The 72,089-nt window shown below is 43.9% G+C and overlaps 2 protein-coding genes across 2 annotated transcripts in view; one reads left to right on the top strand and one right to left on the bottom strand.

Annotated features, from left to right (window-relative positions):
* Positions 1 to 8,562, bottom strand: part of RAC2 (Rac family small GTPase 2) — a 21,268-nt gene extending 12,706 nt beyond the window's left edge. The window contains exons 1-3 of the mRNA XM_079993139.1: positions 8,396 to 8,562; positions 4,747 to 4,818; positions 671 to 788 (exon numbers count right to left, since the gene is read on the bottom strand). Of these exons, the coding sequence (XP_079849265.1) occupies positions 671 to 788; positions 4,747 to 4,818; positions 8,396 to 8,430 (225 nt within the window). The 5' untranslated portion in view covers positions 8,431 to 8,562. The remainder of the gene's footprint in view (positions 1 to 670; positions 789 to 4,746; positions 4,819 to 8,395) is intronic.
* A 6,025-nt stretch (positions 8,563 to 14,587) lies between these two features.
* On the top strand, positions 14,588 to 56,741 carry CYTH4 (cytohesin 4). The gene is made up of 13 exons (XM_079992923.1): positions 14,588 to 14,738; positions 26,803 to 26,885; positions 31,399 to 31,463; positions 33,817 to 33,883; positions 37,305 to 37,423; positions 37,862 to 37,942; positions 39,988 to 40,100; positions 41,362 to 41,510; positions 46,366 to 46,477; positions 47,875 to 47,951; positions 48,548 to 48,619; positions 55,113 to 55,267; positions 56,627 to 56,741. Exons 1-13 carry the CDS (start codon positions 14,720 to 14,722, stop codon positions 56,697 to 56,699), a joined length of 1,185 nt encoding a protein of 394 aa, XP_079849049.1. The 5' UTR covers positions 14,588 to 14,719; the 3' UTR covers positions 56,700 to 56,741.
* Positions 56,742 to 72,089: the final 15,348 nt, after the last annotated feature.

Raw genomic sequence — 72,089 nt, forward strand, 5'->3', positions numbered from 1 at the left:
AGGAAGAAGAAGTGATTTTGGCCTATTGCAATTTTTTCATGCAGAGGTACCACTGTATTTGCTTTTGTTTTTCTATATAAGTTAGAAAAGCCCTGATCTCCATTGTATCTGTGTGAGCAGGGAAAAGGCAGTACCAAAAAGGAAAACATAAGCCAAAGCCTACACCAGTGCTGAAAAATATGACTTGATTTTGCAGAATAAACATAATAAAAAGTTCTATTATCTTTTGGTTCTGAAGGATAATATAGTCAAATGTGATTTGTTCTTTAGAGGCAGAAGCAGTGTTGAGTGGTCCACTTCAGGCCACTGGGAAGACCCTCACACAGGTCAATCATCAATAAGGTGGTATACCAAGCATGGAGTCTGAGGTGGTTGACACTAGGAAAGTTGCTCTTTCAGGTGCTTGTGCCCTGAGCCACTTATGGCTCTGGTAGCTCATTGGCAGCCAGTGCAGTGCTTTCAGGACCAGGGATCCATTGTCCCATTGAGCTGCCACACTTAGCAGCCTATCAGCTGCCTTCAACACTAGGTGCAGCCTCCAGATTGTCTCAAAGGGCAGCCCCACACATGGTACATTGCTGTAGTCCAGCTATAGGGAGGTCACCAGAGCATGGATAACTGAGTCCAAAACTGCAGAGAAAATGCATATGATAAAACAAGAGGAACTCACTGTCTGAGGATAGGAGAGAGGTCTCAAGCGGTCATAGTCCTCCTGGCCAGCCGTATCCCACAACCCCAGGTTTACAGGTTTGCTATCAACCATTACATTGGCAGAGTAGTTATCAAATCTGTAACAAAAGTAGGTGTCAGTTCCTTAAAGCTTACAGTTAATAGGGTGGCCATATTTCAAAAAGTGGAAATCTGGACACAAAAGTTGCTCAGTTGTTGTTTTTGGCAAAGTTGAGTTTTTGCCAGTTTCTACCCGGACATGGATGGCGCTGTGGGTTAAACCACAGAGCCTAGGACTTGCCAATCAGAAGGTCAGCGGTTCGAATCCCCGTGATGGGGTGAGCTCCCGTTGCTCAGTCCCTGCTCCTGCCAACCTAGCAGTTCGAAAGCACGTCAAAGTGCAAGTAGATAAATAGGTACCGCTCTGGCGGAAAGGTAAACGGCGTTTCCGTGCGCTGCTCTGGTTCACCAGAAGTGGCTTAGTCATGCTGGCCACATGACCTGGAAGCTGTACGCCGGCTCCCTCAGCCAATAAAGCGAGATGAGTGCCACAACCCCAGAATCGGCCACGACTAGACCTAATGGTCAGGGGTCCCTTTACCTTTACCTTTTACCCGGACACTGCTTCCAACTACAATAACATTAGCTGTTTCGAAGGGGAGGATCTTTGCCCATTTTAAGTCAAATTTAGGAAGTTCACAGGAGGAAAACATCTCAGTCTACCTCTTTTTCACCCAGCAGCCACATGTGTCCCACAGAAAGCCTCTCCAGAGGGAATGGGTTTATGGGATGGCTGTGGCAAGGGGAGAGGGGGATTGCTTAATATTGGGCATGGGAGAATGTGTGCAAACTGTCATGATATAGTGTAGACATTAGGTGGCACAGAAATTTATTGTATCTGGGTGGAGTAGGGCGTTTCCTGTTACTGTTCTTTTTCATTTAAGGGAGAGAGGACATATAGTTCATGTTCTGGCTTCCTGACAAATGCAACCTCATAGGTTTTACCTGACAGATCCTAAATAAGTTAATTTAAGGAAGTTAATGGCAGGAAAGTTTTGCACCTCCTCCTCTCTTTTAACGCACATTGGGAGAAAATATAACTACAGCCCTCTATAAACCTCTTAACTTTCTGTGGTTGCTACTTAGGGAACACGTGACATGTCATTCCAACACGTAACCTTTGCAGTGATATCACAGCATGCTCATGCATTACAACAGTGGCCTGGTTTTTGTTTTTCAAAATTAATAATTGGTTTTTTACATGATCATGATCTGGATCAAGTTGAATTCTTGTGCTTTTATAAGGGATAAAGCATTACAGCTTCTGCCTTGGAAATCAGTTGAATGGATTCCATTTCATCCTGCAAAGAGAGCCTTTTACCTCCCAGCAGTCAACAATAGCACCTAGGGTGACTCAAAAGTATCTCTCAACTACTCTGCCTGTTCTGACTCAAGTGGTAAAATTCCAGGCTGCACCACTTCAGATTGAAGGGGTGTTTATGTGTCAAAGCTTTAATCATCTCCCATATAAGTAACTCCCTGCATGTATACTAAGCCTAAACGAAACCTTTTTCAGTCAGAGGGCAACATGCCAGTGATGGGTGGGGCCAGAGACAAAAGTGGGTGGAGCAATACATGACAATGTTACCTTTGCACAGCTAGCTAATTTCTACACACACGTTTCTGGATTATCAGGGTTCAAGGACACATACCAGTCAGGTGAAAACACACAAGGAGAAGGGGTGTAACCCAGGGAGTCTCCCAAAGGCCAAGATAGAGAAGTCTTGAAAGCCTGAGCTTCCAAACCCCTTCTCTACACTAAACCAATACACAAATGAAGCAATTGACTCCCAGCTATAGTCTGAACAGCTTGAGAATGTTACCATGTCCCTCCAGCCCCAGGCTACCTCAAGATGGTGCCCTCCAGATATTGTGGACCCCAACACCCATCAGCCCCGGGCAGCATGACCAATGGTCAGAGAGTTGTAGTCAGCAAAACACATTATGCGGCCTCTGAGCTTTCCCAACTGCCATGAAGTGTGTTTTATCCTAATTAATAGTGATTGAAATTTACAACAACAAAAATCCCATATTCTCCTCATTAAGCCCACTTGTGAGGAGGATACAAGAACAATATCACCATTGCATTCATTTTATTTGTATACTGCTTTCCCAGAAAGAAATCATGCTCAAAGCGGCTCACAACAAAGAAACAGGGATGCATATCAAACACACTACAAAAACATTTTCATAATAGCATAGCAAAACAACAGCATGGCAACCATTTCATGGCATAGCAAAAATAAGAACCATTTCATAATAACATAGCAGAAAAAGCACATTTTGAAAACACACATTCCAATACTGAGAAGATAACATACAGCAGAAGAGAAACTAGCCTCTCTACACTGGACTATAAGTAACACTGGATAGAGCAGTAATACTATTATTTACATATAAATTAAACAACGCTGCTGCACATCCCTGGAGGTTCGGATATTATTGGAAAGTTCTCCAGAGTGTCCTACCCTTTACTGAGGTATGGATAGTGAAGCCCTTTGATTAAATAAAGTGGTCTGTCATCAATACTGTAGTCCTGTCTATTAAAAAGAAATGCCCCGCCCACCTGGTGGTGTCCTAAGTCCTCCGCTTGAGAAAAAGCTGGTTCACAATCTTCAGTTGAAATAGACCGAGTCGTATAACAAATATATGTAGCAATATACTTCCTTTTGGTCATGTGCTGTGCAGAAGGCTGGATGGGATCTTTTGTTTCTATCTTGTTTTCAGTGTGTGTTCTCAAAGCTACTAGCATAAGTTTGACCAAACTGAGGGAGGCAGTGGAAGATAGGAGTGCCTGGCATGCTCTTGTCCATGGGGTCACAAAGAGTCGGACAAAACTAAACAACAATAATGTGTAGGGGGAGCAGGGTTTGTACAATGGGTGGCCTCTGGCTAACTAATAAAGACCTTGACTATTAGGCAGATCCAAATACACACACACACTGCTCCACCGTTAGTTTTCACCTAAAGTGGTGGTTCTCAACCTGTGGGTCCCCAGATGTTGTTGGAATACAACTCCCACCATCCCTGACCACTGGCCATGCTGGCTAGGAGTGATGGGAGCTGTAGTCCAACAGCATCTGGGGACCCACAGGTTGAGAACCACTGATCTAAAGGAATGCAATTACTGTGATACTGTGGGGTGTAACATCACAAAAGGCAGTCAAATACAACATTGCCTGTTTGCCCAGAGTGGGCACACAGGGGGATGTTACTCTGGCCAGGAGGACTTCCTCTCACACCTGGTCTGGAGCTTCCTCCCCCTGCATGTGACCAGGTAGACTGGTGTGACCCTGGGAGACCCCATAAAGGGGCTAGTCATGCAGCCATCTTCCCTTCTTCTCTTGATGCTCTTGATGTTTTTTGCTGTCTGCTGGCTCTCAGCCAGCAGCACATGGGCTCATTCCTCACAAGTGGAATCCACCCCTTTCTCTGTATCTGTAACCACAAGCTAAAGCCTGCCTTCAGGATTATATTGTGAACTGAATGTAAGTAAACTTCTTATTACTTTTAAAAGAAGTATTGTGATGTGTTGTTAAGTTTTTGTTTAACTTGGAATTATCTCTTTTTCCTTTTGTAACATTTAAAACTTTAATAAATATTATTTAAAAATAAAAATAAAATAAGACTGTTGTATCTTTATTGTTTTTAAGATGGAATAAAGAGGAATTTACCTGGAACAAATCCGATCTGGACAAGCTAGACCAGATTGCTTAACTCAAGAGATTCTAATGAATCTACCAATTAGCTTCCTGCTAATGTACAAGGGAAGGTGCGCTGCTATTAGCTCACTAGCATGAGGAAAGATAATATTTAATCAGTATATCCTCTCCTACTATCCACAACATTCCCACAGATACTGCATTTACATGAGCTGTGGGGTCTTGCTACCTTCTTATTTTCTCTCTACAGGCCAAAGACTTAGTGGAGAAACAAAAATAAGCGTTATCTCAATTCTTCGAAAGCTCAAGGTCCACAGCCTATAGATCCTTTGCTTCTGAGCTGCACCATACTCACACGGTAGGGATGTATTCTCCTGGGAAGGCATTTGTGGTGTAGCTGATCAGGAGGCAGGTTTTACCCACAGCTCTGTAGAAAAGGGGAAAGAAGCACATGACACATATTATTCCAGTTTCTGCAGTAATGTGCCTGCTAATGAAGCAGAGCAGGAAGTCCAGACAGTAGGGAAAGGGGGAGCCTCTCTCCGAGGCCCCCTTCTAATCCCAAGGTAATGAAAAGCTGGAAGGAACGCAAGAAAAGGTGTCACTTTCATTCATATATTCATTCATTAAATTCACCTTCCCATTTAACAGCAGCAACAACAACAAAAACTCAGAGCAGCTGGTATGTTTGCAAACCAGTTGAAACACACAGCAATAGTAAAATAAAAATAATTTAAATGATTTTTAAAACTCTCAATAATTTAAAAGCTGGGATAGTTGGATACGTTTTTGGGGGACGTTATAAATGGGAAAAGGGTTGGTGGAGTGGGGTTTCAATCTGCTACAAATCTCGAGCAGTGAAAAAGATTAGTGGGTGTGCCTGGGGATATTCTGTGACATTGTGGGTGCCACCACTGAAAATACCCCGCTCTACATATTTACAGATTGTGCCTCTCTAAAAGAAGGTATATAGAGCAGGACATCACATGGGATGGTGACATGGTTCATACAAGATTTTAACAAGGCGATCCTATATGTGTCTACTCTGAAACAAGTGTCACTGAGTTCAACGGGTCTTTCTCACAGGTAAGTGGGTATAGGATTGTAACCTAAACTAGGACCTGAACCCAATGAAGCTCAGGTGAGCGCTCAACAATGGCCAAAATGGGAAGCCGTTTTTGCAGAGTAGGATAGAATAGGGCTCTGTGCCTGACCTCCTGCTGCCCGCACGACATTGGGTGGGGAGGAAGAGGCAGAGTAGGGACACAGGATTTGGGAGGGGGCAGCCCCCTCCTTGAAATTTTTTTTGGGGACCTGAAGACCCCTCAGCCCCCACTACCTGGTACATCTGCCAGATCCTTTTAGTTAGAGATTGAATATGTAATCTAGTTCATACACGTATTTGCCCTACTGAATTGCTCAAGAGAACGGTGCTTTCTGTTTTCTAAAATTTGCATGCATATGTGAGAAAGAGAGCTTACAGACTTCCTCTCTGGGGTATTTTTAAGAGGAAGGGACTAGTAAAGTGCAGGGAGTGGGAAAGTCTCTTTGTCTGCTGCTGGCCCAGGTGACAACCTTATCCAAAATTCCTGGCATTGCAATATGTGCCACCCTCTTGATGCTGCATTCAAAACTTCTCTTCAAGCTTCTCTCCTCCTCCCTAACTGTCCATAGTGCTGCTTAGCAGATACATGCACAGATCCTATCCAAGATGCAAGAAACTAAAGTTGCAGTCCAAGGAAGTGGAAGGGTGGGGGAGAAATGGGATTGAGTTTGCTTTTAAAGGGAAGCCTATCAAACTGGGACTTTCCAAAACAATGTGTGAATGAAAACCTAGGCATCTTTCAAAATTCACACTTCTCTGAATTTTGCATTGTAGTTCTCCATCCAATTAATGTGCACCAAAATGCATATTCTGGGGCAAAGTGTGTATAAAAATGTGTTCATTAGAAAATAACATGCAAAAATGTGTTGCATTAGGGGAAACTGACACCCTCCCAAAAATGTGCGCATTAGCAGAAATTGCCTTTAAAAATGTGTGCGTTAGGAGAAATTCTCATTAAAATGTTGATTATAAGTTCCTTGTGCAATTTTTTTAATGATGTGGAAATGTCCAGAAGTTAATTTAAGATTGCAAAAATGGGAAACCAGAACCTGACAGATTTGTACATTCCTAAAATGAGTCGGGCTTTCATCTAAGAAAACATGCGGAGGATCGGGCTGCAAATCTCAGACATAGAGAAGTTGAAAGCTTGTATGGAGCTTGTTTCTGTTTGTGGAAAATAATATGTTTTTGAGTCACCCAGAGCACATCAGCAGAAAGGAGGTGAAGATGTTGCCCAATAAAGAAGTCTTTGCACTGCAAGCACTTTCCTGAGCTGAACCTTATACAAGCTGGTGCAGTAAAAGATGCTCCCGTTTTGTACTTCTCATTTCTCATCCCACCATCCATCATGGTGGCTTCTGACTCTGGCTCTCCCCAATCAGCAACTAGTTTTACTGGGGGAGTTCTTAGAAAAAGGAAGAGGTGTGTGTCAGGCCAAAGGCCTAACTCCACCTGCACATGTCTACTGTTGCATGGTGGGAAGCCCACAATCCATCTGGCTCCCATGTTTTCACCTCTCACTTGGAAACTGTTGGACCAGGTGGTATTCTCCCAGAGGTCCACATTTAGCCCTTGCCCCTCCAGCTGCTGGCCCAATTGCCGATCTATAGTGACACCAGGAAGTGATTATTCTGGTTACACCTTTAAGGGTCACATAGGTGCCGTATACACAATAGAAACTCTTAGTGCCTTAGGCTGCCACGGTGCAAAGGCCTCCGCTTTCCCATGTAAGCTTTTGCCCGTGGATGGTCACATGCATATTCTCTCTTGAGAACCTTTAGAGGTGTCCACATGCTGCATTCAACCTGCATGTACAACCTGTGTACATAAATAATTGAGCTGTAGACTCATACAGTGATCCACATGTAACATTCAATAAGTGCCCATTCTATGTACCCGATAACCTAAGCTGCACAAATCAAGAGCTGTACACTTTCACACAAGCACTCGTTGTACGTGTGTTGAGGCAGATCGGTGTAATGTGTGAACAAGCTAATGGAATGTAGATGGTTGGTCCATCTAGCTCAACCTTGTCTACACTGACTGGCTGTGATGCTCCAGGGTTTCAGGAAGGGGACATTCCCAACCATACCTGGAGTTGCAAAGCAGATATTCTACCACTGAGCTGTGGCTCTTCTTCTAAAGGTGTTTCAGATTAATCAGCACAGCAGGGAAAGATCCCAGGGAAGGATTCAGAAAGCAATGTGTGTGTGGTACATGTAGGTATAATGCAGAGAAAGCATGGCCTAAATGCAGGGTTGCCAATACAAGGGCCACATCTTCACTTGCAATTCATTTCAGAGATGACTCTGCTGTCCCACCCTTCAAACCCACCAACCAACAGAATGCAACTGTTTCTGGATATGCTGTCAGAAAGACCAGGGAAGTTCTCCAATCATTCCCACAGAAAGTAGACACTTGCCATTTGGAAGTGCACAATACCCTTCTGCAATCTGTCCTCGACCCCACAAGCAAAGCCATAAAATACAACACAGAAATAACACACTCTGTGTCAGAATTTATCGAAAAGCACCTTCTTCTTATGCAACATATTGAAAGGGGGGGGCTGTGGCCCTCTAAGATGTTGCTGGACTCCCATCATCCCTGACCATTGGCCATTCTAGCTGGGACTGATGGACCATTGCTCACACTAGCTGGAGCCCCACAATATCTGACAGGGCCACAAGTCACCCACTCCTGGCCTGAGGCGTGCTCTTCCCCCACCCTTGATTGCCCTTGAAGCAAGTCACAGTTCCTTCCTGTGCTTGCATGGCCTCTCTGAAAGACACACAGAAAGAAGCTGTCAGCTCTGGGGCCTCGGAGCAAGGGAGGGTCTACTCCAAGGAAGAGGCACGCCTTCCCTCACTCTCCCCTGTCCCCTGAAGCAAATGGTACATACCCATCTCCAACCACCACACACTTGATGGCTTGCATGGCTGTGGCCTAGCGGACTTATGGAGTTCCGTTGAGTCCCCCGGTCAGATCTAATGGCTTGCAAGCGATGATGGCGGAAAGCCTCTGGCAGTTATGTCAAAACGGAAGCCGAATTGAACAGCAGATTGTGGGTTAGGAAGGAAAGGGAAGAGAGGCTGTTTCTCAACCCGCCTACTGGTCCCTTCCCCCCACCAGGCAGCCGGGGAGGGGCATGTGCAAGCATGCCATTTCAAGAGATATTTTCTATCTTTGCTTGTCCCATATGGCTAGCCATTTCCTCTCATCACACTCTGTGACTCCAGGCTTTGGACTTGTAGGGGAAGCTACTTGTGTAGCTTCCAAACATCCAAACAAGAGCAGATGGAGGGGTGGGGGAAGCACAGAAGGGGAGCCTCTTCTCTTTCGTAGCATTCCTAGTTTAGGAGAAGATATCTGGGTGAGGAATGGATTGGGCTCATGCTGTAGCTCTCTCCAACCCCCTGGTGAAGAAAGAGAGAAGCCACTTTCTTCCAGTGGGGAATGAAGGGTTTCCATGTTTAATTAGACACTGAGAAAGTTGCAGGTTTCCTCCGATATTTTGTCGGAGGAATTCAAGAGCATACCGGAAATTTAGGTTTGTGCAATTAAAGTGGATTAAAGCGCTCTGTCATCCGAGTGCAATCGACGAAATCAACTTTATGCCGTTAGACCTAAGGCTCAATAAAGACCAAACACTGTCTAAGCTTTGTGTAAGCAAGCAAGTCTGAATGGATGCTCATTAAAGAGATCACCTGGAGGATGAAATCAACACCTCCCAAAAGAAAAGGGGCCTCTTATAATTGAGCCATAAATCTTTCAACCACTCAGTTTATGTCTATTCTTTGACGCACAGGAAACCACAGGAGGGGGGCTCTTGTGCTTGTGTCCTGCTGGAGGGTTTCCCGCAAGCATCTCAGTGGCCACTGTGAGAACAGGATGCTGGACCAGATGGGCCACTGGCCTGATCCAGCAGCCTCTTATGTTCTTATAAGTAATGTGGCCCAAGAAGAGAGTGTGAGCCCACTCACTGTGTGCCCCTTTAAAAGCAGATTGGTGTGTTTTAATGAAGGGTGAATTGTCCATGTGATCATTGCAGCTATCACTTGACAAATTACAGCTTTCATTAGTCGCCACTCTGCTCCGCTAACAAGCACACAATTAATTACTGCCATTGCCTGTACCAAGTCATTACGAAACAATAGGGAGCAGTGCAGCACCTTAGTGATCTGTCATGTGTCAGCTACTGAACCATAGTGAGGTAATTTAGCTCCTGTGGAGGGGCAACTGGATCATGTCCTTAGATGCTATGAGGCTGGCATGGTTTCCCACAGTATTCTTAGGCTTTCAGATGAAGGGATTGTGACAACAGTGATTACACAACTCAAAAGATAATTGCTAAATTACCATCTATATGTCTTCCCATTCCATCTCCATCTCTTCTTTCTGCAGGACTTTCTTCCAGAGCACTTGCAAGATCTCTCCTCTGCAAATTTTCCCCCACTCTGCTGTCATGGGGCATCACCCAGAGTGGTGCAATTTGGTCATTTCAGATTTGGGACATAGTGGTCTCATTATAAACTACTGTGTATCAAGGATGGACAAAATTTGCAAATTAATACATTCTTGTGCAAATTTCAGTTTCTCTCAGTTTTTCATTTTTCTTTTTGTAAAAAAAAATATCATTTTTATTTGATTTTACAAATACAAAATTATAACAAACCAAATGCATATCCATATATAATGATTACTCTGAATCTCCTGACTTCCCTCCACCCCCTCCGTGGGTCTTGTTCTCAACTGCATATTATTCCATAATCTATACTGTATATCAGTTCATATCCATGGTATTTGTTACATTACAAATGCAATTAAAATCCTGCTAATATACTCAGAAGAGCAGACCTATACAAATGAGTTTCTATATTACATTGCCAATCAGACTTTACAGTCCACCATATTGTCTTTGATGATCATTCTCAGTTTTGGGGCTGCAACCGTGAATTTTGCAACTTTGTCTGTCATGAACCTATTGGTGCAGACAGCAAATACATGATCTTCACTTGATCATCCACATCGAATGGCAGATTTTTTTTTTTAAAAAAGCCATTGCCTGATGACCAGCACAAAGCCTTCCATTTTCTTCTTACCTCTTACCTTCTTCTCTGTCCAGCCAGGGGCGCTGTTGCCCAGGGTTCTCTGTCCTGTACATAAGAAGCAAGTGGAGAAAGGGTGGTGCTGTTTTCTATTTCTCAGCCTCTATTTGAGGAAGAAGATGCTAAAAGGAAGTGGAAGAGGAATTATTGACATGCTGACGCCGCTTGGCTGTGCCTTGTGACCCAGAGGAAACAAATGTGGTAGGAAAGACAGGACTTCAGTGCTCATGGCCTGTCTTCAGTCTCCACTCATGATCAGAGAGGCTTCCCAAATGATGAAAATAGGCCTCAACACATCATTTCATTCCCATAGACCAATGTCCAAACTTTTTTCAAAGAGGGCCAGATTTGATGAAGTGAAGGGCAGTGAGGGCAGACCAAAGTTGTTAACCTTTTTTTATTTTAGGATTGAAGTTGTTGAGCTTTTTTATGCTTTTGCCCCAAAGTTGTTGGAGTGAGATTAAGGGTAAAGGCATAAACTACACAAATCCTACAAAGAATCCGATTGCATTATGGCTCCAAACTGGGGCCACTATGGATAATATTGAGGCAACAGACCACAATTTGTATTGCAATTGCATGGTAGTTGCTTATACAGAAGTCAGAACAGTGTCAGGTTAGGATCTTTGTGCTTTGCACACACTCTCAATTCCCCAGAGTCCCCCTTTTGGCTTCCTGCTTTGTTGAAGAAGCAGAAGTGAGTTATGCACATTGTCTTTAATGGGCAGCACTGGGAAACAGAAACTGTGTGCACATTGGGGCATTAATGCATCCTTAGGCCTCTTTTTCCATATGCACTTTGTTGCACATTCCCCCATGCATGAGCACTTCTAATTTTATGCCTCCCAAATCTATCTCGAAGTTTTCTGTCTAAACCATGGAGAGCACTTTATGGGATGTATTTGTAAAGTGTGCTGTTGTCCTCTCCTCTCCATTACTACTTTCCCACCTTCAGTATTTCTGGAAACGGGAGGTGCACTGTGGTGTGCTTATTTATGTTTGCACATTATTATTATTATTATTATTATTATTATTATTATTAACCTGCCCTTCACCATAAGCCCCTAGAGAGCATGTGTGGCATGGTGATTAGAATGTTAGACTAGGACCTGGAAACCAGGGTTCAAATCCCTACTTGGCCATGAAGCTCATTGGGTGACCTTGGGCCAGTCACTGCCACTCAGCCTTACCTACTTCATAGGGTTGTTGTGAGGATAAAATCAGGAAGACAGGGCTGCAGTGGTACCTCAGGTTACAGACACTTCAGGTTACAGATTCCGCTAACCCAGAAATAGTATCTCGGGTTAAGAACTTTGCTTCAGGATGAGAGCAGAAATTGCGCCATGGCGGCGCGGCGGCAGGAGGCTCCATTAGCTAAAATGGTACCTCAGGTTAAGAACAGTTTCAGGTTAAGAACGGACCTCCAGAACAAATTAAGTTCTTAACCTGATGTACCACTGCATGTACTTCATCTTGAGCTCCTTGGAGGAAAGGTGGGGTACAAATGAAACAAACAAACACAGTAAAATAAAATTTTAAAAAGAGTTTAGAACAACTTACACAGGTGCACTTAAACATGTTTTGTCCATGGAATTGTGCAACAAGTAACTTCAGACAAAGCAAACATTTCAAGCCTGTTTCATGGTGGGCAGAATGGCCATTTAAAATAAATAAATATAGATGTTACAGATAGGTAGCCGTGTTGGTCTGCCATAGTCAAAACAAAAAATTCCTTCCAGTAGCACCTTAAAGACCAACTAAGTTAGTTCTAGGTATGAGCTTTCGTGTGCATGCACACAAAAGCTCATACCTAGAACTAACTTAGTTGGTCTTTAAGGTGCTACTGGAAGGAATTTTTTGTTTTAAATATAGATGTGTGTCAGAGCTGCCCCTAGGTCCCAGCTCACAGAGGACCAACGCGAGGCTGTCGTTATGTACAAAGTCTTTATTGAGGTTCAGTTTCCATTTCAAAGCCGCAGCGCGCAGCTCTACATCTTAACCCTAGACCGGCGTAGTACCGTCTGAGTCTCCTCCCCTATGACACCAGTTTAAGATCCTAGCCTTGCTCCACCTTTTACGCTGCTCTCTCCTCCTCTGGGTCCTCCTGCCCACTGGGGCATTGCCCCTTCTGGACTCTTCCGACGCTGAGTCGCTTAGCTCCTCCCCCTCCCTCCGGCGGGCTTTAGGACCCGGTTCCCAATCCTCATTCTCTGCTGTCCCGCGCTCCTGTACATTTGAACTTGCCTCTCGCCCCAACCCAGTGACCTTCCTCCTGACCGTTACACTACTTCTGTCACTGCTTCCCTCTTCCGGGATACTGGCCGGATCTGACCTCCCCTCCGTTGTCTGACTCTCCGATGGAGGTGTGGTCAGCCCTGCCTTATCTTCTCTCCCTGGTGGGGAATGCACTGGCCCCGATCCTTGGGACTCTTCCCCCCCACTCTGCTCTAGTGGTGAAGCTGGTCCTGATTTCCAACTACTGCTCTGGGAGTCCCCGCTGCCCCCTTGCTCCTGGGGCGTTCCCCTTGGGAACCCCCTACCCCTGGCCACTGGCGCCCCCTTCTGTGAATCTTCCGATTCGCTGGAGAGGCTCATGGAATCCCTCGGTCCACTGTCCTCTTCTCCTACGCTCCCCTTGGATTCTTCCCCTTCGCTCTCCATCTCCTCTCTTCCCTGTGCCTCTGCTCCTGAGCCCCTGACAATGTGTTTTTCCATGTTCTGGCTTTACATGATTTAGAAAAATAAACGTACAGCATTTTCAAAAATAAACAAACACAAGCGTGTTTCATCTAGCCAAGCACTGTGCCAGAATGCCAGGGCACAAAATGTCAATGGGTATCTGTAATACCCAGATCAGAAGTTGAGGTAGAGTAGAAAATATACAGTATGTTTCACACATATACACATATGGCCAAGGAAGGATGAGGAGATCAATTTTGGGGTGAGGGAATAAATTAGTTTGTTCCTTTCCCTTTCCCTTTTTATTTCACACCTCCTGCAGCTGCTGATTCTTCCTGAAAGGCCTTTTAATATCTATATCCATATTGCTGTTTTGTGCAAGAGCAGTTCTATACAAAACAGCTTTAAAATAAAAATAGAATAAAATTACCATGTATGTGCCTTCAGCAACTACTGGTGGAAACAGGGACACTTGTCAACTGCATCCTTTTCTTTCTGCTGATGAAAACAAGATAGTTCAGGGATGTTCAGGCAAGAAGCAAACGGAAGTAAGAAGTGTGGCAGTAGACAGCACCCAGCGAAACATCACCACACACATGAACCCCTGCCTCCCACCCACACAATGTGTTTTATTGCATCCACAACTGGGTACATTGCAATTTTATATTGGATTTTCTTCCCTTATCAGATTAACCATATATGGGGGAAATCCAACTTAACTGGGGAGAAAGTGTGGGCTGCCACTTGAACAAGGAAGATTCTGTTCAGCTTCAAACCCACATTAAACCCTTGTGTGAACAAGCCCAGAGATCCAGGATGCAAAGAACTGAAAAACTTCCCTCCTTTTTATTTACTCGGCTGATTTGCTGTGCAGAGCCTGAGGACTAAAAAACAGATGGGGATACATTTGCAGCACCAAATCATCCTCTTAATAAGCAAATCCTTTTTGCACTTCCAAGTTCCCTTTTCTTTCCCAGAGCATGCAGGGTAAAACAGCCAACACAGAACTGCTCACATGACAGCTCAGGCCACAAAATCCCATTTTCCTCAGCGGGGCTGTCATTTTGTCTGTAAACACCTTGAGAGCTGTTGCATTGCCGCACATCTGCAGCTCAAGACCCTTTTCAGCAAGAATGGAACGGCTGCTCATGGCAGCAATACTGTGGCTTTTCTTTCAGGAAACAACCAAAGAGCATTTGCACTCGTTTCTGAACCAGGACCACATGGCTTCCTCTGTCAATCTGAACCCACAAGGAGGAGGAACCAGAGAGAAAGAAAGGGGGCGGAGTCACAGATGAGTGCAGTCCTCCTGGGCTGCTCCCTACATTTTAGTTACTGTTCCTCTGAAGTCACTTTAATTCCGAAGAAGCACAAAGGGAAGAGGAACCCACACAGCTGTACCAGAGTTGGGAGAATTGTCTTCTCAGCCCGGCTTCAGAATGGATGCACATCCCACCAGTAAGTCAACTCTTTAGAAAATGGGGGCCATGTCTTTATTCTGCCTCCAAGTCATACATGCTGTGGGGATCCAGAAGGGTCTGCCTCATAGGATCATTGCCAGCCTAAACCAGTTATTGAAAATAAATGAGACAACAGGGATCTCTTGGGCAAGATGTTGAGGTTTGCCAGTCTGGTCTGAAGGATTTATTTCTTTTACTTCCACCCTCCCAAAGCCACCTGTGACTGAAAGAGGTCTGGTTTATGTGCCCTTTCTGCATTTGATGCTTTATGGCTATGTGTGAATGGAGGGATACCAGGGCTGGCTGCACCATTAGGGAGAAGGAGGTGGCTGCTTCAGGCAGTGGATGCTGGGAGGCTGGGAGTGGCAGCATGAGTGTTGGACGACAGAGCTACCTGTGCCACACAGCCTGTCTGGTGTGCCCCTAAACTAGCCTGTGGAGGTGCAGTGAAGGTTGCTGCCCTGTGGCCAGTGTTGATTCAAGATTCAAGTGCCACCAGTTTCCTTGGTTTCTGGATGTGGAAGAGGAAGGGTGTCCACCTTCTCTTATATCTCAGCATTCCAGTGTTGTTGGTCCACACAGATGTTGTTGGGAGACAGCCAGATTTCACCCTGTACTTTTTTTTTAATGCCATCCAGAGGAAAGCTTTCATATTCTTTGAAGTGTGCTTACAAGTACACCTATTCTGGCTCAGATTGTAGATGAGTTTCCCCAGTTTGCTGACCTTTCTGCATAACTTTCAGATTGGGTTAAGCAGACCCAGCATCTTGGGGATGAAGGGTAAGGATGCGTGCCAAATGACCTAGAGAAGTACGTTCGGTTAAGGGGAAAGATTGGAAGAAGGGGCGATCCAAACTGGGCAAGCAGAGGTGCCCGCAGTATTTTTCCTGGGGCGGTGGAAGAAAAATACTGAAAGGGGTGATCAGGTTAGTTTTTTCAGGGAAGGGTGTGTGGCTAATATTGCCTGTAAATTTTGCCTCAAATCTCAGATTCTGCAATCGGTAAAAACTTATTTTCATTTTAAAAAACTCCCCCACACAACTAAAGTTGGGAATCTGGGTTTCATGATTTATCTGGGGTGGGGTGGGGACTGTTCCACTGCTCCCCAATTGTGGATCCCTATATGTGAAAATGCTGTTCGTGTCAATGGTCTTTACATGGGAGTTTTGAGACCTCCATTGCATTCTCCATTGTATCCTCCATTACATCTGAGAAACAATAGGAAAATTTGGAACAGTCAAGTGTATAGGGCAGAAAGGGTTTGCTGAAGGCAGGAAATGAAGGGTGGTATTCAAGTAAGGGTTACTCAGAGTAGACCCGTTGAAATAATTTAACATGGTTATGTTAGGTCCATTCATTTTAGTGTGTCTAATCTGAGTAAAACTTAGTTGGATACCATCTGAAGGAGGGATTGTATTCAACTAGGAAGCCGCTGCCCATTTCAGTTTTCTCAGTTTCTCATTTTCCCAGACTTAAATTCAGTTCTCCATTTTTGCAGCAATTTGCAAAAAAAGGAATAAGAATCCTCACAAAAATTCACCAGCAAGATTTCTCTTAAACACATTTTATATGCAAGCATTTTCCTCTCATATAATGCATTTTGTATGTTGTTTTCACTAATTTATTCATTGTCACCCACATGTTCCCCCCAAATGTGCATTTTTGCAAACCTTGTTTGGTTGGAGAACTGCCTTGCAAGCTTTAGATAAGTGCACATTCTGAAGGATAGCTGCGTTATGGTTCACGTGTTGCTTCAGAAAGTGCAGATTTGATAGATTAGGTTTTAAATGACTATTGAATCAAATTTCCCCTCAATCCCTATTCACCATAGACCTGTTGGATTGTATCTATTTATTTATTAAAATTTATACTCCTTGACTGAAAGAAAAAAATCCTCAAAACAGTTTACTAAAAAAGTTAGTCCAACTCAGGAGTAGACCTAAGTCTCTCATGTTCATTAATTTCAATGGATCTGTTCTGAGTAGTACTGGATCCAACCGAATCTGCTTTGCTATTAATTATTTTACTTGAAAACTTTCTGCAATTGTGGCATGTAAGCTGAGGTGACACTCTGCTACTCTCCCAGCTGTGGCAGCCCCACCAGTTGCCAGAGCCCAGAGAGGCAGAATGGGGCAGTGGTGAGGGTGAAGGAAGCCACTGGGCTGGTGGCATCCCACCTCAGTCGCCATGTTTAACTCTCTCCAGGGGGCTCAGAGCCTCTCCCTGGTGAACCCAGCTCTTTCGGCATATGTCAGCTGTACCTTATCATTGATTCAAAAACATGTAGGTGTGCTTTTAGCTACCTTTTTATCCAGGTGATAAATTCTTAGAGCATGTCGTTATTTAGATTTTGTGATGTTAGTCTGTTTTTATTGACTGTTTTTATTTTAAGTGTTTTTTTCTTGAAGACTATTAAGTTTTACAGGAGCGGCTTAGGCAATGAGGAATTTATCACTTAAGGTGGGACACAAACAAAAACCTCTTGTGGGGCGTAGGCAAGGGAAACAAACCCATCTGGGTCTTCACACTGTGGCAGCTCTTAGGCACTGAGGTGGCTGGTGCCCATTGGGCCTAGTAGGGCAGAAAAAAGGAGCCCATAATCTCGATGGCCATTTTGGGTGCTGCTCTTGCTGCCACCCAAAAGAGTTTTTTCAGGGGCACATGAGATCTCACCCCCAAATAAACTCTTTTTTGGGGCAACAGTGAGGTGGGGGTCAAGTGATTTGCACAGGACGTCCCAGAATACATGTGTCTCAGTTTTCCATTGGGAAAAGTTGTGAGGTTTGGGAGCAAGAGTAGGTGGAGCCAAAGCCGATGACAGGCAGAGCCAACTAATTCTTGTTTTGTGCTCCATCCTTCCCCCTACTAAGGCAACACTGAGGCATAAGGAGGAGAATGCTGACAGGAAGTACCATCCCTTGGACTAGCAGTTGGCATGAGGGCAGATCAAGGTTGGTGGGGGAGTGCCCCATTTGCCCTAATGGACTAGCCTCCACCTGTCAGAGTTTGGGAAAAGTGCTCTCTCAATATATAAAATTTATTTCTACAATTCATTACCCATCATTCTGTCAGGGATACATAAACATTTAGCTTGGCTTCTGTTTTAGATTCCCACCTCTTGGACGTGGACCAGGCAGGCAGTTGACATCTGCCTTTGTTATCACATATCACAAATAAATTGTATCCTAACAGGCTGGAATGTTGGAAGTGGAGAAAGTTCACGAGACAAGGGTCCATGACAAGCTCCTCAGGGCCTTCTGAAAAATGAGCAAGGAACATGTGCCTACTTTCCCCTCTTCCCAACCCCCCCAAAGCATCTATAGCTAACCACAGCTAGATGGATGGGGGGGGGGATTTGTCTCCTTGTGGAAGTAGGCCAGCTGTGATCTTTCCCCTCCCAAGACCCCATGTTCTCTTTGGCTGTACACAGGGTAGTCATGGTGGCTTCCAAATGGGATGCTGTCTTAGGTCTGGGTAACAGGAAAGCTGCCACGCACTTCCCTCCAAATCTAACAAGACCCTTGGAAGCTCCATGTTAGAAGAGGAAATCAGGAACTGGGCGATTACTGGTTCCCAACTAAAAGAGTGGGAAGCCAAGTCTTGTTTTTCAAGGAAGATTACCGGTAATCTTTGGGAGACTCTGACTCCTTCTCTCTCCCCCACCCTCTGGATTTATTATAAGAAATTTGATTTTAAAAAATTGTCACTTTATCCACTATCTGACCAAGATCTAGGTCCATAAGTTGCCTTCCAAAGTATCATCAATAAATGAAAAGGGATACATTAAACTTAGCTAGACTAATGTACCTGTTCCTTTCCACATGGTTCAACTATCAATCTCTCTTTCAAATGGAACTCTGGGAATTGCAGCTCTGTGAGGGGGAAAGATGTCTCCTGGCAGCTCTCAGCATCCTTAGCAATCCCCAGGATTCTTTACGGAAGAATCTTAAATTGGTATGATGCCACTTTACAAGTATAGAGCTGGTGAGCCCCTAGTCCATCTACACAGCTATTAAAGGTGCAAGAAACCTGCCTACTTTCACATCCCCCCCACCTTATTGGGACACCCTGATTGGGGTAAGGTTAAAGCATATTGCATTGTTCCAGTGGTTGTGGTGATAGTTCATTATTTATGTGCCACTTACTATCAAAACAGGCTTCTAATGTGTTTTTTAAAACAGGAAAAAACCCCGATCATGCAACATGGTTAGAACACATTATAATTAATAATGCACCATAATTAAAAAGCACAATAAAAGAATCCCATTAAGATGTAAACAACCGTAATTAAAATATTCAATAAAACAATCCCATTAAAATACGGTAATTAAATCAGGTGACTCAGAGCAGGAAATCAAGAGGATGTTTGTGTAAACAGTTGGTGTCCAGAGCCATTTAGAAAACTGCCAGATACAGAAGTGCAGAGAGAGTGGAAAAGGAGGGGTTAGCAGTGCAGTCCTAGGCATGTCTACCCAGAGGTAAATTCCAGTGAATACAATGGGATTTACTGCAAGGTAAGTGTATTTAGAATTACAGCTTTATTCATCATCATTCATAACCCTGAACTCTGAGTCTCTCAGTGAGATTGATTGCTAGTTGATTCAAGATAGATAAAAAAACAAAGGTAGTTCTTCATGCAACACCTAACTAATTTATACAATTCATTGCCAGGAATTGTGGTGACTACTAGCTTCCAATGCTTTAAAAGGGAGTTAGGTGACTTCATGAAGAATATGTATCTGAACATCTGCTAACCATGGTGGTTAAATGGAAAATATGTGTTTATTTTCAACTGGGCAGGAAGACTGAGGTCTCAGGAGGGTGGGGAATTTTTATTAACTCATTTTAAATGGTCAAGTCACTCTTTCTCCACAAGGGTGGTGGACCAGTTGAGATAGTCTACCCCCAGGGCAGAGGTTGTGCCAAAAGTGGATGCAGATTTGCATAGAATGTGCATGTGCTAATATGTATATTTAGAATTTAGAACAAGTGCCGTGATTTAAATAGAAATACAATACATCCCACCATAGTGAGGAGGACTGTGATTGAATGACCTGTGTGTCAGCCTGCTCAGTCTGTTGTCTGGGTGCTAACTGTTGATGTGCAACTTCATGGCCCCTGTTCTTCATTCATAGGGTTCTTTGTCTCTAAACTGGACTTGGAAACCAGGTAGACCTTCAGATAGAAGTCTGTCCTCTACATGACAGGACACATGGCTAAACTATTCTCCCCTTCAGGTTGATGCACCTTGATGGTTTCATGAGTACCATTCTCGAGTTAAAAGTTAGCATGACTGTTGATACCCTGGTTGCTCTGTGGAATATATGGAGATGACCAGGTATTCCACATAATTGTTCCTAAGCTTCATCTCCTATTAAATAAAAAACAGGTTGACTCCTTGGTGTATCATAGAATCATAGAGTTGGAAGGGACCACAAGGATTGTCTAGTCCAGCCCCCTGCAATGCAGGAATCTTTTGCCCAAGATGGGGCTTGAAACCATCACTCTGAGATGAAGGATCTCAGGCTCTACCAACTGAGCCACTGCAGAGCAATGGTACAAATATTGTGGGACTCCACCTCTGCTAAGTCCAAGCAAGCATGGTTTTTGGTCACTGTTGGAAGCAGGATGTTAAATCAGATGGACTTTGGTGTTGATCCACAAGGATTCTCCTTTTGTTCTTGTATATGCCACACACCAGTGAGCCCCCACCATGATGCTACTGAGAGGTCCTTGGCTAGTGCCAACCTGGACCCCTACCCAGCACTGTTGCTGCTGCTTGAAGTGTCTCGCTCCACCTCCCCAGGGTTGATGGAAAACACAGTTTGACCACAACTGGAGATCTATGGGGACCCTGCTGTATAGGATTGCAGCCTCTGCATAGCAACCTTGAGCTACTGTATTTGGAATCAATTTCCTTCGGAAGTTCACCAGATCAAAGAATCCTGGAACGCCTTCATCCGCTGGAAAAAGCCTCAGGCCTCCCAGGTGCAGCTTGGTTATCTTGATCTTTTAATTGCTATCTCTTGGGCTCTCATTTGAGAACTCTATTTAATTTCAGCCCCGTGACTTTGAATGTTTCCAGAGCTTCCTACAGCCTCTGGTTCTGGTCTCCTCAGATCAAAATGCCATCTGTGAAAAGCTTGGTGCTCTGGATATCTTCAGAAACATACCACTTACCCTCCCTGAGCAGACAGCTCTGCAGAACGTCTCTCAAAAAGGAATTTGCAGAAAGAATATCTCTGAAGTAGGAAGTTGAAAGTACCCATCTGAGCACATTCTGTGTCCAAGGGCACTTTTGACAAAACACAAGGGAGATTTCAAAAGGTGGAAAAATACCACAGCCAGCTTCTTAAATGTTTCTTCTCACATTGGCTGTGGAAAATCCCACCAACTGGGGCATGTCAAGGTACTGATGCAATGTTCCATCTTCTATTTATCCAGTTTTGACCATCTACACTGCTGCCTCTTTTTCCTGCTATCAGGTGCTTTAGTAGTCTGCCAGATCATTCTTGTCTGAAACCCTGGAGGGATGCCAGTTGGTGCAGACAACATTGAGCTAGGTGGACTTGATATAAGGCAGCTTCCTATGTTCTATACATTTCTATTTCCCAGCTAGAATCCAGAGGCTGGTACAATTTGGCTTTGCCAGTTCCATGGATAGTTTCCCTTGTGCCCTAGAACAGGAGTGAGGAATCTGTGGTCAGGGACGATGGAAGTTCCAAGTTAAGTGCTTATAGCAGTATTAGGGAACCTGTGGTCCTCCATATGTGTTTTTTTTTTTTAAAAAATATTTTTTATTAACCGGCCAATCAAATCAAATCAAATCAAATCAAATCACATAAATTCTGAATTACAAAGCCGAATTTTAAATTTTGTTGAGGGGACCCATCTTTCAAGATCCGAAGGGGGATTCTGATCATCTTCTTGCTACTGCGTTAATGTCCAAATCAGTCCAAACAAAGTTCATAATTCTATACAGTCTTATCTTGCTGTTTCCACATCTCCTCTTGGTCATATATTTTCTCTTTTTTCTTTATGATCTATTCTGATAGTCTCCTTAAGCCGATAAACACCAATAATAATCCTGTGTGAATTTTTCCGTTCTTCCAATCCTCAAATCGAGATGGTTTCCATATATCATCGCCTTCATAGATAACAGCGCTCTTTCCATCATTAATTACAGAACTGTCGTTGTTAAGTCCCACTGAGGAGTTTCACCCACAATATAAAAAAAGCTCTATTTCTCTATTTCTCCTCTCAGACTTAAGTCCTCCGACAGAACTTCCCAATATGGCGACGGCACTTTTAACTGCGTCATTCCAAAGCCCTTATACATTCCATGCTCTTCTCAAAACATGCTTTGGTTCGAAAGTTTATCTCCACACAGCCTTAAATCCACAGCTTAAGTCCTTAAAACGACATTTCTGACTTGTGTGTGTGTGGGGGGGTTCTTGTTTAATCACATATAAGAAAGAAAGTAAGTTTTTTCCCCCTCCCCCATCAGTCCCTTTGCCATACCGAGTCTTGGCGTATCTTCTCGTGATTTATGCTCCTTCGACTCTTCTTGTTTTATCAGAGATCTCTTCTGTTAGCAGTTTTTACTCCCCCTTCTTCCTTGAAATATGTGCATTTGCTTCATCCAAATTGTTTCTTTTGAAGTTCTTGCAGCTAGTGGCGCGGATCAGAGACGGCGTCCAGGAGCACCGAAATCCCACAGGAGGGCATTGTGCCTAGTGCCCCCATCCCCACAGATTCGGGGGTGGTATAGGGCACAGCAGGCAAGGGCAGTCCCACCCCACAATCCTGGGGGGGGGGGTAGGGAGGCTATTTACTCCCATCACAGCCTCCAAATTACCTCGTGTGGGTCAGAGAGATGTTATTGTCAGCCATCTTCTGATGCGCCCCCTAGTGGCCCCCCCGGTCCTCCATATGTTTTTGGACTCCAACTCCCATCAGCCCCAGCCAACACTGCCAGTTGTAAAGGATGATGGGAGTTGTAGTTTGACAACAACTGGAAGGCCGTAGTTCCCCACCTCTATCCTAGAATAAAGTTTGGGACAGCAATCTTATACCCACTCACCACTGGACCTGAACCCCACTGAACTCAGTAGGACTTAGTTCTGAAGTCTTTTTGCAATTAACAAGACCTCAGCATCCATTTAATCACTGAAGTCCTCTTGCTTTAATTTGGACTTATGCACATTTAACCCGGATTGTACGCTAGGAATGAATCCTCTGTTCTGTCTAGCAAGTGTGGGGGCTCTGTGCCATTGAAATCAGTGGGACTTTGCATCCTATACTCTCTTTTTAAGAAGTAAGCTCCACTGAATATGTGGGACTAAAAGCTGAGCAAACAAATATAGGATTAGGCTGTACAAAATACTTAGTGCAGGTAAGTTCCGGCACTTCTTTTCCTAGAAAAATAACGCTGCATAAGCCCCTCATTTTATCCTTACAACAGTCCCGTGAGGTCCTTTCATCTGAAAGATAGTGACTAGCCCAAGGTCATGCAGTGAATTTCACACATAACTGGAGATTTAAACTCTCCCAAGTTCTAGTTTAATACTCTAACCCCTAACCTGGTACCCTTCACAATGCATGGCCCATGGTCAGGGATGATGGAAGCTGGATTCCTTCTGGAAGGCACCAGGTTGGAGAAAGTTTGTTGGCTCTCATTATTCACCTTGCTCATCTGAGGATGAGCATCTAAATTTGCAGAAGTGCTGCTTGCATGCAGGTGATGGGTTAACCACACAGAGCTGCTGTATCCTTCAAGGTCTCTATGAAGAACTTCTGATGGCTACATGCCTCCTTCCTGTCCATCCCAGCAGTGCAAAGGTGATGTGATGGCCTCACCCCCGGAGCACAACTGAAACTCAGCTTATGTTTATCACACTACAATGTGACCAATGGTGTTAGTTAAAGTAGAAACTGTGCACATAGTTGTGTGACTGGTCCCCAAATGCAGTCGAATGGTAATAACCAGGAATGTATGAGGGTGGGACCTTACTTGAGTGGCTCAAACCCACATACTAAGGAATATGCCTGACTAGGCTCCTTGTCCCTACCTCTGCACCTCAAAATCTAGGTCATTGCTTCCCCTTTTCTGACCATATATTTAGCAATGGTATTGCACGTGCACTGTAGCATAGATAAAGAGTTTCCAGGACAAAATGGGTGGGACTTCCCTTTTTTGTCCAGACATGAGAAAATAAGATAAAAATAAAAGAATGGTTTACCACAGACTAGTGGCTATGTTTGGAAAGAAAACACAGGACTCGGCTATACAGTTGCAAATGAAACATTTTAAGTGTGTTTTAAGTGCAATATACAATGTGACACTAAATGGCGGTGGCCATTGAATTTATGGAAGATTCAATGTATTATTATTATTTTTTAAAAAAGCATTTTCAGAACGGTTTTTATATGTGCGTAGATTCCACCACAATGTGTGAAAAGCATAAGGAGCCAAAGTCGGTCCATAAGGGGGGGGGGGGACTCCAAAATGCAAGGCTGGGCATAAACCTTTGTTAGGACCAACCAAAATGTCACGAAATTGAGGTGAGCTTTCAGACTCTCCAGAATTCTTCAGCAGGCGGGGTTTGCAAGCTGAATATGTCCCTGCCAGTTATTACAGGTATCAGATTACACCTCTAGGATTGTGGAATAAAGAATCAATGACTGTTCCCCATTTCCGATAACAGCCCTGCATCCTAAACAAAATACCAGTTCCTGTGAAGTATGTTTTCAATGTCACTGAAGCTGGTATAGCTTGAAAAATAAAACGAACAGATGACTCCAATGTGGTTTAAAATGTATCATGATATTGGATGCCTCCAGAGTTGCATTACTTTGCACATTTCTTCAGATACACTGAAACAGAAGTCACCAGACCCTTATATTAGTGGGAGGGTGGGGTGAGGTTTTTCTCAGAAGGGTGGTGGAAGATGAGTGGTTGACTCAATGGGCATGGTAAACCTGTTAATGACTGTTAACGACTGCAATTAGTCTTACAGGAAAAAGCAAGGGATAGTATGCAGATGACCAAAAATAGCTTTAGTATATGTAATGAGACAAGAATCCAATATCTCTTCTGTTTCAGTGTATCTGAAGAAGTGTGCATGCACATGAAAGCTTATACCCAGAACAAACTTAGTTGGTCTCTAAGCTGCTACTGGACAATTTATTTATTTATTTCAGCTCAATAAGTTGCCTGGAGGAGTCCTTTAATAATACTTCCCCCCTATCATCTATTATTATTATTATTATTATTATTATTATTATTATTATTATTATTATTAAAGAAGTTAGCATTTGCTGCAGTTTAACAGTTACCCCAAATCTGTCATCTGAAAAGAGGGGTACCTCAGTCTGTCTAATGGTGCAGGTATTCCTGATTCCCACAAGGAAAATAAATATTGTGATTTCTCAAAACTGTTGAATTCAAAGTCCAGTCTGAATACCCAGTTCCATTATTACAAACGCTGCAGCCTTCAGAGAAAGAGAATCTTGATGCTGCTGACATTTATTTTCAGCTACGGCAACAGCTTCCCATTTATTGTCAGAATCTTGCTGAGTGCTCTGAGTAATCTTTATTTAACTATGGAGCTGCTGGCCCCCAGACCGCTACTTCTTCTTCTTTTTGGTCTGTAGTGAATCATTCTGTGGTTTTCTCATCTCTGACATCACCCACCCAGTTTCCTAAGAATAAAAGAGGAACTACATACAACCTAGAGTAACATCTACGTGTAGCCACTGGTTGATAAATAGCAAGGCCTCCTCTGCCCCTTTAAAAACCACCAGACACCTTTGCTGCCACCACCGCTCCTTAAAAATGGGAGTCAGGGTATGCAAGCCCACTCAAGGGGCATTTCCACCAAAGATCTACAGTGGTACCTCGGGTTAAGTACTTAATTCATTCCGGAGGTCCATTCTTAATCTGAAACTGTTCTTAACCTGAAGCACCACTTTAGCTAATGGGGCCTCCTGCTGCCACTACGTCGCCGGAATACGATTTCTGTTCTCATCATTAAGCAAAGTTCTTAACCCGAGGTACTATTTCTGGGTTAGCAGAGTCTGTAACCTGAAGCGTATGTAACCTGAAGCATATGTAACCCGAGGTACCACTGTAATGTAAATGTTAGGATCTGGAATGCTTTTGCACTGGGTGTGAATTTGTAATTGATTGTTAATTATATTTCAACAAAATATTTATCTGATTTGGATTCTTCCCACTCCAGGATGCTTTGGAAGGAAATTATGGACTTGGTAATATTTTGGGAGCGATACTTCTGGGAGTTTGGAAAGAGGGACATGGGGAGAATTCTAGGGCAATAATCCCTATGTGTGTTTTCAGTCTTTTTGGCTTGTATTTGCCTCATAAAAGCGTAACATGGGCCCTGCTAGACCCAACTAGTCCAGCGTGCCATTTTCTCAATTACCAACCAAGATACCTGTGGGATGTCTACAAGCCAGACATGAGCACCATACATTCTTCCCATTTGTGTTCCCCAGCAACCACCTCTGATACTGGTAGGGATATTTCCATCATGGTTTGTAGCTACTGATTGCCTGATACTCCGTGGATTGGTCTAATTCCCCTTTAAAGCTATCCAAGTTCATGACCATCGCATTTTGTGTAGCAAACTCCATAGTCTAAGAACGCAGGGCACTTTCAAGTCCCCAAACCACTTTTAAGCTCAGCTGACTTTAAGGAACAGTTTGTGAGAACAGCACCTGAAGGACCAGCTCTGAGAAAATGTAGGTGGTCTAGATGTCCGTATCAGATGAGGAGTGGTGAGACCTGGGTTGAAATCCCCACTAAGCCGTGAAGCTCACTCAATGGTCTTGGGTCGACTGCTGATTCTACCCCAAAGAGAAGTTATTAGGATAAAATGGGTTTGTGTATTTCCAAGGAGAACCTTGTATGCTGAGTTGTTCAGAAGACGAGCAGCTCAAAAATGTGCAGGTCAAAAAATGGCCATGTTCTCTTCTGGATCATATCCTTGACATTCAGAGAAATCTCGGGTGGGAGTAAAATTTTTTTTTTTCCCTTTCAGGCACATCAGATTTAAATGAAACTGAGGAAGCTGAGCTACAGACCATCAAAAAGCACAAGGAAGAGCTGCTGGCAGACATCCAGGTGGGCACCACCCCAAGGGCAGTTTTTTTAAATAATATTTATTACTTTTAAACACTACAAAAAAGAAGGACAATACAATACAATACAAAAACACAACGTAACATAACATAACATAACACTAACACATTAAACTAACAAAACAAAACAAAACAAAAACAGTTTAAAACACATCAAATAATTTCAATATCTTATCTTTCATTCACTTATTTCCGTGACATCCTCACACCTCCCTTTTTGTATTCCACTTCTATTAATTGTTTCAGCAATTCCTTTCCACCTTCCTCTGTTTTCTATCCTATAATTATCTTAGCACATTCTAACCTTATTTTTTCCTTTAATACTCTATTAATCTATTTATACCTAATTCCTTATAACATTTCTACTAAAGCCACATAACTTCATTCCAACATTTTTCTAGCATTCATTAATTTTACAATATTTCCGTAAATAATCTTTAAACTTTTTCTAGTCTTCTTCCACCAACTCTTCTCCCTGGTCTCGAATTCTGCCAGTCATTTCCGCCAGTTCCATATAGTCCATCAACTTCCTCTGCCATTCTTCCCGGGTGGGTAAATCTTGTGTCTTCCAATACTTCGCGATGAGTATTCTTGTTGCTGTTGTTGCATACATAAAAAATGTTCTATCCTTCTTTGGCACCAATTGGCCGACCATGCCCAGGAGAAAGGCCTCTGGTTTCTTCAGGAAGGTATATTTGAATACCTTTTTCATTTCATTATAAACTATCTCCCAGAATGTCTTAATCCTTGGGCATGTCCACCAAAGGTGAAAAAATGTACCTTCAATCTCATTACATTTCCAACATTTATTATCGGGCAAATGGTAAATTTTTGCAAGCTTGACTGGAGTCATGTACCACCTATGAATCATTTTCATTAAGTTTTCTCTTAGGGCATTACATGCCATAAATTTCATACCTGTGGTCCATAACTGTTCCCAGTCAGCTATCATTATGTTATGTCCAACATCTTGTGCCCATTTAATCATATCAGATTTCACCATTTCATCCTGAGTGTTCCATTTCAACAGCAAGTTATACATTCTTGACAAATTTTTAATTTTTGAATCTAACAATTCTGTTTCCAATTTTGATTTTTCCACCTGGAAGCCAACTTTTTTGTCCAAATTGTATGGCTCCATTATTTGATAATAATGGAGCCAATCTCGCACTTTATTTTTCAATTTTTCAAAACTCTGCAATTTTATTCTGTCGCCATCTTGTTCCAAAATTTCCCAATATTTCAGCCATTTGGCCTCCATATTGAGTTTTTTCTGTACCTTCGCTTCCATTGGTGACAACCATCTTGGGGTTTTCTTTTCTAACAAATCCTTATATCTTATCCAAACATTAAACAATGCTTTTCTAACAATATGATTTTTAAAAGCTTTGTGTGCATTTACCTTATCATACCACAAATAAGCATGCCAGCCAAAAGCATTATTGAAACCTTCTAGATCCAACACGTCAGTGTTTTCAAGAAGCAGCCATTCTCTCAGCCAGCAAAAAGCAGCTGATTCATAATACAGTTTAAGATCTGGCAGGGCAAATCCACCTCTTTCTTTAGCATCAGTTAATATCTTAAATTTTATTTGAGGCTTCTTGCCCTGCCAAACAAATCTGGAAATATCTTTCTGCCACTTCTTGAAGCAATCCAGCTTATCCAAAATTTGCAATGTTTGAAACAAAAACAACATCCTTGGCAGCACATTCATTTTTATCACAGCAATTCGACCTAACAATGATAACTTCAAATTTGTCCATATTTCTAAATCCTTTTTCACTTCAGTCCAACATTTTTCATAATTATCCTTAAATAAATTCACATTTTTGGCAGTCATATTAACCCCTAAATATTTCACTTTCTTAACCAATGTTAGTCCTGTCTCCTCCTGAAACTTCTCTCTCTCATTCACCGTTAATTTTTTCTCTAAAACCTTAGTTTTCATCTTGTTCAATTTAAAACCTGCTACCTGACCAAATTCTTGAATCAGTTCCAATACCCTTTTAGTACTAGATTCTGGCTCCTGTAAAGTCAATACTAAGTCATCAGCAAATGCTTTCAGTTTGTACTGTTTAGCTCCCACTTGTATACCTTTAACCTCTTGGTCCTTTCTAATCATATTTAACAAAACCTCAAGGTCCGATATAAAGAGCAATGGAGAAATTGGGCAACCTTGTCATGTCCCTTTCTCAATCTTAAACTCTTCTGTCACTACATTGTTCACAATTAATTTTGCCTTTTGTTCTGAGTAAATTGCACCTATACCATTTTCAAAACCTTGACCTACCCCCATCCCCTGTAGATTCTTCTTCATAAAACTCCAAGAGATGTTATCAAAGGCTTTCTCTGCGTCCACAAATATCAAAACTGCCTTGGTATTGATATTCACTTGTAGTTTTTCTAGAATATTAATTATATTCCTTGTGTTGTCAGACAAGTGTCTGCCCGGGAGAAAGCCCGCTTGGTCTTTATGAATTTCTTCTACTACCTTCTACCTTTTTTAATCTTTTAGCCAAAATATCTGCAAAAAAATTGTAATCCACATTAAGCAGCGATATGGGGCGGTAATTCTTAAGCTGTGTCTTTTCAGTCTCTGTTTTCGGTATAAGTGTAATGTAAGCTTCCTTCCACTAACTAACCACCCCAAGGGCAGTTAGGCCAAGTCTTCCTCAACCTGGTGTTAGACTACAACTCCCATCAGCCCCAGCATGCATGGTGAATGGAATGGGATGATATGAACTGTAGTCCAACATCGTCTTCAGGTTGGCAGTGGCTGCAGCATTGCCAGAAATATGACTATTGCTGGGAAGGGTCCAAACACAAGAAGCTTCCTTATTCTATGACAGACCACCATTGGTCTGTGTAGCTCATTATTGTTGATGCTGCGTGGTAGTGACCCTCTAGCATTTTAAACATGAGTCTTTTCCAACTGTACCTGAAGATGGTGGAAATTGAATCTAGGACCATTTGCATGTAAAGTATGGCCTCTGCCACTGAGCTATGGCCAGGGCAGGCCCACCCATGAGGCCAGGTGAAGCAACCACCTCAGGTGGCAGGATCCCCGAGGCAGCAGATCCCAATGTAGATCTTTCTGTTAGGTTTCTGTTTATGCCACTGTGCAGTTTTTGGAGTCACAAGGCTCTGTTGACATTCTAGACTGTTGGAAGTCTCACAGGAGACGGGAGACGGATGTTGATGTTACTGGTTTCCTGTTTTTTTTGTTCCAGTTGTTCACTGACTCTCACAGAGAGCAGATGCATATTCTTTTCTGTCCTGCGTAGTTATAAATAAACGTAGCGATGTAGCACATATTTTCAGCTCCTTCTGCTGTTTGTATACTCTGCGTAATGAGGGAACATGCCTGAAGCCTCATTAAAGGCTTAGGTCATTAATCAGCATCGGAAGAGAGCCTTGATGGATTCCGAAGACACGGAGGAGGAGAGCCATTACAGCTCGGCCGTACACAACGGAACCTCCAATACTTTCTTCCCCCTTTGTTCCTTCACTCACCCCTTCTTCTCTGGCCAGAGTGGGGGCAGCATTTGGTGGTTCGCTTCAGGTGCCAAAATGTCTTGGGCTGGCCCTGGCTAAGGCCCTTTCCCCAAGGCCAAGGCCACACCTTTCCTCCCAAAACACACATTCATCATAATCACAGATGCAGCTCCAGGGAAAGAGGCCCAGCCTTGTTGCTAGAAGACTTGTGACCAACCATCTCTATTCAGTCTCTGGCTTGCAATGTATCTTAAAAATTTTTTATTGATTTGCTACCAAATCAATTATATTTTTGATTTGCTTTATATTTTTTATTGATTTGCTACAAAAAAAAACAACAAAAAAACCTGCAAACATGACAAAAAGAAAGAAAATGAAGAATAAAAAAATAGAAGCCATAGTCTGGAAGGACAAAACCCCATAGATACAATGCTACTCCAAAGGGACAAAAAAATAGTTTAACCGTCAGTCATCTCCTTAAAGGGAGCTCTGGGAATTGTAGCTCTGTGAAGGGAATAGGGAGTCTCTGAACAACTCTCGGCACCCACAACAAACTCTAGCTCCCAGAATTCTTTGGCTGAAGCTACAAGTGCTTAAAAAGTATGGTGTGTATGTGGTCTCGATCTCCTTCTGCAGATGTTATTCATCTGTAAAATGGGAATAACCGGAGCAACCTCCCCCTAATGACTGCCTCAAGGATAAAGATTGTACAGCAGTTACCATGGCTGAATCCACAGCAAACAATTTCTGGGGAAACCACTAAATGTTTTGGCCACTTGATGGACAGCTGACTTTAAAAACAAACCAGCGGTATGGGTTCCCTTCAGATGGGAGCGAAATGACTGGAACAAGCCCCAAGTCTATTTTAGTAACCAAGTGTAACTGGTCTTTACTTCCTTTTCACACGTCAGACGTCTGCAGTGAATAACTATTCTGTCTGTTGTTCTTTCTTCTCTCACCCCTCCCCTCCCCTCATTCTCTCTCTCTTCTCTCATTTATAGAGGCTAAAAGATGAGATTGCAGAAGTGTTTGAAGAGATAGATCGTTTCCAGCAAACACAAACAAGGTGAGGAGCCAGGGATGATCCACAAGGAGGAGGGATGGGAAACTTCTGGCTTTCTAGATATGTAGGACTCCAGTTCCCATAAGCCTTAGATAGCATGATCAATGATCAGGGTTGATGGGAGTGGTGGTCATGACCACGTTAAGTATTTATAGCTTTATGGGAGACCCCATATTTCCTGGTTAGCTGATAACTAACCCATGTTGTCTGGATACCAGGTGTATGATGCTCTCTCTTTGTGTTCTTCTGAAAGAAAACCTAATCTGCTGTACAAATTTCTCTATATTTGAAAAATAATAATAATGATGGGCTCATATGTTGCAGATGATAAAGAAAGGAACCGAGTTAAACATTACTTACCGTAACCATGGCGTATTCATTTCACCAACATTCCCAGCGATGATCTGTGAATCATGTTTATTTTCCAGTATCTCCCAATAAACAGATTTTCTTTAATTTTCAAAACAAGATACCTAACATCTAAGACAGGGTTGAGCCCCCTACTCTTGATTCCCACTGCATTTTGGGCTATGAGCCTGAGCCTGAACTGCTTTGAACTGTGTATCACTCCGAAAAAGCATTTCATATAATCTTTACTCCGTTACATCATAAACAGAAAATATCAACGATAGTATCTTTAGCAGCTGATCAGTTAGGTTTCCTCTGAATCTGTTATCAGCACCATATGTCTCTGTGAGTCTAAGAATGTGCTATAAGTGTAGTTGTGGCACTGCCATAAAAATTGCTAACTAAAAACAAAGCAAAAACTGGGCTGCGTTTAAGAAAATAAACAAAAAGCATGAGACTAAAGAATAAATCTATCCCATGTGAATAAATCTATTGCATGTTTTAAACATATACTGTTATGAAAGTTGGCATAGAATAATGTGCACAGTATATACAAAAATATAGATGATTTACACTGAAAATGTCTAACCAGGTTCAGGAACACCCAAGATGCCACAATAAGAATTCTAAAAAAGGAGTGCAAAGGCATTAAAATGAATCTATATATCCCCAATATTCATAGCAAATTCTTGGAAAACCTGATGTGAGATAACTATGCCGTCTTGCATGGGGCAAACAATAAAAGTGATATACATGCCAGTCTTTAGAACAATGTTCTTCAACACTGGGTCCCCAGATGTGGTTGTACTACACCTTCCATCATCTCTGGTCCAAGTGGCTGAAGGTTATGGGAACTGTAGTCCAACAACATCTGGGAACCCAGGGTTGAAGAATACTTTAGAGCAGAACATGGTAAGCAGACCCTTGCAATGTTTGCTACTGCTCATTTACATCCAAGTCAATGAGGTTGAAATGCCATGACTCCAAGTCTCAGTAAAGTGCCAGGGCTTGAGTGGATGGACTCTTGAATGGCCCATTTTAAGGGAAATACATTTTAAAAGACATCTGAAGGCATCCCTGTTCAGGGATGTTTTTAGTGTGTGATGTTGTATTGTGCTTTCACTATTTTTTGCTGGGAGCTGTCAAGACTGGCTGGGGCAACCCAGGTGGAAACTACACACATATAAAAAAAGTTCTGAAAATGCTTTTTTAAAAAGCACTTTAAAAAATACATTGAATTTTCCATAAGGAAATTTCACCATCTAGTGTCACATTGTATATTGCACTTAAAACACACTTAAAACATTTGCAACTTACAGCGGAGTCCCCAGTAAGATGGGTGGCACATAAATAACAATAGTTGTTGTTGTGGTGGTGGTGGTGGTTGTTGCTGTTAGGTGAATGGGGAAGCTGTCCATTCAAAGGGATGGACCATTCAAACGTGCATTTTAAAATGTTGGCCCTGCTGGAAAGCTACACATTGTAACCTTGATGGGGGTAGCCAATGCTGTGATGTGTATTAATTATTGTTCAGAATGGGCCAAAGCACATGTCACATGTGAAAACATGTAGCAGTAACCTGATGGTCTCCCCCACCCCACACCTTTGGATGAAAAGCTGTTGTAGGAGGAAAGAACTGGGAGCAGGGAAACAGTGGAGGGTGCCTAACTCTTTCCCTATGGGTGGTTCCCCTAATTCAAGCTCCTGCTCCCCAAAGCATACACCCAAATGCCCACCAAGCTACCATAAGCCATGATCCTACATCATGTTTAATTTGACCCTGCGGTCTGGCTCAGGCTGGAGGAAGGTGAACCATAAATGGGTTCAGTGCCAAAACAAATTGGCAAAATGGTGGAGCATCTCCCGACCGAGCCAGAACTGAGGAGTTTTGTATTATTTTGCTGGGAAGCCAGCAAGCACCCAGGAGGAAAAGTCTAGAAGTCATAGGCTGCTCTTCTTCAATCTGTTCCATTCCATATCTAATCAAATGTCATCTTGGTTTTTGCAGCAAGCTGGTCCAGAGGGATAAAGAAATGTGCGTTGGAAGGAAGAAATTTAACATGGACCCTACTAAGGTCAGGTCAGGTCTATGTGTATTTGTACTGTATAAGTGGAGATGGACTATGACATGTAATATTCAAGATCTGGAGTTTTCGTTTGAAAAGAAGCAAGTTTCTAGTCCCTAAGGTTGTAAAGCTTTTGTTTTTAAAGAACAGAGTAGGCACAGGCCTGCAGAAGACTCATCAGTGCAACTCCTAAATCCTATTCAGATGTCCTCTCACGTGACTTTACAATTACTTGGAAGGAAGGTGGGGCTGTCGCATCCTCAACTCCTACTGCCTACAAGCATTTTGCGGTGAGGGAGTCACATTTGTTGAGAGGAGATTGCTGTATTCACCTATGATGCTGCTGTGATCTGGATAGACAGTATCCAGGTCCATCCAGGACACAACAGTGCCCTTAGTTCAGTGGAGGCAGCCCCACCCTTCACTGCCATGTGATTCTTAATCACATAAGCAAATGTCCAAGTGCTTGGAGAACTTTTTGGATATATATTCAGTTAAGCTAAAAGATATATGACATTTCAGAAATTGATAATGAAGGCAACGCAGACAGTTTTCAATAGGAGACAACACCAACAGAGAAGGCATCTCACAATCATGGCTCTTAGAGGTTGTGGCTACTTGGAGTCTGTCACAATCTTGACAGCAGAAAAGGTGGAGTCCAAGAACAAAGGAAGTCCCTTTCACTGAGTCAGGCCATTGCTCCAGCTAGCTCCACGTCATCTACACATTGTGGACTGCCTTTCCGTCTGGTGGTGCTGTTGCTTAATGCCAGCTCAGTTCACTCTCATCCACAATTTGATGCTGAGTGAGGTGGCTGATCCAGTGTAAATCTCAGACACCTGGATTGGTGACCTTACCCAGCTTTTCCCACCTGGGTATTCAGTGCAGCACCAGTCAAGGTTGGTTGGAGTGTGGCAATGATCCACTGAAACCCCATAATTCTCCCCAGAGGCAGGCTTGCTGTTGGTGTCGGGAGGCAGAGACAGAACAGACTGTCACTATATTCAAGCAGGATTTGATCACATACCAGGTTGGGTAGCTAAACTCGATTTGGAGCTCTTGTGTGATAAACCCACTTCCAAAATAATCAAAATGTCATTTGCGATAGGGAAAGTGACAGGAAAACGCACAGGGACAAATGGCATTTGTTTGATGCGATGTGGTCTCTGACCTCTCCGCAAAACAATCAGAATGAATGCTTGATAGAGATGCAGAATGAAGAGGAACAATTAGGAAGGACTGAAAAATCAGCAGCAAGAGGCAGAACAGAACTATTGTAAGAATTCTTCTTCACCAGGAATATATGACCCCCATCCTCAATTCTTCTCTCTGGAATTGAATGAAAATGTTCCAAGGACGCCCAGAGCACTACCCTTATAGCCCAACCCCAACCAATGTTGCAACAGCCAAAAATGGAGAGGCAGTGTAGCATAGTGGTTAGAGAGCAAGACCAGGAAGACCAGGGCTCAAATCCTCACTTGGCCATTAAGCTCCCTGGTGATCTTGGGCCTTTCACTACCTAACAGGGTTGTTGTGAGGATTAATGAGGAGACGTAGAGCCATGTATACCACCTTGAGCTCTTTTGAGAAAAAGGTGAGCTAGAAATGCAACCTAAATAAATAAATAAATGTCCCCTTAAAAAGAAGATGGGAACATTAAAAAGAGACCCGGAGTGTCTCCCTCCTCTGGGTGGTTCATGCAGCATCTACTTTAGAAAGAAAACCAAAAACAACAATAAAAGTGTTTGCAGCCCTCTTAACCAGAAGATCTTTCAGCTCTTGGTCTTGCGCCATCTTTCTACAACAAGCCCTCATTTAGCCCAGCAACAGAGAGACCTGCAAGGAAAGTCGATGAGGCCCAAGCCCAGAACTCACCCTGGCTGGACTGAAGAGAATTGAAGTTGTGTCTGCTCTTATCTCTCTTTCTTTGGCCTAATTACATCTGTGCAGTCTATCAGCCCGAACCCAGTCTTCACTGCACTTCCTGCCAAACTGTTCCTTTCAAAATACTCCCAACTTAATTACTCCCCTCTTACTGTCTGTGCTGCAGTCAGGAGCAGAAGCTCCACAATTAAGCAGTAGCTGAGCCTCAGCAGAGCAGCAGATACGCTGGTGGGGAAAGGCATCTCTGTGGTGTAGTGGATGGGAAATGTCAGGAAGTGCAGCCCTAGTCCTGCTAGAGCTCCACAGTAAACAATGGGACTTCCTTGCTCCTCAAAATGAATGAGGCAATAATGAGGCTTTCAAGTTTGACTGTTGTTTGTCACCTGTTAGCTTTGAGGAAGTTAGGGAACCATGCCAGCATACTAATATATGCCTGCCAGCTGATTGTAATAAATTGGGTTTTGTGCTCTGTGTGTCTGTAATGGATTAACACAAAACCTTCAGTTTTTGGACTCTATAGTGGTACCTCGGGTTAAGAACTTAATTCATTCTGGAGGTCTGTTCTTAACCTGAAACTGTTCTTAACCTGAGGTACCACTTTAGCTAATGGGGCCTCCCACTGCTGCTGTGCCACCGCGGCTCGATTTCTGTTCTCATCCTGAAGCAAAGTTCTTAACCCGAGGTGCTATTTCTGGGTTAGTGGAGTCTGTACCCTGAAGCATCTGTAACCCAAGGCATGGATAAGGGAGCTGTCCTGATGAGCTTCTGCACTTCGAAGTTAACCATTCCAATAGTGGGCATATTCTATGCTACCATGGTAGGGTTAACTGCTTCTGATAACTGTGGCACTAAAATACAGTTGAAATTATTCTGGAGGCACATAAGAAATGTTGATTAGGGTTGAGGCTCTTTTCTTTTGCCCTGTTGGCATCGCTGATCACATAGGTTTTCCAGGTTTTGAAGCACTGCAACTACAAACCAGCAGAACCTGTTTACAGTATTTGACTAGAGAATGATGTCCAGAACAAATTACCAGCCTCCCTTCATCATATAAGAGTCACTATAAAAATATAAATATAAAGTGCAGCACCTATACAGTGGTAACTCGGGTTAAGAACTTAATTTGTTCCGGAGGTCCGTTCTTAACCTGAAACTGTTCTTAATCTGAAGCACTTGCCGCACCGCCGCTGCGCGATTTCTTTTCTCATCCTGAAGCAAAATTCTTAACCCGAGTTACTATTTCTGGGTTAGCAGACTGTAACCTGAAGCATCTGTAACCTGAAGCATCTGTAACCTAAGGTACCACTGTATTTAATTCCAATAAAGTATCCAGTGTAAGGAGTATAAACACAGTGACAAATCAGAAACAGCTGAATGAATTTAACAAAATGAAAGTGCAAGAAGGGTGATGCATGGGCAAAGAGAATTTTAGAGAGCTGGTGCCAGGCAGGTAAGGTATACATTTTTGCATATAAGCAGTATATAAATGTGTATTATTACTATTATTGACTCCTTCATGATAATCAAGTCTGCTTTTCACAAACAGGGCATCCAGTATCTGATTGAACACAAAATACTGTCATCAAATGTGGAAGAAATTGCCAAATTCCTTTACAAAGGAGAAGGCCTCAACAAGACAGCCATTGGAGATTACTTGGGAGAAAGGTGAATATTCTTTCTCTTTCTCTCTTTTCCCCATGTAACCACCTGAAATCATTTCCCCCACTACAATAAATAAATATTAGCGGGGGGGGGGGGGAAACAATTTCAAGTAGAGAAATATTTCATTATTTGCATAATATTTCATTATTTAAAAATGTTCTTTTCTTATATTTATATCCACCTTTCTTCCATTCTGAAATACAAGCAAATTGTTAATGAGAAAATGTCTTAACACCCCACAAATCAAGATGAATGTCCACTGTGGTATAACCACTCTGCAAACAAATCAGAACAAATACTCAGTAAAGACTGGGCATAGTCTAACCTCCTCACAGGCTTTGTGAAAGCAAATCAGAATGCAAGCTGAATAAACAGGTTAGGGGGGAATAACCTTCCTCTTTGCTTTCTCCCCATCTCACACTGTTATTTTTCTTCCACCAGGGATCCACTGAACCTCCAGATTCTGCAGGCCTTTGTAGAATGCCACCAGTTTGCTAATCTCAACCTTGTACAAGCATTAAGGTATGCTCTAAGCAAAGCATTAAACACCTACAGATGGAGAAATTCAATTCCATTTGTATTTAAAGGTGAACTTACCTAATTTACCATTTCCAAAACAACGGGCGTACTGAAACACAACCTTCCTTCAATATTTGCACTTCTCTGACCTTTGCAGTGCTGTTTTCCAGCTTAGTATGATGTACAAAAGGGGACGCAGGTGGCGCTGTGGGTTAAAGCCTCAGCGCCTAGGGCTTGCCGATCGAAAGGTCGGCGGTTCGAATCCCTGAGGCGGGGTGCGCTCCCGCTGCTCGGTCCCAGCGCCTGCCAACCTAGCAGTTTGAAAGCACCTCCGGGTGCAAGTAGATAAATAGGGACCGCTTACCAGCGGGAAGGTAAACGGCGTTTCCGTGTGCGGCTCTGGCTCTGGCTCTGGCTCTGGCCAGAGCAGCGATGTCACGCTGGCCACGTGACCCGGAAGTGTCTCCGGACAGCGCTGGCCCCTGGCCTCTTAAGTGAGATGGGCGCACAACCCCAGAGTCTGTCAAGACTGGCCCGTACGGGCAGGGGTACCTTTACCTTTACCTTTATGATGTACAAAATTGCATATACTGAAGTAAAGTGCACATGCAGTTGCATATATGAGTGAAAACATGCATTTTATGAGGGGAAATTTCATACAAAAATGTGTCTATTCAGAACAATTTGCCCTAAGATGCTGATGAATTTCCATGAGGAAACTTTTAAACAAAGAAGCAACAGCCTACAAACTGATGTCTAGATGTGGAGAACTAAACTTAAGATTGGAAAAACAATTTACTGAGAGAAGCTGAAATGGGCATTTTCACTCATTCCTGCCTACAGTATCCTATGCTGATTTGAGGACCGGTGCTGTGTTTGCTTCTTGACACTTCATGATGGACACCCTTTTGGATAAAAGAAATCCAGGTGCTGCTGAGCCAGAATAGTTGAACCTGGAAAGTCCGGGTTTTCAATTCATGCAGCCACCCTTTAACTCATGGAGAGCTGAAACAAAGAAGAAGATGATGAACCAGAGGCTTGTGTTTTGGCAGGGAATTCCCTCTCCGCCCCATGTGATTGTTATTACGAATTCATGCAGAATGCCCCAATAGGGCGTTGTTGAAGCTACAGTTATACATTCTGTTTCCTGTTGCTCTTTGAACCAACTGGTAGTGACTTCATCTCACATCACATGAGCTAAAACTGGTACTGGAAAATCTACTGTTTCCCCAGATCCCTAATACCTGATTATCTAGCTGACTGAGAATCTGCTCTTGGTGACAATTTGTTGGAGGAGATAGCTTCCCTTTTGCACTTTGACGTTTTCTCCAAATGCTTATTTGTCAACTTAGGTGGGTCTTGCTTGTGGAGAAGACATTTTGGAGCAGAGTTGCTTTGAGATAATTCCTGAGAAGGGAGCAGTGAGGATGAGGAACTGATACAATATTGACTTAGAGCTGCTGAACACATGATGAATTTCCTGCTCCAAAATCAGCCAATCAGCTTATTGTATACCCTTTGCTGTCACCTAAAAACCAAAGCAAGAACTTTTCAAGAAAATAGTCATTAAGGGTGAATTACATTTTGAGTCATTCGTTACATGGAATTTGAATAAGATGATACATACAAAGAGACATAGAACAAGTTGCATAGACCCTGCTCCAGCACAAAAGATGATTCCACATTTATGTAATTCATGCTGTGTGGCAAGTAGTGGCCAAATGCACTTTCCTCGGATGTAAAGAACCCATGAATTACCCATGTACCCATTATCACATGAGACAATCTGTCACTAAAATTCCATAAAGAGACTCCATGCTGGCTTCTAGTAAACTGGTCCTCAAGAGTTTCAGCTTTTCGTAGGAAGATATGTAGTCTAATCAAATAGGATCAAATGGAATGAATATTAATACTTTCTTCAATTCAGTAACCTCCAGCCATGTGTTAAGAGAATTCAAGATTTCCAGGATTGATACCAGTTTCAGTGGAAGACTCTGCCATCCTTATGCCAATTAGCAGACTCTGATGATTTGGTTTCTCATTCCCAGACAGTTCCTGTGGAGCTTTCGGTTGCCTGGGGAGGCACAGAAGATTGACCGTATGATGGAGGCCTTTGCCAACCGGTATTGTCAATGCAACCCAGGAGTTTTCCAGTCAACAGGTAGCTGAGAGGAAGGCTGTGAGATGGAAGTTGCCGATGTGGTGCCCTCCAGATGATGGGCTCCAACTCCCATCATGCCTCCCCATTGGCCATGCTGGCTGAGGCTGATGGGACTTATAGTCCATAACATCAGAAGGGTGCCTCATTGGCTATGCCAGATGCCGGGAAACATTGTGTCAAAATGAATCAAAGGGTAGCCCTAGTAACCACCGGGCTGCTCTGGTTGAGCTCTTCTTCCCTAGCTTTTTTTTTGGGGGGGGGGCTCTCCCCTGAAATTTTGTTTGTCTTAACCCCTCTGCCGAACCACACACTGACCCCATGCTACCACAAGCTACCCCAGTCCCCCCACTGCGGGCCATCTTTCCCCTTCCTACAGCTACTCCCATGCTCCAACTGTGGGTATTTCTATTAAGGCTGGGCTGAAATCCCCCTGGAGTTTCCTTAAAAAATACCCTTCCGACCATGAAAATAAGGTGCAATTTTCCGGTGCTTTCTTGCGGAAGAGTGGGAGAAAGTTCTATAGAGATTTGGGGAGGGGGCTACTTGGTTTTGCCAAGGACTGAGGCTAGTCGGAAGGCGTGGAGAGAGCCTCATGTCACTTCTCAGTAGAACCACAGTCCCTTTGCAGTGATGCAACACAACACAATGTCTCTGAAGACCTTCCAGGAAGTGGGCCAGGCAGGAAGCTGTGGAGAGAGCCCTGTGCTGCTGTGAAAAGCATGGGGCTTTAAAAGAAAAAGAAAAATCAAGGAAAAATTAAAAATCCAGTATGGATTCCTTCCTGGAGGATTTGAAAAAAATTCATACCCCTCCTCTCCAGTTTTTTGCAAGACTCAAATTTCCGTAAATGTGTTCTACTATGTGTACACCAAAACATAAGAGCTGGCCTGTAGTCCATCTAGTCCATCATTCTGCTCTCACAGAGGCCAACCATTTGCCTGTGGGAAATCACCGATAGCCTAATCCTCCATGAATCTGATCGACCCTCTTTTAAAGCCATCCAAATTGGTAGCTATCACTGCCTCCTGTGGGAGTGAGTTCTGTAGTTTAACAGCGTAAACGTATCCTATTTCAGAATAGTCATAGATAACCACAACTGAATATGAACACTGAGCTTAGGAAGCAAGTCTGTCGTATTCAACTGCATCTACCCAAACTAAAGATTCTCTTTGAAGCTTGCCACAATGCCTATTCTTCGAGCTTCCTAGAAATCATAGGCTTTAGGCACAGCACTCACTCGCTTGTTTCCTTTCTTTGGCAGACACCTGCTATATCCTCTCTTTCTCTGTCATAATGCTGAACACCAGCCTGCACAACCCCAACGTCAAAGACAAACCTCCCTTTGAGAGGTTTGTTTCCATGAACAGAGGCATCAATGATGGAGGGGACCTTCAGGAACCACTTCTGCGGGTAAGAGAGCTCTGTGCTTCCCTCTGTTTTTCCTGCTAGTTGGAAGTGGAAAGAGAGATCTTCAAGAATGGTTGAAGAGCCCACATATTCACCTATGCCATCTAGTTCTGGCCATATTACCCAGAAATCTTCAGGAACAATGACTTCAGAGGTTTCGCTTCTCTCTTCTCAGAAGTTGGGTTCTCTCACTAGTGGTATTGTAAGTGAGGCCAGGCAGTAGATATTTGGCACTGATCTGATGACACCAGCAGTCAAATTAGCCTCTGTCTGTTCTGGAAAGGGCCTGAGAGATGCAAATATTTCTTTGGGATTGAAAGGTGCATTGCAGTGGGAAGCAAAGGAGGAAGAGTAGACAGTAGATGAACAAACTGAACTGTGGGAAATCCAAATAAGAAAGGCAGAATAAAAATCTTGTTATGATTCTGGGTGAAAAATGACAGCAGAGAAAAAAATATGTATACCTAGAGTTGCCATCTATTTCACACACATGGTTTTTTCCTGCAGTATTTCTGCATTGAAGACCATTGTGGATTGTTCAGAAATCCTACAGGTATGGCTTCCCCAGCATGGCTATGAAGTGAAGGGGAACTTCACTTGTTGGATATCTGAATGGTATCTAACCTGAAAGAAATGAAGCAGAAAAGGGAGACGCTCTGAACCTATAAGCCAATTGATCCAAAGGTGGTCCACTAATGTATGGAAAGAAAGCACCAGGGGAGCTGAGCTCACTTTTTAAAAATGTACACAATTTATAGAGCAAGTCAAACATAATATGTACCCGTAGTAGTCCAAAATCCATACATTTGCTTAGGCATGTACAAATGATGCCCTCCTGCATGAGAGGAGAAAGGGATTATGCCAGAGGACATGCCCCAAATGCCAACACATGCAGTTTGAAAACTCATCAGAGACTCCAAAATAATTGTGTGTCTATCATACTCCTCCTCTTGTGCCAGACTCCACTCTACAGCAGGCAGTTCTCAAAGCACCTCGTAATAATGAGCTCTCCAGCAGACAATTAATAGACCTGTACAGAAAGGGAGCAATACTAATTCGTAGTCGATAGCCCATCAATTTCCCAGGTGTGGCAATTTCTTCCAAAGCTTCAGAGGACGTCATGAATCATTCTTCCCTCTCCACTAGAAATATTAGCTTCCTCTACTTAGTGAGGCCCTTAATGAGCTCAGGTTTTCTGCAGTACTGACACTGACTCAGCCCATTCTCCCGGGGAAATGTTGATGGGAGTTATTTATCTGATTGCATGTGATTATTTTCACAGGCACATAATATATGTTAACTATTACCTATATAACCTTTGCCTTAGTAGAATGCTATGTTGAATGACTATATATAGCCATTGATCTAATAACAAATTTGGGTGACCCAGTGCCTGCCAGTTTAAAACAGGAATGGACCACCCCCAAAATGAGGTGGTGATGGTGCAAAACTGTGGGATTCCCTAGATTTGAAGATGTATCAAAATTTAAGAGAAATGGGAAATATCAAAAATGGCATGATAAGGACCTATGATCTTCCAATGTGTACAGAATGCCAACACATCAACCGAGGAGGAAGGGGAAGGAAACTGGAGCAGGGGAGAAGGAAGGGTTGGACTGCTCAAGTTTCTAATAACATATAGCAAGTGTATGATGGAGGGAGAATCAGGGTTTGTGGGAGAGTTGTATGCCAAGAAGAGGTTACACTCTCCTCCCTGCACTACAAAGCAAGGCTGCAGGAAAAAGGAGAGGACAAAGAACACATTTCTCCTTTCCCACTCTTCAAAATGCCACCCACCCTCTCACCCACTATATAGCTATAAAATATTCAGAGTCAGGGCTAGCTATGATGTTTCTGGCTGCTGAGAGTAGGTGGGTTATGAGCTCTTTATGGTGTGAATGGGTATTATTATCTTGGAAGATGTTTAGTAGGGCCAGTTCTGGGGTGACATCTAAGACTTGTTTAGTTATTTTGCATATTTCTTGTATGATTGCTGTCCAGAAGAGTTGGTTTTTGGGGCATTCCCGCCACATGTGGAGGGATGTGCCTGTGGAGGTGCATCCCCTCCAGCATTTTGGTGAGGTTCCTGGGTGTATTTCCGTGGTGTTAGGTACCATCTGTAAGTGGGTTTCATAGTGAGTTCTTTCCTTTTCATTGATAGTGATTTAAAGGGAGGTTTAGACCACATTCTAGTCCATTGGGTGGGGTTAATCTCATGTACAATGAGCACTAATAATGAAAGATATGTTGTAGATTTCCCCCCACATTTATTATGCTATTTTTGTGATATACAAATGACCTAAGAAAACTTGGTATATTTGTTTGCATAACATTATCCTTGTTTTAAAAAGAGTCAGGGCTAGCTGCCAGCCCCAAATTTAAGCTCTATAGTGCTGGACAGCACAACAGATAAAGGGGGTTTTTTTTTGGGGGGGGGAGGACAGGAAAACATGTTGCTCCCTCCTAAAACTTCTCTCCCATCAAGGAGGCTTGAAAAGCACTATAAGCACTAGGGAGGGGCAAAGTGAATATAAAATGGAAGAATGGTATAAAGAGGTGTGGTATATAACTATTAACAATAAATTAACATGTGCTATATATTTAGAAGAGGAATATGCAGGAGAAATGATTTTGAGGAAGGTGTTTGTATAATTTGTACTGTTAAAATGGAAAGGGGTCAAATCATCGCAAGAGCTGTTGATTTTTTGGGAGGTTGGATAGTTACAGTGGAATGGTATTGGGGTGGGGTACACATTTTTATTCTTATTTGTTTATTATTATTACTTCTGGCGGTTCCCTCATTGCGAGAAGTGAGGTTACAGGGAACCAGACAGAGGGCCTTCTCGGTAGTGGCGCCCGCCCTGTGGAACGCCCTCCCTTCAAATGTGAAGGAAATAAGTAGCTATCTTATCTTTAAAAGACATCTGAAGGCAGCCCTGTTTAGGGAAGTTTTTAATATTCAATGCTGTATTGTTTTTAACACTCAATTGGAAGCCACCCAGAGTGGCTGGGGAAACTCAGCCAGATGGGCGGGGTATAAATAATAAATTATTATTATTATTATTATTATTATTATTATTATTATTATTATTATAAAATTAAATAGAAAATTATAAAAATTATAGAAAAAGAAAAGCACTGTAAGCCTTGGGTCCTAAACTTTTCTAAGGGTCAGGATACACCACATCATTTTGTTGCAGGATTTGTGTTTGTGTGTGTGTGCACCCACATACCCCTGCCTGCCTGGCTGGCTGCCTGCACCCAGCTCTCTAAAACTTTCTTACATTTCAGTGAGATTAGTGCCCTTTTTTAAATCTATGTTTGACTTTTGAAGACATGGGAGGTTTACCAGAAAATGCTGCTCTTACACACTTACACACACACACACACACACACACAATGTCCTTACCATTGGAAACATTGGAGGTGTATGATTACAGGGCAAGAGAGACCATATTCTAAGCAGCATTCGCTTTTGTCAAAGTGTGGCTCAGACAGTGAGGGGAGGCTTCACACAGTGTCCTTTATTAACTAATGCTACACAGCCCTGGACAATTTCTTCAGGAATTTTGCAATTTCTTCCAATTTCAACATAGCCTACCTATCAAAAATTATTCTGAAACACCACTCAGGGGGCAGCTCTGATTTTATATAGCAACCACTGAAGTGCCCTTCATATGAAAAGATTGGATTTCCTGCTGCTGGCAGTTTGGAGGAAGTTGCAGTGACATTACATAATGTGTGACAGCATGTTCCAGTAGTCCCAATATCACTATTTTACTGGACAAGAAATGAGAAAATCCCCTTGTGAATGAGTCAGACGTGCATAACTGGGACTTTATGTTCCTCCAATTTTGAAAATAAAGAAAGAAACCATATAAAGGAAACCCACTTGCTGAGTATAGAATAGCTTATGGAAATGAAAGGGATGTTTTTGATTCTATTTGGAGACCAAGAATCAAGTTCATTATGCTTGAAAGAGAGAGAAGAGTGATGAGAGGAGGAAATGGGTTTGAGGTAGGAAGCATGAAAACTGCTGAAATCTGGGTTGCTTCTACACTGGTCCTTTTCTCTGAAAGTGTCATCATTTGCTCTCTCACTTTTTGCATGTTTAACAAATCATTCCATGCCAGTCATTAATTATAGGTTGGCCTACAGTCTATATTTCAGACCTGATTTGTGATCGTTTTAAAATTGGAAATGCATTTGCAGTGCCATCCTGTCCCATGTGCCCTTTGGGGCTCCTGTGCCTTTAATTAAAAGCATCCTGCTGGCAGTTTCACCACTTGATTCCTATTGAGCACAGGATTCCTGGCGAATAGCCTCTTAATTGCCCCTTGGTTTAATTGCCCCTTAATCGCACCTTATCAGTTAGTGTCCCTGCGTTGCTTGTGTGCATATGAACGCTTTCATTCCTTATTTCAATCATGGCCTATTAACTTTTGTGTGGAAAAATTGGTACTATTCCCGTTATATAAAAGCAAAAAGGAAAACACTTTGGCCAGTATTTTACTAAGTCAGATGGAGACTTCATTGGTTTCAGAGGGTCTACTCTGAGTATGACCCACACAGGATATCTCCCTGTGAGAAAAAATAAGTGATTAAACACACAGGTGGGCAGGAGGAAAGGGACAGGGTTGAGGGAGGAACCATAGCTCAGCTAAAAGGCTCCTCAGTGCTCAGTTTGAAGGATCAGGTGGTGGGAACGATCTCTGCCCATGATGCTGGACAACTGCTGCGCTGAATCACCATTACTAATACCACACAGTCCTAGAAGGCACAAGCGTCCTGTGTCCCTGTGGTGAGATGTGTGGCATTCCCCTTCAGGATTTTCCTCTTTCTCCTTTTCCTGAGGCAGAGTTTGTTTGACAGCATCAAGAACGAACCATTCTCCATCCCAGAGGACGATGGGAATGACCTCACCCATACTTTCTTCAACCCCAGCCAGGAAGGCTGGCTCCTTAAACTAGGTAACATCTTTGTATTTTGCTGAAAATCTCGCTGCTGCCCCTCCACCCCAAGTTATCCCTCCCCACCCCCCTCAATCTCTCGTAAGGAAAACCAGCAAAGCCTTTCCTCATGAGCTCAGGACTGCAGCAAGCTGCCAGCCAGGCATCCTTGCGTTGTGGTGGGGTGACAGTGACCCCTGGCGTTCAGTTCTGCTCTATATTCCCTAGAGATTCCCTTCTTTCAATGCGCAGGCTGTCTTGAGCCTGGATGAAATAAATGATCTCCCCTGCCCTTATCTGGCTTGGTTCTTGGCCTGCATTCTTGGGGCAGGAAGGAGACGGTACCTGTGTTGCTGGGGAAATGGCATTTTCAGAAGATGCTCAGAGCACAGATGTGAGTGCAGGGATCCATTCCAGCGACACAAAGGCTGCATACATGCCATGCATCAAAAACAAATTTCCTCTCCCCCCCCCCCATAAAGAATCCTGGGAATTGTAGTTTGCTGAAAATTGTTGCTCTCTGAGGGGTAAATTAATATCCTGGGGTTTACTTGGAGGGAAGGGAAGAGGTATGCTTTAAATGTGTCTTGTGTGCACAGCCAAAGATGCTGAATATTGTTTTATGGTTCTTTCCTGGCTGTTCTCAAGATCAAGGGGAGGGATAGTCAACCTAGTGCTGCAGATGTTATAGCCTGCAACTCCCATCAGCCCCAGTCAGTAGAGCCAATTGCCAGGGGTGACGGGAGTTGTTGTCCAGCAACTTCTGGAGGACACCATGTTTTCTACCCCTTATCTAGGATGTGCAGGGTGGTATAGTATTTCTTTACAGTTTCACCATGGTCTCAAAACCTTGCAAGATTGGACTGAGGGATAGTAACTTGCCTGAGGCTACCCATTAGGCAACATTGCCAAGCAGGGCTATGAACCTACACCTAACAGTAACTTTCTAGACATGGCAGCCCACAACCACATCCAGAATAACATTAGCCACGCGCGTTGTGACCATGAACAGTCAATGTTTTACCACCCCTAGGAAACATGGTCATTGCTTTTCTGCCATGTGGCTGCAATCTGCCATATTGTTCTGATGTGTTCTCAGAGAACACTAAGACTGCCTGCGCACCATCCATTTACAGGAAATTTAAAGTACATCTTGCCCGCCCCTCCAAAAAGAATCCTGAGGACCGCAGTTTGTTAAAGTTGCTTGGAATTCTAGCTCTGTGAAGAATATACTACAGTTTCCAGGATTCTTTGAAGAGAATGTGCTTTAAATGTTTGGTGTATGTGCAACCTAAGCCTTCTAAGATAACTCTAAACTAACTCAATCTATAGCAAACATCGCTTAAAGATTAATCCAGTCTTAAGCATGCATTGTGTGTGTTTGTGGACTGACATATTTTTAATTCCTTTTGCACTAGGAGGCAGAGTGAAGACTTGGAAGCGCCGTTGGTTCATTCTGACGGATAACTGCCTGTACTATTTTGAATACACCACGGTAAGAGTTGTGTCCCTTCCATTAAAAAAACCTTATCTGAAAGATGTATCCTCAGAGAATGTGAGGGACATTCTAGTGTGGTGCAGGGGCTAGAGTACTAGTCCGGGACCTGGGAGATCAGGGTTCAAATAACTACACAGCTATGAATGAACCTGGACCAGCCACTCTCTCTCAGTCCAACCTGCCTCACAGGGTTGCTGTGAGGAGATAAAAGATAGAGGGGGAAGCAGGTATGACAACCTGAGCTTCTTGTATGAATAGGGGGATAGAAATATGGTGATAAAAACATACATAGAAGAGGGTGCTCTTTTATTTATTACAATTATATACCTTGGTCTTCAAGGTAGTATACCTGGTTCTCCCAATTTAATCCTCACAACAACCTTGTGAGGCAGGTTAGGCTGATGGTGAGTGACTGGCCCAAGGTCACCCAGTGGGCTTCATGGCTGAGTAGGGATTCAAACCCTGGTCTCCTAGGTCATAATGCCAACCTTGTTCTCCAGCCCAGGGTCAGCGGGCAGCTGCTAGCACTAACTTCCTAGGTACTGCCTGCACATTGGGAAGGTAACTCATCTCTGATTTGAATTTTGTTCCAGGACAAGGAGCCGCTGGGGATTATTCCACTGGAAAATCTATCTGTTCGAAAAGTAGATGACCCGAAGAAACGAGTAAGTCACTGCTACTAACTGTGATCAGTGGTTATCATCCTTTCCTTAGACACAACAAATAGTTTTTCTTCCCCAGTTCAGTAGCTTTGCTGTAGCATGAAACTCCAGGCCAACAAGGCCTCTACTTCTGGTTCTTTGGTTGTAAACTAGATGGTCCAAGCAGAGTCCACAATAAAATGTCATGTGGATAGCTCTTTTTTTAAAAAAAAACAACAACACCTTTATTATACTTCAGATAACAAAAAGTAAACATAAAACCGTTCAATACATTACATTACATACATTACATATAATACGTACCTTACATACCTTCACATCCTACATGTACACCACGGATATTAGATTTCCAGCTCTTCCCTTTGTGTTTCAGGTGGATAGCTCTTGTTTAGGACTCCAGACATCAAGTGGTCCTCCCTCCCAGATTTTCCATTTGCTTTTCTACTTCAACCGTCAGTCAACCTGCCATGCTTACTGAGCATTGCTCAGTCCTCAGTGAGCTGATTCTTTCCCCCACTGAGGAGTCTTTCCCCTATATTTACTTTGTAGTTCTACAGACTTTGGGATTCCCCCGGGTTTGCTGATCTCTCTGTCTTGTGTGTGGATGATACCATATTGGACACATAATGATACTTCATTAGCAAGACCCAGTGAAAATATGTTACTACTAATTGGTGTCTGTAAAGCCAGCAAAACACAGGTTCCACCAAGCTTCACTGCATGACCAACCAGGCTCCATCTGACTCTCCTGTGATGCACTAGATTCCCCCAGCCTCTGCTTTGGCTTCACCTTCAGCCACACCCAAGTTCCAATACTTTTGAAGTTCAAAAACAACAGCCTTGTTGTTGATAGTTCTTGGAATTCCCAATGACAAGGAAGTGGATAGAGTTAGATTTGGTAGTCTAGCTTCCCTCTTCTTCTCCTCCTCCACCTCCACCTTTGCTTACATCAAAAGATCCATCGTAAATTTCCAAGGAACACCAAAATCCAAGTCACCCAATATGTATGTTATGCAGCAAACCTGTACCAACTTAGCCAAGAGTAAGACTCATTAAATACAGTGGGATTTACTTCTGAGTGAGCATGTATTGTAAATAATTTTCATCTCTAAAACTTTGTGGGGTTCTCTTTTTTTTAAGTAATGAATTAAGGACCATGTGCTTTTCAATCACACATGTGCGTTGGCATTCAGAACACCATAAAGTGGGAGACAACTTACAGCTTGCTGAGTAACTGGTGTAATTCTCTTCCCTCCCAACCCACTCCATAAAGGTCTAGGGCAGCCTTCCCCAACCTGGTGCCCTCTATACATTTCGGACTACAGCTCCCATCAGCCCCAGCCAGCATGACCAATCATCAGGGACTATAGAAGTCGCAGTCCAAAACACCTGCAGGGCACCAGTGTCATAGCTCTGCCCCAAGTCCCATTGCCAAGCAACAGGGTGCAGAGCTGGGTGGAATCAGATAGGAGATGAGACTGATACACTTGCCTCAAAGTCAATTCCACATGTGAAGTCCTGTCCATTCTGAGGGTCAGGCAAAAAGCAATCCAAATTGTCGTACAATCTAGAGGTCACAGAATGCAAGCGGACATGAAGTGAAGGGTCCAAATGGAAGCAGCAAGGTAGGGCTGGGAACCACAGACATTGTTTCCAGCATCTGACTGCTGCCCAAAGTCCTGTTTAAGAAGGCTGAAGCTGGCTGGTTCTCCTCTGTGTCCTTGAAGGCTGACCAGCTGCAGGTGGAGCCACTCCACCTTCTCTCCCTTCAGGCTGCTGTTCAGTAGGGGAAGTTGAGTCCTGGCCCATCACAACCAGATTAGGTTTTTTCGAATAAAGAAAGTGAAAATTTCAGAGAAGTGGACTGGGATATCCTTAAGAACTTGACCAGCAAAAACCCCTCCCTATAGCATCTGCCCCTCTTGCTTCTACACACCATTTGTTTCCTCCACAAATTACTGGGGAAAACCAGGTGCATTTTGTAGAATGCTTAACATGTATGAAAATGCACCAAGAGGGAAGGTGAGCTTCTCTTGGGGTTCTCAAAAGCTCATTTTGGAGCATCATGGTACATCGAAAGAGGCACCTGAAACCCTCCAATTACTTTTGCATGTCAGTACCTTCTGAGATGGATAGCAGCGGGAGCAATACACCTGTCTTTAAAAAGAACATTGAGTAGCAGCGCTTTGTTACTGGTGTCTCGGCTAATCAAGATCTTGAGGGAGCCCACCCCTTAGCGGTGTCTGTCAAGGAGATCTCATCTGAAAGTTACACTGAGGAGGGGGAAACGGGTGCCAGATCAAAACACACGATTTCTGCCGATAGCTTCTCCCTAAGATTGGAGTGCATCCATTCAGCAGATTACTTGATAGCTTAACTAGGAGTGCACTTGAGAGATGGGAGGTGGGAGTTAGAATTCTTCTAACAGGATCTTACAAAAGCTACATGGTGCCACATCAGGAAAAAACACCATAGAAGGTGAAAGCAGTCAGGCAGTTCTACAAAGCTGCTGCCAAATCACTCAACTTTCTGCATCTCTTTGGGGCACAGAGCAGCCCGGGTTGGTGGTCCTTGCCCAAGGATACAGGAATCAAAATGCCCTTCAAGTGGGCAGCCACCTATGAGCGCAAAGGGATTCCTGGTCCGTGAGTTGCTTTTCATTAGAAAGCTGACACTAAGGCTGCCGAATGTAGTCTTATTATGTGTAATAATCCTTATAGTACTCACAAGTAGAAATGCACAGGATTGGGCTGCCCAGGAGTAACTGCTATAAGGGTCCATCTAAGTGCCCACAAAGGACTGTAGTTTAGTGGTGGAGCAGCTGCTTTTCATGCAGAAGGTCCCAGATTCATTTCTGTGCATCTCAAAGTAGAGCTCGGGATTCCTGCCTGAAAACCTGGAGTACCACCCTCAATCGGTGTGGGCAATGCTGAGTAGATGGGTCAGTGGTCTGGCTTGATATAAGCTTCCTATGTTGCTGTGTTCTAATGCGATGGTTCCCAAGCTTTTTCCTGCCCTGGACCACTTGAAAATTGCTGAGGGTCTTGGCTTAATTATTCTCCCACATGTTGCTTGGAAATTGTAATATGATAAATGCTGAAGTATTTTAATGGAATTTTAATGAAACGCAACAAGAGCTCAAAGAAGCAATAAACATAGAATTAAAAAACAGTATTAATATTTTAATACTTCTTTCCCTTTCTCAAGACCTCCCCTTGTCTTACCACCAGCCGTGACTTTATTCCCCTGAGGAAGGCAGAGCTTTGTCCCCATCCTACCAACTTCCAGTCTGCCCCACTCACCTTCCAGGAGAGTCATTAAGTTCTAAGAATGATGGAGCAGCCACTGCATTCACAATTCTTCACACAAACACACACTGCTCTTCACACACATGTAGCTGTGTCTCTTTGCAGAGTTACTTCCCTAGGCCACCTGAAGGAAGCTCATGGACCACCGATGGTCTACAGACCACACTTTGGGAACCGCTTCTCTAATGTGTAACATTGTACATCTACATCCCCACTTTTTCTTTCATGAAGTCAGAAAGAGGATTTGTTGTTGTATTCAAGTTATTTGTAGCTCTTTTGTTACAAAATGTTTGACAAATGAAATTCTTTGAAGGAAAGATTACGGAAGCAAGGGGGTATTGGTATCAAGGCACACGGAAAGACAAAATTTATACCTTCATTTCCCAAGATGCAATGGGGTGTTTTTCACGCCCCACCTACCTGTAACTATTTTTTTTAAAAAAAGAGACAAAGCTGCACATTACACATTAAGCCAGGGTAGCTCTGCAGATGTTGCCCTGCAGTTCCTCTCATCCCTGATGAGAAGTGGGCTCCATTTCTTGCCTGTGCTTGCTTCATACTTGTGGTTTTTGTCACACTAACTTGGATCACTCCAAATCAAAGTTTGCATTTCCTCTCAAAAATACATTATGTATACAAAAAATCTTTACATTCCACTATTTGTTGAAAAAATAATAGTATAATAATAGTTTACAATAATAGTACATGGAACCATACAGTACAGAAAACCATACGAAAAGGTTAAAATCAGAAAACAGCGAACTCTTGTGGAAAGACATATTCTTAATAGCCTGCAGACTTTCAAAAGTTGAGACGGAAAGCCCTGGTGGAATCTCTCTTGGCAGAGTATTCCACAGTACTGGGCCAATGGCACTAAAGGCTATTTTTTGTTGTTGTCAAATGAGCTGCACTGACTTGGAGAAAGACTAGCAACGCTCCTGCAGATGATCTCAGTGATCGAGCTGGAATATAAGGGTTCAGGCAGTTCCTAAAGTACCATGGACCTAAGTTGTTCTTGGCTTTGTAAATTAATACACAGACCTTTGACCTGGTTTGGTAGTAGATGCACAGCCAGTGAAGGTGCTTTGTTAATGGCATCATACATTTTCAGCAAGATGCCCCATCAGCAGTCTAGATGCCTCATTCTGCACCAGCTAGGGCATCCTAACCAGACTCAATGGCAGCCTCACATACAGTATACATTTGAATATGCATGTGAATATATGCATTTCTGTATGTATTTTTTCTCCAAGGTGCCTTGAAAAAATAAATTTTGATATGGAGATGTGCAAGATCAGATGAATGGCTATGTTTCTTTTTTTTTTAATAATTTTTATTCATTTTTCAAACACATAATAAAAACAAATCACCAAACAAAAACTCAAAACGCAAAACAAAAGCATACATAACAATTAAACCAATATAACTTCAAAATTGTATTTTCATACCCCTTCTTTCCTTCGACTTCCCCATACCTCCCCATCCCTGCATCCTTGTTTTATGATTCTTTAGCAACCCTTTGGTCAATTTGTCTTAATTCCCTTTCATTAAATTTCCTTTAGTTTTTTAGTTACAGCTGTAATTCTCTGTTTCTTACCCCTTGACATCTTAGCATTCCTCAATTTTACAACAGTTTTTAAGGTATATTTTAAATTTCTTCCAGTCCTCTTCCACTGTCTCCTTCCCCTGGTCACGGATTCTGCCCGTCATCTCAGCCAGTCCCATAAAGTCCATCACCTTTGTTTGCCATTCTTCCAGAGTAGGTAGTTCTTGCATCTTCCAATACTTCGCCAGTAGAATTCTTGCTGCTGTAGTAGCATACATAAAGAAAATCCTATCCTTCTTTAACACCAATTGGCCAACCATGCCCAAGAGAAAAGCCTCTGGTTTCTTAGGAAAAGTCCACTTAAGGACTTTCTTAATTTCATTATAGATCATTTCCCAAAAAGCTTTAATCTTCGAGCAGGTCCACCAAAGGTGGTAAAAAGTACCTTCAGTCTCATTACATTTCCAGCATTTGTTATTTGGCAGATGATAGATTTTTGCAAGCTTGACTGGGGTCATGTACCACCTATAGATCATCTTCATTATGTTTTCTTTTAAAGCATTACATGCAATAAATTTAATACCGGTGGTCCATAACTGTTCCCAGTCAGCAAACATAATATCATGACCGATGTCTTGTGCCCATTTAATCATAGCTGAATTCACCGTCTCATCCTGTGTATTCCATTTCAACAGCAAATTATACATTCTTGATAAGTTCTTAGTATTGGGTTCTAACAATTCTGTTTCTAGTTTTGACCTCTCTTTCTGAAATCCTATTTTCCTGTCCTGTTTAAATGTCTCATTTATCTGATGATAATGCAACCAATCTCGAACTTTGGGCTTTAATTTCTCGTAACTCTGAAGTTCAACCCTTTCACCATCATATTCTAAAATTTCACAATATTTTGGCCATTTAGAGTCCATATTAAGCTTTTTCACTTCGCTTCCATTGGTGACACCCACCTGGGAGTTTTACTTTCCAACAAATCTTTATATCGAATCCAAACATTATACAATGCTTTCCTTACAATATGGTTTTTAAAGCCTTTATACACCTTTGCCTTATCATACCATAAGTATGCATGCCATCCAAAGCTATTATCATACCCTTCCAGATCCAAAATGTCTGTGTTCTCAAGAAGTAGCCAGTGTTTCAACCAGCAAAAAGCTGCCGATTCATAATAAAGTCTTAAGTCCGGCTATGAATGGCTATGTTTCAATCCACAAATTTGCCCAGGAGACACGGATCGGGTCAGCTCACGCCAGAATTGGCAAAGTTCAAATTCCGCAAGTCAATAAAACGAGTAAATAAAATGGCATTCCCTGTTGCAAAGCCTTCTCTCTCTAGATAAATTTCAGTCTAAGTACACAGTCGAGGAATGCAATGCAAAGTGTTTCCCCAAGGTCAAGCAGCCAGTCCTTCTCAAAAAAAGGAAATAAATCCCAAGTCCTTCACAGCGCAGTGTCATTGCCACGAGATCACATAGAATTTCAGCATTATTGTATATGTGAAAATCTGAAGGGGGATGCCTTTGCAGCTTTGACCTAAAGCACAGCAGAAACAGAGGCTTGCCGCATGTTGGATCTTGTAGCTTTGTTGATTTCCAGTCTCTTGATTCCTTTCCATTTTCTGTCCTTAGAATTGCTTTGAGCTCTTTAATACAAACAGCAAGGGGCAGAAAATCAAAGCCTGCAAGATGGACGGAGACGGGAAGGTGGTTGAAGGCAAACACCAGTCTTACAAGATCTCTGCACCCTCGGCGGAGGAGCGTGACCTATGGATTGACGCAATACGGTGAGAAGGAAGGCTGTCAGGGTGATGTGGCAGCATGGTGGTGCTATGAGAACAGTGGGCACAGGAGGGGAAATTGGAGGGGAGAAATACTCAGGGATAAGGCACACCATAGTTTCCAACCAGTGTGACAATCGAGAGCCCAGTGTGGTCCTGACGGGTTGTGCACCCATGAACCCTCAAAGATCTGTGCACCTACATGGCCTCATTTGATTTCTAATCGCCCATTAGCTCTAAGTAATTCATGGCAGAATGTGTGGACTGTCTCCACTGCAAAGCACAGTGTTTTGAACCGATGCAAATGGTCCGTCTGTGCCATTTGATCTATGATGGTGATTCATCTTTCGGTGCTGCAGTCACCAAGTGAGGAACACGCATTTGTGATCCACCTCACGGCATTCACAGTTTGGTTCAGGATCTTTTAAAAACAAAATAACGAGACTGCCAGTTTTTAGGTATAAAAGGTGGCAAGACCAGACATGTGTAGAGGACATAGACACATACTGAATTAACCTGGTACCATACCTTTTGGGGTTTTAAAGGCCAATGCAGCATAGGTACATTGGTTAAAAACCATGTAGCCCACTTTCCGTACTGATATCTTTGCTAGCCCTGGGAAGGAGTGAGCCCTTTGCTCCATTCTATCAGCCACAACATCCTGCCTTTTCTTCTTTGCCCCTTAAAGTTTTGTGCTGATCACCAGGTGGCTTTGATTCTCCTATGAACAGCATCCTACTTCCTACAGTGGCTAACCAGATGCCTCTAGGAAGCAACTGCCCTTCCATCTTGTGCATTCCCAGGAACAGGTATTCAGTGGCATATCACTCCAACTCTGAACATGGAAGACAGGGGCTGGGCCATAGCTCATAGGCAGAAAATCAGCTTCACACATAAAAGGTCCCAGGTTCAATCCCCAGCATCTCCAGGCAGAGCTGGGAATGTTCCCTGCCTGAAGCCCTGGAGAGCTGCTGCCAGTCAGTGTAGACAATACTGAGCTAGATGGACCAGTGGTCTGACTCAATATGAGACATCTTCTTACCTTCTTATGAATTTCTCATGGCCTCATTTGACTATTTCCCCATAGCAGATGCCTAGGAGCCTTGTCCTGTTTATTGTCCTGCCAATAGCATTGTTCTTAACTGAATGGTTTGTATGATGTATTCCTGATTTTTAACTGTGTATTTGCAATATCTTATAAGCTGCTTAGAGGATCCCCACCCCCTTTCTAAAACATATTAAGTGCTACATATTATTTTCTAAATAAATTAATAATGTCCTCCTGGTTCCTATGAAGGTGATCAACACTTTGCTGGTGGCTGAGCCTTGAATATCTCCCATTTCCACCCCCTTTTTTTATTCCAGAACCAGCATCACACAAGACCCCTTCTATGATCTGGTTGCTGCTCGTAAGAAAAAGATCGCCAGCAAGAAGTGAGCTCCCCAGCCGCCATCTTGCTGATGTTTCAACCTCAAGAAATTTTTTTTGGCTTCCATGAAGTCCTTCTTGCAAAGGAACTCAAAAACACCTCCAGCTTCCTGTCCAAGGAAGGAAAATGACTGAGAGGCTGTTGGAGGGTCTCACTCCTGGAGTAAAAATCTAACATGACTTGAGACTGCAGCTCATTTGCCTGAACAGATAGCAGGTCCTTGCATTTGCATCGCATGGAGCAGGGATTGGATGCTTATATTCATTGCTCAATGATCTGGGTCAAGGAGAATCATGGAAAGGAGCAACCTTTTATTAAACTACCCAGCACAGCTGCCACTTATATATCAGGAAAGTCTTGTGGATGTGGATTCCTGTCTTACTTGTCATTCCATGGCCTTCTGGGTAATTGAGTTTTGCAGTATGTAATGAAAACACTCATTTGGAATAATAAAATGAAGGATAAAATTCATCTGGTGAGAGGCAATACAATGGGGTGGTGGTGCTTGTCCAGAGTAAGTCCATATATGTTTTTGGTCTACTGAGCTTGCCGTATGGTTCTTTTAAACTTTGTCTTTTCAGGACAGAACCACCCAGGCAGAATCAGAACCACCCAGGCAGAATCTGGCTCTAAAAGGTCAAGCAGGGAGTTGGTGGTTCCTGTGTTCTAGCTGCCTGCCCCAGCATAGGGGTGGGTTGTATGTGTCTTGTCATTTTATATTGACCTTTTGGGAGAGCCACTGGGCTGTTGGATTGAGACTTTGGGGCTTTGGTCCAGGAGGCATGCATTCAAGTTCTGCCTCACCCATAACAGGAGGAGCAGACAAATCGCTCTCATTCACCCTCAGATTCTCATCTGTAAAATGGGTATAAGGGCACCTGCTGCCCTGGATTCTTAAGAATTGGTACTGTGTAGAGCACTTTGTGAACTGAAAGTGCTATGTAAATTATAAATAGAAGTAATAATAATAATGATGATGAATTGCCACAGAGTGGCAATAAATAAATAAAATTCAAGCAAATGTAAAAAATACATATGCCAGATGTAAGGGTGTAGTAAGGGTGCAGTTTTCTACACACACACACAGGGTTAAACAGATGGAGAAATGACAACTTTTCTTTATAAATAAAAATGTGAAAAAACATTTCAGCCTCTTATGCTCCGTTTTTGTTTTGTGTTATCAACGCCAAACAGAAGCAGTAGGAGTGCTGTGTATTTGTAGTCTTCTTTCCTTTTTCCCTTTGATACATGCAGCCTTCTAGCTGGGGAATTCGAAGAAACCAAAACACTGGCGCAGTTTTGAAGCCGATGGTTCAAATCAGTGCAGTTTTGAAGAGGCTCAGTCTGCCGTCTTTGATTCAAAATGGCATCCAATTGGCTGCAATCTCATAAGAAAAGTTGCACAGTGAACAAGCAACTTGCCCAGACACATAAGTCATGTCTACTGGGAAAGGAGCTGTAGCTCAGTGGTAGAACACATGCTTTGCATGCAGAAGGTCCTGAGTTCAATTTCTGGCATCTCCTGGAAAGAGTGGAAAAGCCCTGTATCTGAAAACCCAGAGAGCTGTTTCAGCACCTTTCTATGTCACCACCTACCTGGTTCTGAAATACTTTGATGCCACTGAAAGATGCAGGCAATGTCCTCCAGTGCATTTAGTTTAGCTCTCCATTTCAAACCCCACTTCTGCTACTGGAAGACATAGAGCAAGTTGCAAATAACAGGTGTGGGGGAAGGTTGGTTATGACTGAGACTTCAGCAGGGGCAAATGGTTAAAGCACACCACCAAACCATGGTCTTAATTTTTCCTGGGGTCAGCTAGTTTTGGTTTTTTTAAGACAAACAAGAACTTTGTCTATCCACACTTCCCTTTGTCCTGCAAGTTCTTCTGTTTGTCCCATGATTTCTAGGGTCTGATAGCTTTTCCTTCTGTCTCTCCGCTTTCTCCGGGAAAACCCACAATTTGCTGCTGAATCAGAACAAGCATCAATCCACAGGTAACCTGACTGGTGTTTGTTCCAATTCAGAAGTGAATTGCAGATTTTCCCTGGGGAAAGCAGCAAGACAAGAGGAAAAACCCCTTGGACCTGTGCCTAGGAATCACAGGACAGACAAAAGTGAGGATGAGCCCTGTGTCTAGTTGGACTCTTAGCCCTATGCAAAACTGGAATGTTACTTCCCAGATCTCAGAAGGCTATTGCAAAGCTGTGCAGTGGAAGGACTGTTAGACTGATGGTTGCAATCCTAAGAGCTTGGAACATGCTTTCTTTTTCCAAAACAAAAGTACAAATGAATGATCGGAGCACTCAGCTCTGAATCCAGCACCGCCTGGTGCACTTCCACAGCACCACGTGATAGAGGACTCGGAGCCAAGTGTCCTGATAAGTCCTCCTTTCGTTTTGAAAAGAGAGCAAGTTCCTAGCTCTTAGGATTGCAACCATCGGCTCACAAGAGGTTCAGAAGGTCATGCCAAACAGTTGTTGGAATAAGCTGCCCTGGCCTGCCTCGTTCTTCTCTGCAGAATGGAAAGCCAAGATAAGAAATTGTGCAAAGCTATTCCATTTCCATAGTTTATAATTGGTGGAGAAATCGGGGTGGGGGTTGTGACACGGCATTTAATTCCCCTGGGTGCAGAATTTTGATGTGGGTTTCTTGCAGAAATGGGGAGCAGCATACAGTCCTGGTGAGGATAAGGTCCATGATGCAGCAGTAGCTGGGGGGAAAGCCACTGCGACAACTGCAGAGTGCAAGACACAGAGGCTACCCTGACCCCTCTCCCTCGTCCCTCCCTCCCTCTCCTTGGCTCTTTCCCCTGTTGGCATCCAGTGCCCTTTTCCATTCACTGGCCTTCCTTGTTTACCTTCCTTGTCCTTTCCATCTGCAATCTCTGCTCTCATTTCTCACCTCTCCTCCTGAAGGGGGCTCTGTCCACAAGGAAATCTGCAGCGCGAAGGCTGCGCGCCAGTTCATCTACTTTCCCCTCCTCTTTTTCTTTTGCCAATGCAACAGGGCAGTTGAATGAATTCCAATAGGCAGAGCGAGAGAGAGACTGTATCTTAGAGTCAAGGCACGTGCAGACCTGGGAGAAGAACACAGAGGTTTTCCTCTAATGACGGCATTGCGCAGGTCTTTCTTTCCTCTAATGACGCCAATGCGCCGAGGATCTTATTGATTGATTTTGCTGGCTTCTGCGTGCCATGGGTCTCTCCCCCCCCCCCACTCCAACCCATCGAGAGAATGAAGCCCTCCACCCCAATAGAAATCCCAGTGGGTTTCAGATGCGGCATTAGCAGGAGGGAGGGGAAAGAGCATTTTACTCTGCTGGAAATGAACCTGCAGAATATATACTGAAGGTTGAATTTGCCAGTCGCTTCGGTTGGCTCTGAATCAGAAGCGCTTTGGAGAGTTTGGGCGGCACTATTTGCTCAAGGTATTTGCTAGAGACGGCAAAAAGATAATCTATTCTTAGGGCCCAGAGAGTTGTAGGGGGTTTGTTTCATTTCTTCACTCTTGCCCTGAAGAGGCCACCTCCACAGTTCATTCCAGCTAATATGAAATCCAGTTCCTGTTGTTTTTTTGTTGTCCTCCCTGAGCAAGGCTTAATTTTGAAAATGAGACAGACCCGCCAAAATGGCAACAAGCCCAGAGCATCCCTATGCGTTTAATGACAGCACATCAAGCAGCATAGCAGTCAGTTTAGTCCTTCTCCACCGTAAGAACACAGATGTGCTAAATTGCCCCCGAGATGGGGAAGGGGCATTGTGCATGTATGACATCATACATGCACCACCCTCTGAACGCGGCCCGTCACTCTGACTCCCAGCCGCCTTACCTTCATGAAAGAGATGTGCCAGGACGAAGATGCTTTGTGCTGGCATTTGCCTGGGGTAGAGCGCCTTCCAAGGGACATGCCAGGGTGCATCCTTTTGAGGATCACCACTGGATTTGGAATGGGTGGACCATCTTTGAAAATATTGGGCAGCCCGGCCCCTCTAGGTGGCGCCCCTTTAAGAGCATAAGAAAAGTCCTGCTTTGTTGTTGTTTAGTCATTTAGTCATGTCCAACCCTTTGTGACCCCATGGACCAGAGTATGCCAGGCACTCCTGTCTTCCACTGCCTCCCAGAGTTTGAAAAGCCTTGCTAGATCAAGCCAAAGTCCTGCTAAAAAGTAAAGGTAAAGGGACCCCTGACCATTAGGTCCAGTCGTGGCTGACTCTGGGGTTGTGGCGCTCATCTCGCTTTAGTGGCCGAGGAAGCTGGTGTACAGCTTCCAGGTCATGTGGCCAGCATGACTAAGCCACTTCTGGCGAACCAGAGCAGCACACGGAAACACTGTTTACCTTCCCGCCGGAGCGGTACCTATTTATCTACTTGCACTTTGACGTGCTTTCGAACTGCTAGGCTGGCAGGAGCAGGGACCGAGCAATGGGAGCTCACCCTGTCGTGGGGATTTGAACCACAGACCTTCTGATCAGCAAATCCTAGGCTCTGTGGTTTAACCCACAGCGCCACCCGCATCCTGCTAGATCAAGCCAAAATCATGTCTAGTCTAGCATCCTGTTCTCAGAATGGCCAAAAGCTGGACCTGAGCACAACAGCACTCTCTCCATTTGTGATTCCAAGCCACCGGCATCCAGGAGAATACTGCCTCCAACAGTGGGTGGAGAATATATCCATCATGGTTAGTAGCTGGATAGTAGTCCTATCATCCACAAATAGTGGTCCTATCATCCACAGATTTTTCTAATCCCCTTTTAAAGCTGTCCAAGCTGGTGACAATAACATCTTGAGGGAATGAACTCCATAGTTACTTATGCACTGTGTGAAAAGGTACTTTCTTTTTTCTACCCTGAATGGTGGTCCCAAGTTCCACCATAACAAGAGAGGCCTTTCCATTTTCTCCACACCAGGCATAATTCCAGGGCTTTTTTCCAACTCAGTTCTGGCATCTCTCAGGTGGGCACCATTGCCATTCTAAGAGAACGAGGGAGACGTTCATTGGAGACGTTCTAGAAAAATAGCACTGCATAATTCTATATGCCTCTTTTATGCCCCACCCCCAAACTCACCCTGTTTCAAAACTGAAAAACTCCAAATGTAGGGACTTTTTCTCACAGGGGAGTTGCTCCAGCCCCTTCATCATGTTGCTTGCCCTTTTCAGAACCTTTTATAGCTCTATAACATCCCTCTTGAGGTGAGGTGACCATTCTGTATGGAATTATTTCACAAATACATTGTATCAGGGAATTTGCTTTCAAAAATGTACATATGAGGCAAAACGCCATACAGGGGAAAATGGGTGTATATGGAGACATTTGCACTAGAATGCTGATGGTTTTCATGAGGATCCCAACACAAACACAATGTGGAAATGTAGAAAACTGAATATTGGAATAATAAGAAATGGAGAGAAAATGAAAAAGTGAGATTTTTCCATCCCTGGTTCCAGGGCATCAAGAGTAGGTCCTATGAAGCCAATAGGGACCTGTTCCCTCCCCCATCTCTCTCACACACACACTGCAGTTAACATTTTCCCCATCAGACATCACTACTGGTTCCCTGCGTTGAGACTTGTAGCAGCCCATTCATGCCCACTGCCTCACCGCCTGTGTACACCTTCCCGTCTGCACATATACGAATATACAATCCCCTGTCGGATAGTAAATTTGATGGATTGCCGGCCAGCTAGTGTGTTTCCGTCCCTGCTTGGGAACGCAAGCATGCTTGGAGACAGAAAACGAAGGCTGTCATTTGGGGCTCTCTCTCCTCCACCCGCCACCCCCCGCATCAAGGACTTCTGAGTGCAGCTGGTAAATTATTTTCATAATAAAGGTCGATATATCTTCATAAAAAGCCAGGAGGCAATGGGCATAAAGCAGAGGGATATGTCAGGCTCCTGCTTTGTCCCGCCTGCACCTTCCCCCTCCCACCTCTGTTTATCAGCTCCTCTTTTGAAAGATAATACATTTTAAAGGGCTTCAAGAAATCATTTGCCAGCAGAGGAGATTGAAACTGGGAGGCCAGCCAAGGATTTTGTTCAGCTGAGTTTAGACAGACGTGCAGGACAGGATGCAGAAAACATACTATGAAGAAGTGGGGCTGTTGTGGGGTTTGGCAGGCAGCAGGGAAGGGGAAGTGGAGAGAAAGTCAGCAGCCTTGGGCTCCAGGTGTAACTCTGCATCCCAAATGCAGAATTGTGGATCCTGATTCCAAATGCAGTTTCAAGCCAGGTTTTGTGCTAATCCAAACTAGCTGTTGCCAGCTAACTATGGGTTAACCCCTATTCCATGTGTTGCAACCACAAACTAGCATGTGACCCACCAGCTGAAAACCAAAGTGATCTGCTTGGCTCTTGTTTATCATTTTGCTAAGGTCCAGAACGGCAGAAGGGGGCCTGAGTTGGGTAGGCATGGTGTGAGGCAGGAGGAAACACACACATACAGAGGTCCTAATTATTGAAAGTCCCATTTCAGATCCTCTTTTGTTGCTGAGCCTACATGCACGGTTTCAGAAATAATTCACAACCATGAGGGCTAGAAACCTGCTTTCAAAAAACAAATGCTAAGGACATTAAATTCCACATCATCACTTGTTGGGCTCTGCAGAATGTATGCAAGCGAAATGTATGTAGATCAGTGGTGGAGCATCTGTTTTGCATGCAGGAATCATGGAGTTGTGGACTGGAAGGGACATCAAGGGACCCCTCACCTCTCCAGGGAGGTCTGGGAAATATCCACTGTCTGAAATCCTGGAGGGTTGCTGCCAGTCAGTGTGGACAGTGATGAGCTAGATAGACTCTAACTCAGTGTAGGGCAGCTTTCTACATTCCAGTGAGACAACAGCACAGAGCCCTGATTTTAGAAAAAAAATCCTGCTCTCTATAACTCCAGGAGAAGAAAATGTAACCCCCACATTGCCCTTGCTCTTTTCCCCACCTGTGCTTGCCACTTGAACTATAATGAAAAGTAAATCCAGGCAAACCGAGGCAGATCATTTTAATGTTTCGCATTCATTCAGATTAGATACCTAAATGCTTGCTGAAGGCAAAAAAAATATTAAAGATGTTTACTGCTGTAGTGCTTCACATTAAGGCTGTGCAATAGGTTTACATTTTATTCTTTCTCCGTTCTAATTTTGGCATCTCTTCTTGTGGTGCAGGGGCCAACTAGCAATTAATTAACAAACCTTGTGATACTTGAGCTCCTAGAGAAATTGCTTGTGTCCTGCCTGTAAAATCTTGGTGCTGATGCACCTAGTTTGGCCGAGGTAACTTCATTTCCCTTGCAGGGGACTTAAGCTGCCTTTCATGAGATCTAGGAAGCAGTAATCTTAGCAAGGTTGCCACAACTGCAGATGGCCTTGTGCAGACATCCGCAAAATGTTCAAATGAAGATAGGTGCAGGATGTGATGGCCCCACCTCAATTTCTGTGAACTCCAAAGTCCCAGGCGCTTTTGTCCATACTAGGACTGTCCACCAGATTTGGGCAAGCTGCAAACCAAATTAATCATATTCAGAGGGACTTGAGTGTTGGATGAGTTGGGTGTTTGGTACAGATATCCACAGGTTGGACTGGATAACCCAGAGCTTTCCATAGCTGTCAAGGAGCAGAGCATCAAACAGGAAGGAAAGGCGGGCATTAGGTGTGGAAACACCATGAAAAGTCTGAGACCTAGCCTGACTACATCTTTCCAGGAGATGGTGGACTGGCTTTCTTCAGACCATAGATCCCTGAAACATCCATGCTCCTGATCCTGCCAGAAATCTCAGAAAAATATATTCAGAGACATTTCAGCTCAACTCCAGTTCAGGCCATTGATGTAAAATTGAATCTTTGTGTTCCGGGAGCGGGGGAGGCCAGAGTCCCCCAGTTCCTGCTCTGTTCCTCTCCCCTATGGTGCTCAGAGTCATACTGGCTCCCCTGAGTGGGTTGAGAGGAGCCCACGTCAGTCCCACCCTCTCAGGGCAGGGATAGAGTTGGGAGTGGGAGTGGCTTTTCTGATCTCGACGATTTGGGGAAAGGGAAGCCTGGACAGGGTATCCCTGCAGGGCTGGTCAGTTTGTGGAAGCCCAGAGAAGGGAGGGCAGCTTTGGCATCCTCTCAGACTAGGCAGTCAGTTCTACTAGTTGCTGCCTGTGGGTGGTGCCTGGTACAGCATCAGCAATCAGCTGAGATTCCTGCCATGCAAGGGGTTGGCTAAATAACCCTAAGGGTTCCTTCAAACGGTACAATTTGATAATTCTATGATTTGCAGAGACAGCCCATGGATGCCTGACAAAACAGGAGGGTTGCTCCCATGCTCCCACTGAACATAGGTGCAAGCTATCTATACACATGTGCAAGGGTTCATTTGTGCAATTCAGCTATTCTGAGGCTGTGCACTCACAGAATGCTGCATGCGGATTACAATATGTGTGTACACATATATTGTACACATCCCTGTGGTCACACATCCTATCCAGCCTTTCCAGGAGATGTCCATGGTGGGCTCAGACATGATTACTTGGAAAGTCCATAGACCACCCCCTCGCTCCTCTTCTCCACTCCGCAGTTGAGCATGGGAATCAGCCTTTCTCAGCCAGACTTCCATTTAGCAAATGCTTCTGGACAGATTGATAAAAATTCCATCCTTTGTGGGCTGTGTCACCATTGCTGTGGCCCCAGCCTTGTGCTCCCACTTGGCCCAAGTCTAACGAGCACAATGGCAGCCTCGCTCTAAGCAACTGTGACAGCGATGTGCCGCAGTCTAATCTTGCACGTGTCATTTCCAATATATCCTCCCCCATTTGATGATGATGATGAATGGGGCCTGTCCCACACAGGAGTAAAGGGAAGAGACAGTGCATGGGGACAGACCCCCCCCAAAAAAATCTGTTCATCTCTACTACTGCAACTCCTTGAACTCCTCCCTGATGAGTATGTGGTGGAGGCAGGGGACCAGGGAAGGTCCGTTTGCTCCTCAGGTGGGCGGTTTTGTAGGCAGGCCCTGGGCCTCCTCTGTGAACTGGCCTATTGCAGGCCAGATCTTCCCTGTGCCACCAAATTGGCCAACAGTGGCAAGAATCAAAGAGCATTCCCCTGGGCGTGGTGCTAACTGGCCAATAGTGGCGCTTGGCCCCACATTCTCTTGCCACATGTTGTCTAGTTTATTTGCAGCTTAGGGAACAGGGTGGTTATGGGGCCTTGATACGCAATGACCCAGGAGAGGGACCGGTGATTTGTGGGGTGTCACACCACCTACAAGGCAGAAGGCAGGGATGAAGGAGGAGCCAGGGCAATCCGAGGCAGAGGAAGGAGGGATGGGTCAGGTGAGGGATGGGTCAGTAAATTCTCCCCCTTCCTCTGCCCCGCTCTCTCCTAGAACCAGGAAGGAGTTGAAAAGGGCAGAGCAGTGACAACTTCCCTGCAGGAGAAGTCTCAGGATGGAGGATATATAAGCTGGAAGAGGAGAGGAGCCCCACTGTTGCTGCAACTGCTCCATAGGGCCAAGACCCATGAACAGCTGCCTAGAGGCTAGAAGCATTTGTGCATGATGGAAGCTGCTGTAAGTGTTTCTCTTGTGTCTTCCTTACCTGGGAAGGGCTCCTCTTCATGCCACAAGTGTCTGCTGATGTTTCAAGGACAGTGAAAAAGAGGAGTTTACTCTCTGGGGACATTAACCAAACCTCAAGGTTAGGGGACAGAAGTTAGACAGCAGGGTAGAGTGGCCAGCCGCAGGTAATGTGGTAGGGCTGTGCTTCTCACCTGACCTTCGTCCCACCAATTCAATGCAGCATCTGAGCATAGAGAGGGTGTGAAAATATTGACAGGCAGAGCCCTATGAGTACATTGCAAATCATCCGAGATATATCCCATTTTGACCAAGCTGCAATCTGACCCAGAGCAGAGCATGCACAGAAGCTGTCCTACAAGCACATACTGTACTTGGAAAGCAAATGTTTTGCCTGCATGTGGAGTCTAAAATTAGAATCTGGACTTTATTGTCAGGGACAGAAACATGCATCATTCCACTTGCTTCCGACTGTGGCAAGTGAGCATATTGGGGGGAAGGTCCTCCTGCTCATTCTGCCCAGGGGGAGTGTGGACTTGTGCTCCAAAGTCCTGCCCCAATGGCACCACTGTCCGTGGCCAGACACAGCTTGGGCTGCTTCCTCAGCAAAGAAAACCTGGTGACTGACATTTCCCCACTGCTCATGCCACTCACACAGGATGCTTGAGCCGGGCAAAGGAGGGCTGATTTCGGTGCCAATTATGTCTAATCAGCAATATGAATATTTATTGCTGTTACCAAGCGTTGCCAGATGCAGCCCTGCTCTTGAAGGCCTGGAGTCAGCGTTCAAACCTCTTTCCGCATCTCGCCGGACTTTTTCCGTAAGCGACTGGCTCCCTAAACATGCCCATCTGCCTGCCCGCTTGCTCACCACCACCGAATCATTGGTGGAAGATTTGTCCGGGGAGAATCAGCGTTCTTGAAATAGCAGAGGTTTAGATTACAAGGGTGAATGAGGAAATTTCCTTGTGCCTTTCCCCAGGATCATTTGGGGAATGAGAAAATGAATTGGGTTTTGAGGTAGTAAAAGAAATGTGGCCTTTATCTAACAAGACATTTTGATGCAGAACCAGGCATGCCAGCTCCTTGGGGCCAAGGCAGTCTCCCCCCCCAAAAAAAAAAGAGGATTCTTTTGAGAGGGGTGAGCCCCATCCCTGTGGTCCTGGGTCCTTTTAACTGGAGATGCCAGGGATTCAACTAAGAAAATGGGTGCTTCCTGCTGCATCATTTTCTTATAGGGCTTGTGCAAAAACCTGGCAGTCAGTGCCAGCTGCAACCTTGTCGCTTGTCAGTGCTGGTCATGTGGTTAAGGTGCTAAGGGTTCCATCTTCTTGTCACAGCAGCAGAGCTCAAGGGAGGTACTTAAAGGTGGGGGGAGAAATCACCCACCCACTTCCCTCTCCCACCCAAAAGCGCGCTGCTAAATCTGAGTCGAAACCCCTTGGCACCTGCAGCTTACCTGTCGTCTTTATCCAAGCTGGAAGCTTTCCCAACAGATGGCTATTACTTAAATAGGAGAGAAACATAGCTTTCCCCAAGTGGAAGGAATGGGAAGCAAAGATTATAGTGATTTGTCTGGTGTCGGCAGGGCTCCTTTCCCTCAGAAGCCTGGCAGAGCAGGAGAGGGGGGACCACCCCCAGGTATATTCTTTGAGCGCTCGGTTCTGCAGCATTTGGAACACTGAACTCAATGGGGAATGCAAGGGCCTCCGCATTAATCATCTGCCTCCAATGGATCATGTCGTCAGACACACACACAGAGGGAGAGAGGGAGGGAGAGAGAGAGAGACCTTGCAAGCCTAGCACAGCCACAATGGCTTGGAACTGCTTTGATCCTACTAATATATTTCTATATTTCTCGATAGTTCTAAAGCAATAAGCCATTGCCATGACCCCCTGTTAAATATCCTACAAAGTTCTTTTGGAGAAGGTGCATGCCCAGCACATTTCCCGATTCACTCCCTTCCCCGCATCTGGTCTCATAAACAGGCGAATCCAGTCTGTCTTGTCAGCTGTGAAGTCTGTTGTTGGAAGAGTGAGAAATCTGATCTGTTCTGCATATTTCATGGGCTTGTTTGCTTTGCTCTAGCCCTGCAGCATTACCTTGCTGCCAGCCCCAAGCAGCCCTGCTCAGAGCCGTCCTGTTTATGTAGCCAGCGGGAGCTGATAGGATCAACCCCTTTTCCAGAAGGCATTCATAGGAGCCTGCACAGAATGGTGTAGGTAATATTTGTTTGCCTGCCCACATTTTTTCCATCAGAGGTAGCCAAGTGGTTGTATGGGACATCAATGCTGAGGCATGAGCAGGGGTTGGTCAAAAGGCCTCTTGACTTTGCCACCCTGTTTCCTCAGGTTGTGAACAGGGCTGCCTCCTTTCTGTGATGGGCTGGGAGGCAAAGACTTATCAGTGCCAGTGGGAGCTCATGTAGGGTGGCCCTATAAACATTATCCTTGGTTGTCAGAATAGCACAATAGTTGGGGGAGCCCTAGAGCTGAGTCCCATCTCTGCCACTGATGGCCTTCTGCACATGCTTGCCCTTGTCCTCTTTCTTAGTCCTCATTCTGTAAACCGAGAACAGGCTGTTTGCAAAGATAAAGGAATATCAAGAAGGGAAGCAGGGCAATTTTGTCACCTCTGCTGAGAAGCTAGTTTCCTTCACCTTTTCTTCAACTGTCACCTCAAGGAAGGCTGCCAGAACTGGTTTTATCTCAGCAAGTCATTATAAGACCTAAAATGGTTAGAACTGGTACCTGGGCTTGTTTTTCTTCCTTTCCCCTCTCCATCTCTTTGAGTGGACAGGTGGAATCCCCCAAAACCCTAGGCTGCCCCCATGTGGAATAACGACTCAAGAGAACATGCTATGGGATTAAAATTGGCCACAACTTTATTATGTTTCAGATGTGGGTTAACTTTGGCTCAGGCATTGGGCGTTTATCCCTCCAAGTCCCCTGCCAGGGATCTGGGGAACATCAGGGTTATCCACTGTGTGGGGGGGATGGGCTGGCTCTGGGGAAGATATGTTCAAGCAGAGAGAGCCCGCCCCCATTACGCCGCCGTCACAGGGGAGAGCAATGACAACCTCTCGGCGTATGGCCAAAGCCTCCCCTCAAAACAAGCCCTTTAATGGAGAACCCTGGTATTGCTGCTGCAAAGAGAAGGGGGGTGAGTCACTGCTACACGCCCGCCTCCAATTTAGGGAAGATCGACTAAAGGATTCTGCCCAAGGCCTGATACCGCCCAAGTTGTCATGTTTTGCTACGGGAAAGGCAAACCTGCCAATGGAGAATTCCTTTCTGGAGAGTACCAGGAGAGCCAGTGTGGTGTAGTGGTTAAGAGCGGTAGTCTCATAATCTGGGGAACCGGGTTTGCGTCTCCGCTTCTCCACATGCAGCTGCTGGGTGACCTTGGGCTAGTCTCTCAGCCCCACTCACCTCACAGAGTGTTTGTTGTGGGGGAGGAAGGGAAAGGAGAATGTTAGCCGCTTTGAGACTCCTTAAAGGGAGTGAAAGGCGGGATATCAAATCCAAACTCTTCTTCTTCTTTCTGGCCCTTCAACAGTGACCTTGATGTAGCAGCACCTGCGTACCTGTGGAGAAAACATTAACCTGCAAAAGAAGTCTTAACTGAGGGTGGGTAGGGTGGCAGAAGCTCTGGAACCAACTGACGATTCCCAGGTAAGATCCTCCCTCTATTGTGTGGGCAGGTGGTCCCTCCTTGTCTTTGTAAGCCACTTTTTCTTTGAGGGGGGGGGGGGTTTCCTGCAGGTTAAAAATGCTCCAAATAAATAAAGCATCTTGCAAATTCCAAACGCTTATACAAATGATAACCCGGCCTTGTATTTAAGTACTAGCTTGATTGCCATAGGCAAGAAGAAGCTGCTTTCAGTTGAGCCCATGGGATGCCTTGCACCACACCCAGCATAGAAATGTAGCAGGCTGCTGCAGAAGGATGGAGTTCTCTGCCCTGCAACTGACAGATGGCAAATAAATTAAAAAAATTTGTAAAAATGCTTTGCAGGCTAGTAACTTATGTGGACTTATCTACAAGGCTGAAGTGATAATATTTCCCTCTCCTATATATCATAGAACTGTAGTGTTAGAAGGGTGCTCAAGACTCATCTGACCCAACCCCCTATGATGCAGGAATCAAAAAACTTTTTTTTTTATCTCTGACAGCTGGCCATCCAGACTCCGTTGAAAAATCTCCAGTGAAGGAGAGTCCACCACCTTCTGAGGAACAGCTCTTACTGTAGAAAGTTATCCCTAATGTTTAGTTGGAATCTCCCTTCTTGCAATTTGAGTGCATTGGTTTGGGTAATAAGCGCATGCATGTGAAAGTCAAAATCTGGTCAGAGTAAGATGATGATTGTCAGAACTTGCTGACTTAATTTGGGCTGCAGCTTGCCAAAGCACAGCTCTGTTGCTGTGGGATATGTTATTTTTATGAACTCCATCTCACAGTTTCAAGTCAAATTAAGACAGATCTACAACCACTGGCTTTCAGCCACCAGCCAACAATGGGAAAGTTGAGTCTTTTCTTCATGAAACCTTAGCCACTGTCTCTCACCGTTCTTGCTCTCCCACAGCTCTCTTCCCACTCTGCCAGCAGTGCCCCAAACAGCCCATCATAATTTGACATCTGCAGTAGAAGCCTAACTATCTGATTAGGACAGGAATTGCTTGCATGACAACAAGGCAACTAAATTTAGGATTGGTAGGCGAGACCCTACAATTTTAAAAGACCAAAGGGATGGCCACCTATGTGATGGGTGGATGAACTAACAGCAGGGTTTATGTGCATGCAAACAACTGAGAACGATGGAGAGATCTTGAAGAGGCATGTATCCAAAGATGGATGTGAGATGCTGCTGTGGAAGAAGGAGGAAGATAGCTTACTTCCATGTCTCCTATGTGAAGCCCCAATTACCATAGTGTCATATGTGATTTTTAGGTTTCAAAAGGGGGAAGAGCCAACACAACTACAGTGGGTTCAGGGGGGACATCCAATCCCACTCCTGGGGTTGTGTGATTCTCCTGTCTACCCTGTATCACTTGAAATTAAGAAGGCTTCCAGGAAATCCAGACCTACAGCATCCCCAACCAGCGCCAATCAGGACTGATGGGGCAGGAAGCAAGGAGGTGAATGGTAGGTGGAGACAAAGTCAATGAGAGGTGGGGCCAACAAATTCTAGTATTATCCCCATCCTCCTCTTTTCTGAGTTCTACAAAGGTGATACCGAGACCAAGGAAGTCTCGCCCACATGCTAATCCTTTTTCAAGTATCATGTGACAGTCACACAATCAAAATAAGTAGGTGCACAGAAAGCTCTGCCTTATGCACAGTCAGACAGTCAGCAAGCACCAAAACTTATTCCAAACACATTTTTGTTCAAGGTCACAGTCTGGTCCCAAGATCCTAATCTCCACAGCTGTAAAATCCCCAGAACGACTCCAGCAACAATTTAACAAGCTCCCTCTAGAGGAGGCAATTTCTATTTGTATCCATCTTTTAAAAGCAGATCCAACAAAGAAAAATTACTTTCATTTTTCAGATTTTTTGTTTCTTTTAAATGCAAAAGGCAACATTGGAATCAATTTGTTTCTCTTCTTCAACTAACTGTCAAAAGATGTTCCATTCACAGTCAATGAACCTCACCCAAAATCTCCGTCTCTGACACCCCGTTCCCAGGTCTGAGACGGTGGAAATTTATCTTTCTTTACTCTCTCTCCTGCAGGCTTGAACAATCAAATTTCCCCTCTTTACTCCTGCTTCCAAGAGGGGTTTAGATGATCAAAACAGGAGGAATTAAAAACCTTTATGTACAACTTTCCAGACTTTGGCTTGCACGA

Source organism: Podarcis cretensis, assembly GCF_951804945.1.
Source record: "Podarcis cretensis genome assembly, chromosome: 10".
Lineage (NCBI taxonomy): Eukaryota > Metazoa > Chordata > Lepidosauria > Squamata > Lacertidae > Podarcis > Podarcis cretensis.

Excerpts from the sequence above, each read along its gene's own strand:
- CYTH4 (XM_079992923.1), top strand. Across the intron at positions 26,886-31,398 it reads AGCTGCTGGCAGACATCCAG|AGGCTAAAAGATGAGATTGC; the intron begins GTGGGCACCACC and ends TCTCATTTATAG. Across the intron at positions 46,478-47,874 it reads AGGCTGGCTCCTTAAACTAG|GAGGCAGAGTGAAGACTTGG; the intron begins GTAACATCTTTG and ends CTTTTGCACTAG.